General features: G+C 42.2%; 2 protein-coding genes across 6 annotated transcripts in view; one reads left to right on the plus strand and one right to left on the minus strand.

Moving 5' to 3' along the window:
- Positions 1-1,894: 1,894 nt before the first annotated feature.
- SPTSSB (serine palmitoyltransferase small subunit B) lies at positions 1,895-32,396 on the minus strand. 5 transcript variants are annotated; one of them, XR_014147973.1, is made up of 6 exons: positions 30,659-32,396; positions 19,808-19,904; positions 10,735-10,859; positions 9,769-9,811; positions 6,758-6,801; positions 3,079-3,114 (listed from the first exon to the last, which is right to left on the minus strand). XR_014147973.1 is itself a non-coding variant. In XM_081829067.1 (5 exons), the coding sequence occupies exon 5, from the start codon at positions 3,080-3,082 to the stop codon at positions 2,852-2,854; it is 231 nt and encodes a 76-aa protein (XP_081685193.1). In that variant the 5' UTR covers positions 3,083-3,114; positions 6,758-6,801; positions 10,735-10,859; positions 19,808-19,904; positions 30,659-32,386; the 3' UTR covers positions 1,895-2,851. The 5 variants fall into 5 exon arrangements, 3 of the variants coding, with proteins under 3 accessions (XP_081685193.1, XP_030889302.1, XP_081685203.1); XR_014147972.1 differs by lacking the exon at positions 9,769-9,811 and having other exon boundaries at positions 3,086-3,114; positions 30,659-31,530; positions 31,753-32,396; XM_081829067.1 differs by lacking the exon at positions 9,769-9,811 and having other exon boundaries at positions 1,895-3,114; positions 30,659-32,386.
- Positions 32,397-69,678: 37,282 nt separating this feature from the next.
- Positions 69,679-71,783, plus strand: part of OTOL1 (otolin 1) — a 50,923-nt gene continuing 48,818 nt past the window's right edge. Inside the window, exon 1 of the mRNA XM_081812307.1 lies at positions 69,679-69,921. Coding sequence (XP_081668433.1) covers positions 69,679-69,921 — 243 coding nt within the window. The remainder of the gene's footprint in view (positions 69,922-71,783) is intronic.

Consider the following 71,783-nt stretch of genomic DNA (forward strand, 5'->3'; position numbering starts at 1 on the left):
TGCTTCTCCCTCTGACCCTCCCCCCTCTCATGCTCTCTCTATCTCATTCTCTCTCTCAAATAAATAAATAAAATCTTTAAAAAAAAAAAAACTGCCTGCTTTCTCAGCATCTTGTATTTTTGGTTGCACAAGTAGGGAAAAGCCGTTGTTGACTCGGCCAATATCCGTGAAGGAACATTTTATGATTCCAAGTTCAGTGAGTGACAAACGCAAGCCCATTTTAACCATGAAACTTTTGACTGTTCTTTTTTTTTTAAAGTTCTGTGACCACTATTGCAATATACAAATAATAGAAGAAAAGAAAAAGCATATAAAAAGTGTTTGTAATCTAGGCTAACTCTGGTCATGGTAAAGAGCATCTCTGCCCAGTGGAGCGAATTGACAGAGCAGGCACTGCAGGTGGGGTTCTCTTCCCTTCTGCATGCAGATAGGTTTTTTCCCCCCATACTATGTTTGATTATATTTGGTGAACCCTGTGTTTATCATTTTGATTGCTCAGAGGAAATGCTTACCTTCCAAGTGACATCCTGAGGGCGGTGCTTTGCAATATCCTTTATTAGGCTTTACTGTGTCTCTTCACATTTATTTTAACTCTTATTTTTAGAAGGAGGATTTTAAGAAGGTCAGTGCGGTATCTTTGTAATTGAATTCCAAGAGTACTTAGCAGGGGTCCTTGTATATAAGCATGTTGAATCATTGTGAACTGGGAATGCATCCAAGTTCATGCTTAACTGAGAATCCTCTTTTAAATATTTAAAAGTGAAAGCAATCTTTCAAAATAGGCCTATGGGCTTGGACAGTGTAGGAATGGGTGAACACAGCACCCGGGTAAGCAGCAAAGGTGGAAACTGGGACCTGGGCTTCTTGCTCCTCTGACCTCAGCTCCTCTGACCTCATGCCCTTGTGTCTTTTAATCCATGTGGTTCTGTTTCCTAAACTGTCGGTGACCCCATCCCATCATTTTTCGTTTGCTCCCATTGTCCTCCCACGGGCTTCAATGTGCCACGTGTTTCTGGGCCCGGAGGGTCCCCGCCCTGGATTTGCTTCCTTGCTTTGCCACTAGCAGCTGAAGGACCTTGAACAAGAAATGCGTCTTTTCCAAGTTCCACGTCCCTTACCTGGAACTGGGAGACCTTAATATCTACTCCAACATGTAAAATGGGTTCACTATGGAGAAGACCCTTAATAAATGTTCATTTTACCCCGCTGTTTTAAGATCAGTTGCCCCAATGGATTATAAGAAAAGATAAGTTTAGGGGCATCTGGGTGGCTCAGTTGTTAGGCGTCTGCCTTCGGCTCAGGTCATGATCCCAGGGTTCTGGGATCGAGCCCCACATCAGGCTCCCTGCTCTGCGGGAAGCCTGCTTCTCCCTCTCCCACTCCCCCTGCTTGTGTTCCCTTTCTCACTGTGTCTCTGTCAAATAAATAAATAAAATCTTAAAAAAAAAAAAAAAAGACAAGTCTGGGGTCAAGTGTGGATGGAAGCACCTAGATAGTTGGTGCAATATGAGGAAAAAGCAAATCTGGGGGTGACTGTCTTATTTACAAAATTAAGCCTAAGTTTATTTTGCAAAAATCAACAAGTCCAGGTTCAGATCTGGTTTATCTTCAAAACACGTGTTTTTGGTTTTGTTTTGTTTTTTTTAACAAACATGCATGTTAATTTGGCATGCCAAACATCTTTCTCTCTAGCCTTCCTTGGAAATGTTTTTCCATAACACAAACATGGGTGCAAATACTGTCCAAAAACTATTTACATTTTGACCCTCAGAATTACGAACCTTACTCTTTATTGAAAGGAAAGACAAACTGTAAGGTTTGGTCTTTGGCATTCACATTTGATTCAGCAGTACAATTAAAAACTTATATTTGTTTTAAGATAAACACTTTGAAGGAAATTTAATAAATCTTGTTTTTGCTCTGCAAAAGAGCCACTGTATCAAAGCATTTAACTGGAGCTGTCGAGTTCCTGCTGGTAGAATATTACTTCCAGCCTATTTATTAGCTTTTCTTCCTGTAGCCCAATACGTGCTTCCCCCCACCCTCCTCCACTGAGTGAAATCACAGAAAGAAAGCAATTTCTTTTCTCTTTTTCCCCCTGGCATCATGCAAGGCAAGGCAGCATCACAAGTCATGATATCTGAATTTACTTTGATTATATTTTGTTCTTTACACTTAATATTTTTTGTATTATAATACTTACTGGGTTATCTAAAATCAACGTTGTTGATTTTAAACTCTTATAACGCCAGACTTTTAGAGGCGTTTGAAATAATTTATGAACCATTCTGAAAAGAGATAATTGCCTCCCGCCTATTCTTTTGCACTTGAAGTAAAAGAATTTTAGGTATCAGCAGTTTGCTAGAAAATAAGACTTTAGGGGGCCCATATAATTTATTCACACCTTTTTATATGTGTAAACAAGGATAGGATACTCTTGACAGGAGCTTATGAACAAATTTTTTTTTAAAAAATATACCCTTTAGTACAGAATAAATATCAAGGGACCATTTTAAACATGATTCTGGTAGGTCTCTTATGAGCCTACTTTTCAGAAAAATTTTATATGAAATTTCCTGATTAAAAAAAAAATCTAAAGTTGTAGATTTAAGTTGAAAGAATATGGTTGGTATGTGAGGCAAGGTGTATGCATTATACGGACTGATGCACCATGTAGCATGTACAAAAAAACCTAAAAGACATCTATCCCACACTGCAGGCAAGATATAAGAGTGCATAGACAAGAGAGTTTTTCAGATCAGACAATGAAAGAAGACACATATTCACGTAAACCGGTAAGTTGTAAGCAACATATACATAGGCAAAGCTGATTCACAGAATGCAAACAGAATCAATTAGAAATTGTACTGTGATAGCCACATATTTTGGAGAAAAATTCCCAAGCCAGACGAATGTGGATTGGGATAAAAACATAGGCGGTGTACACCACCATAGCAAAAATGGTCAGTAAGATGGTATTGAACATGGATTGCTCCCAGGGCTCCAAGACAGCACAGCAGCTAATGATTTGGTATTGATAGTAGAGCCAGGAGAAATAGTCCTTCACACGCTTGAAATCCATTGTTGGCTCCTTCAAGCTGCAGAAAGTCTGTCCTGTTAACAGATTAGAAGAAAAATAAAATGAGGAACCAAACACAGAATCTCCTTAGATTTTCATGATCTTAGCATGTTAAAACCTTCAAAAGAATGTCAATGATCATTGGATGGATTATTTATATGAATATTATATTAGAAATAATTCCCAGTATATTAATCATAGGAGCTCATAATATTGCCACTATGGATAATAATTACTACCAGGATTAATGGCAGCAATATTATTAATAATAGTAATAGTTATCTAAAAATGATAATTGTTAGTGGATAATCTAGTGAAAATACCTAAAAATCAAGGCTAACCACATTTTCTTTAGCTATGTAGGCAAAGAGTGAGAAGTGTGAATATTCTATTTCCTACAACATGTATTCTGGAAGAAAATTTAAAGAATGGTGTGCAGAAAAGAGTTAATACAGCAAGCCTGAGGCTGCTATATTTACAAGGGTCTGCTTGCAAGTTTTTGGCCCTTGGCCGGCATCTGGGAACTTGCTTTCGGAATGTTCTCTCTGTTCCCTAATGGATAAGAATGATTCGCTATGCCTAAACTGTGCAAACACTATAATTTTCGGTGAACATCTGCTTTATTCTGGAAGTCTGAATTTTGATAATTGTTAGGCAAAGGATGTCCACAGAACCAGCCCCAATTAAAACCCTGGTGCCGAGTCTCTAATGAGCTTCTCTGGGCAGAAGTATTGCATATGTATCACTGCACTTTTTGCTAGTGGAGAAAGAAGCACACTTGGTCTGTCCACTCATGGGAGGCAGAGAGCATCGGAAGCCTGTAAGGAGATGTTTTCCAATTCCATCTGTATCTTTCTTCCTTGCTGATCCTGTTGTACATCCTTTCACTGTAATCGTCCCTAGCTGTAAGTATAAACATATATTGAGTTTTGTGAGTCTTTCTAGTGAGTCACTGACTATGTGGGCGGTCTTGGGGACCTCCAAAGCACATGGAAGCCCAAAGTTGGGTGATCATTTGGTTTTTGGGTAAAGAAATTATGAAAACCATGTAAAAATGTTTTGTTGGTCCCCAGATAGGATCACACTTACAACCACATGCATGTAAAAATTCCTAGAAAGAAGGGCATCTATTATTTCTTAAAAAGATTCTTGGGAAGATTCTGTAAACTCCCATAGACACTATGGGAATATAGGCTGACCCTTGTGCCTCTTCTGCCTATTCCTAAGAATATAATGGTGCCACATCATCTAAGTCCACTTTGCTTACATTTACTATTCAAATCACAGTTAAAGTTTTTGAAGATAATTTCTACCTTCTGACCTAAACACGTCTCTCTTTTCTTTGATTCTCTTTGAGTAAAATAAGATGTTTTTGCTCCATAAGACTAAGGACTCCTCAGGCTATGGGGAGACTTTCATGATCCTAAAGCCTGCCACAAAGATGGTCATAAGTAAATATGTGCTGAATGAATGAGTGAATGGATGAAGAGTAACCAACTTAAAAAAAAATAATTATAGATCACTCATAGTCCCAACCTAAGTGGGATATGGTTAGCTACTGTTGACTTTCAACAGTTTGGCTTTGATAAGTAACTATTTCTGACGAGGGTAATTTCCACAAAAACTCAAAATACAAAGTCTTTGTTGTGATTATCTGTAATAATGGCCAGGATAATCCAAACAAGTAGATGGTACAAACTGAAGTCATTGTGCTTTCTTATGAAAAGAAAAGTCAGCCTCCCATCTGTCCTAGAAGCCAGAGCGGGAACTAAGTAATTGGATTGAAATGCCTTGTCCTGGTCGGTGGACCTTGGTTAAGAAGTCACTTCCAACATTCTTTTTCATTCCTAGCTCTGGCTGCAGAGAAAGAGCAGGCCAATAGAGTTTGGTCTCAGAGGAAATGAATGACAAAAGTGGTCATTTCAGTGAGCAATATTATCCAAGCAACCAACATTTTCCACTGATAGGCCAAAATGGAGATAATTAGGAGGTATCACTATTTGAGCTTTTAGGCTGTCCTACTAGACAACTGTATATTTCAAACTAAACTTACTTGTTTAAAGATCTCATTTACGGCTACCCATATTTGCTTCCTCTTCATTACCTAGATATGGTTCAGGGTGACTCTGGGTAACTGTTCGGGAGTGTGAGAAAACATTCATCAGGTATCACGTCCAGGCTGTACTAGGCAAAGGTGGGAGACTGATGGCTCAGACAGGCACAGACCCTCCCCTTAGGAAGCTTCATCCAGTTGAGGAGAAAGGTAGCAATCAAGTGGTATACACAAATATGTATATCAACTACATTATGCCCTTAACGAAAAGAGCAGCATATGAGAGGCTATGGGAAACCTGATCCAGTCTTAGCAAGTCTTGGAGGAAGAGATGCTTGGGATAAGATCCAAAGGGTGACTATAAGTCATACAGATAACATGGGTAGTCAGGTGGGGAGAATGGCCAAGAGAGGGATCAACTTATGTTTGTGCAAAAGTCAGAGGTGGGAAGAGGTTTGACAGATGTTTGCAGGGGTCAGGGAACGGAGCTGTAGACACCTGGGGATGGAGAGTGGGAGTAGGAGAAAACTGAAGAGAAGGGGGTGGCCAGAGTTAGGCCAAGCACAACAGGGCCTACTTGGATAAGCTAAGTATTTTGTCTTTATCCTGTGAGTGAGGGGGGCTGTGGTGGGTTTGAGACAATAAGGCGTTAAGCTCATATGGACACGTGGCCTTCTCTGCATTCTAAAGCCAAGATGAAAGGATTTTCAAGACCAGTCATTTCAGAAAATCTATACCTCTGCTGTCCCAAGGGTGTTACTCATTCAGAATCAACCTCCTACCGAAAATCTACTTAAAATATTCTTAATACTCTTTTCACTTTTATAAATGAGATAAATGACTCATTTAGAAATATCATTGACTTTTTCTCTATACATTTTAGCTTTTAAAAATACACACAACAAATTGCCTGGCCATAGCTTTCTCTTCTATTTTTAACTTTTTTCTTTTTTAGTAGTCTCTACCCCAATGTGGGGTATAGATTTCTCTTCTAAAATTAAATTTCTTGCTTGAGCAGCCCCGATGGCCACCTCGACTGCAGTCTTGTGAGAGACCGTGAGCCAGAGGCACGCAGCTAAGTTGTGCCTGGCACGCAGCTAAGTTGTGCCCAGATTCCTGAGCCACAGAAACCGTGAGACAGTCAATGTTCATTGTTTTCAACTGTAAAAACCAATCAATCGAACAGACAAACAGTAGATCTGAAGCACACCAAAGTGCATTCACCAGAGGTGGATACCTGGTAAGACTTTGACGTATACTGCTAACAATTTAAAGAATCAAGGTTTTAAAAGTTTTTCTTGCCAGTTTTCCCGGCCGCTGTGTCACATCCCAGGCCCCTGTGTCACTTCCCAGTTCTCTCAGGAGCCAGCTAGGACATGTGAAAAGGCTTGTACCGCCCCATCTCACTTCTGTCTCCTGAAGCCTAAAAGTCAACAAAAGGCATTGATTTCTCCCCTCACTTTGATTCTTTTTTCCCCTTATTGATGAAAAGCAATTTTAAAGATGGTTTATTTGTTCCTTAGCTGGAAAGGTAACAATACAAATTAGTCACGGGGCGGAAAAGTACAGCATAAGGAATATCGTCAATAATAACTGTAGTAACTTTGTATGGTGACTACACTTACCGTGCTGAGCACTGGTGAGTGCGTTGAATCACTGTGTTGTACACCTGAAAGTAATATAAGATTGTATGTCAACTACACTTTAGTTAAAAAAAAATTACTAATGCAGCCGGGAAAAAAAGGAAATAGAATTATAGTACATTCTAGAATCTACGTGCATTTTTACGGAATAAAAGAGGATAGTGTTTTATAAAACATTAAAAAAAAAGAAAAGGTGAGAAGAGAGAGTTGGTTATTATTGGTAAACCATCTGTTACAATCTATTGTTAGAAAAACACTATATTTAGTTTCTAGATTTGCGTAGGTAATATATTTCTACTTCCTTTTGAGCCCATTTTAAAATGTCCTACAGGGATATATCCAAGATTAAAAAAAAAAGTATTTAAGATGAGTAATGTGGGTAGAAGAATTCACTCATTCATTAACAAATGCAATTTGAGTACTACTGTGTGATTTCTTCTGAACAGTGATGGCTTCAGAAGGAATCTGTCCCCAAAATGGCAGTGTAGACAGGAGATGCTCTTATAGGCAGCACGCTGGACCATGTAACAAACGCGCAGTGGATGAGGGGTCAGGAATGAACACCACATGGGGATAGGACATGGAAAGATGTTAAGAAGGAAACTAGGAGATTAGGCTGAATTTGGGGAAACAAGATGGTAGAAATGCCATGAAAGGAATTACCTACCCAAAGGTAACTTAGAACTGGATGAGAGCAAACATCTTAACGTCTTAATTTCTCACAATGAAATGTGGAATTCGTTTGCCCACTTCCTTAAAGACCTAATGCCCTATCCTGGCAAAGCTAAACAAAGGACTTAAAATGGTAACTTTACTCAAGCACACAACAAATCTCCTTGTTTTCAGTTGTGTGCTTTTGAAAGGTGATTTCCATACATGGAAATGAGGGAGGCAGTAGTTTGTTGCCTTTAAAAAAAAAACTTCCCTCTAAACTTGATGATTTTTAAAACCTTCCTAGATCTTTAAGAAAGTTGTGCTTTTGTTTAGGGGTGGCATTGCTTAAGCAGATAGTGATATGTCTTCGGGGGCCTAGATGGGTATGACTGACAGCTGAAGCTGAGTGATGGGTACACCCTTGGGTGAACTGGGAGGGCTGGGCACCCCTGTGGAACACAAAGCAATTGAAGCTCCAGGTAAGAAGTAGGGGGTGAAGCAAAGGGCAGCAGCTTTACCTGGAGAAATGGACTGTGAAGCCTAAGGAAAGGCTTTCTCTGGGCCATTGTTTTAAAAACATGAGGACCAGTGTAGGACCACATTCTAAGGTGCCTAATGGATTTGATGTATCAGAGTTTCTCTAGTAATAATAAAAACAAAAGAATTTATATTTTCAAAGGATCTTCTATAGTTTGAAAAGTGCTTTTTTTTGCATTTGCATAATGCAGAGTATGGGTTTGGGAATAAAGATAGATGTTGGTTCAAGTCCTGACTCCTCCACATACTGGCTGTGTGACCTTGGCCCAGTTACTTAATTGTTCTGGGTCTCAATTTTCTCACCTGTAAAATGGAGACAATAATCCCTACTGTTTAGGCTTGCTGGAAGGATTAGCAGAAATGCAAGCAAAACATCAATTCAAAGATTTGCATATGGTGGAAGGACATAGATAGGAAGATAGAATCTGACTGGAGAAAGCCTTCCCTTCTTCCCTCCCACCCTTCCTTTTATTTACTGAAAATAATTATTGACATGCTGGTAATTGCACTAGAAACTGGAGATTCCATGGTGACAGTCATCATTGCCCTTGAGGATTATAATTCAACTGAGTATATTCCACCAATCTACATTAGAGATAGTATTTACCATATATAACAGGTAGCTAAAGTGAAATTCAGAATGTTAATGACTGGATGGACTGTAGAGATCCCCTAGACCAAATTACTCATTTTAAAGAAAAGGACCAAGTCTATGGGGCTGACATCAAATTGATATTAAATTGGTTGACATTGAAATTGGTTTGTCAAACCAAATTGAAGTGACTGGACCAGGTAGAGAACACCCGGTATCTTGGCAGTTGACACTGGATGAATGAAGTGAAAATTCCAGTGAAGGTTTTCTGTGGTCTTAAAAGACTTAAAGTTGAGCAAGGACAATGGACTCAGGTGTGTAGGATATCTGGAAGACCTCAGCCCCTACCCTCTATTTCCCCAGACTCTTTCCTGAATTCCCACCCTTCAGATGCTCCTCTGACCAAATGAGGATCTGGATGCCTATTTATTGCAAATGTTACTGGGAACTAGCAAAAATTAAGGTTCTTGTTAGTGATGCACATCTTAGCATGGCTTTCTTTACCCATGCTACGATATGCAAAATAATAAATTGTTTTGTTATTATTATTGGAGAAACTCTGATAATTGGCTTTACCCATGGCTTGACCCAACTTGGTAAAGCAGAGTTCTACCAAGCAGAGGGGAGGAAGTGGGAGAAGGATTATTAGAGTCCTGGGAGACACAGGAAGAGACTGAATACTGAAGGGAATCCAGCGAATGAACAAGGACACTGGGGCCCTGGAAAATAGTAAGGGCTTGGGAGTCCCCTAAGAAGTTATCTTATAATTGATTGGAGAGTAAGTGACTATTTTTTATTTCTGAATGTCACTGCCCTTTTATCAACAGGTGATGATTTTTTTCCCCCTCACTCGATTTGTGTACAGTGAGGAAGGAGATAAATTTGCACCTCTTCTCCCAGAATGAACGGAGAGGACCTGGGACTTATGACCCACATTACTCAGGGGCAGGACTTTGTTCTGGTCTGTATGGACAAGAAAGAATACATAGAGCAACAAGAAAACCCCATGTGTTCCCATGAACCCATGTGTATGAGTCATGAAACGAGAGCATTGTGAAGGGAACGTTCAGGGAAGGAATGAAAAAGAGAGGCTGGGCTTGCTCAGGAAGTTCTGTGTTGTTGTTTTCTGTCCATGAGAACAGGAGTGGCAGGAGGTTAGGCAACTGCAATGAGGGGGAAGCAACAGGTGGTTTGGCAGGCTGGAACTGACCTTGTGGAAATTGCAGAGGCTTGATCTTGCAGCCCTCCTCCACCTAAAGAAGGTACTCCAAATTACCGGATTTTCTCAGTTTGGGATCTCCCTTTCTAAACATTAGCTAAAAATGAATCTTCCCTCTTGGGGGGAAAAAAAGCCCTAACACATTTTGGGTTTTGGGTTAAATTTACTTCTAAAATGTCAGGATCTGGGGCTGAGGAGAAAAGTCAGAAAGATCTGCAATTGATTTTGAGTTAATTCCTTTCCAACTTATTTAGAACTTTGCGTCAGTCACTTAGCTTTTGTGTGTGTGTGTGTGTGTGTGTGCTTCATATTTGGAACCTGAAAATCTGAGATGTGAAAAAAGTGTCCTGCCTGCTGCAGAGAGAGATGCTATATCTAAAAAGAGACCGTGTCTGTACTCAGAAGTAGCTTTCTTTGGAAAGAAGTCAGTACTTTTTATTCAGGTTCAAGCCTCCCTTTGATTAAGTAATTCATTTTTATTTTTCTTAAAGATGTTATTTATTTATTTGTCAGAGCGAGAGAGCACAAACAGGGGAAGCAGCAGGCAGAGGGAGAAGCAGGCTCCCTGCTGAGCAAGGAGCCTGATGTGGGACTAGATCCCAGGACCCTGGGATCATGACCTGAGCCAAAGGCAGACACTTAACTGAGTCACCCAGGGGTCCCTAAGTAATTCATTTTTAAAAGGAGCAGAGTGATTTCCTCCCAAAGAGTACTGTTTGACAAGGGGGATAAAAAAGTAAATTTAAAGTGGAGAAGACTGATTAGCACTACCTCAGCCAGTGGATCAAAGCCAAGATCAATAGTGATAAATGATGTTGATGGTATGTATCCATGATATCATGGCATGAAAATGGCATTTTACCTCTGTGGTCTTCCCCCAAATAACCCACAACCTCAGTGTAATCATGAGAAAAAACATCAGACAAAATTCCAACAGTGTAGCATCCTGCAAAATACCTGATCAGTACTCTTTAAAACTCTCAAGGTCATCAGAAGCGAGCAAAATGTGAAAACCTGTCACAGCTCAAAGGAGCCTATGGAAACATGACAACTAGATATAATGTGTTATCCTGGATGGAATCCTGGAATAGAAAAAAAGGATATTAGGTAAAAGCAAAGGAAATATGAGTAAAGTATTGGCTTTACTTAATAGCATATCAACATTGGCTCATTAATTGTAATACTAATGTAAGGTCTTAATAGGAGAAACTGAGTGCAGTGTATGTGGAAACTCTCTGTACTATCTTCTCAATTTTTCTGTAAGTCTAAAGCTGTTCTAAACAATAAAGTCTATTAATTTTTTGAAAGCAAAATAATAATTAGGAAAGTCTTGAAAGGTCCAGAGTCATCCCTATTCTAAACTCCAATGAACTAAACTCTGCTCTTCTGGGAACATCTTGCTAATAACTCTGAACATAGTTAAATAATACCCTTTCATAAAGGAATGGCTTTCAAACATTTTTAAACAGAATAGAGAGGAAAAGTACATTTGCATTGTGATCCAGAGTACACACACACACACACAGCTCTATAACTGAAACAAACATCTCTCACAGTATTACTCTACAGTGCATGCTACTTTCTTTTCTATTCTGTTCTATTTGATTTAATTCTCCTGCATTCTATGTTATTCTCTTTGGTCATTAAAAAATATCCCAGTTGTGAGCTACACCAATTATAACCTACAGCTGGAAACACCCTGCTTTAAGGCTTAACTCAAGTGCTAGCTTCTCTAAGATGCCTCTGCACTGGCCAATATGGCAGCCACTAGTCACATGGGGCAATTTAAATATTTAGTGCTCAGTAGCCACATGCAGCTCATGGCTACCATATTGGACAGCATGGATACAGAACATTTCTGTTATGGCAGCAAATTTTATTGGGCAGTGCTGTGGATTCTCTCCATATCTTGCTTGGACTAATGAAATAGCCTACAAACTTATCTCCTTTCACCTTACAATCTTCCATCCTGATGCTGGAATTAACTTCCTAAAATCACAGATTAATTTCTTTGCTTGAAACCCTTCAATGGCTCTCCATTTCCTATGATATGAAATATTCCTTTAAGGCCCCTCACGATTTCATTTTTCTACCTCTCCAGCAACATCTCTGAACTCTCCCGCTAAATTCCATTCACTCTTAAGCTTCCATGCTTTTGTTCATCTTTTTTTTTTTTCTAGAAATGTTCTTGTGCCCTTTCTCTTCTAGATAAAATCCTGTTCACTTTCAAGACCTAGCTCCTATATTCTCTCTTCTACGAAACATTTTCAGGAAACTACCCTTCCTGAGGAAAATATATTGCTTTCGTTTATGTCTTTTAATTGGAACAACGTTTCAGCACTTATACCGTATTATAATTAGCCATGTAAAGTTTCTTCACTAGACTAGGAGGTCTTTGAGAACTGGGAATATGCCCCAGTCATCTCTTTATCCCCAGTGCCTGGAATGTGGGATACTTGCATGCTGGCTGGTGCGCTGGTTGGCTAGCTGACTGGCTGGCTGGCTGACTGAACTGTAAGTGGGGTGAGGGCAGGGAACACACTTGTGCTTATTTAATATTTCCATAGCACAGTGTGGGCTACATAAAAGGTACTTATGAATTCTCATTGTCTGCTTTCAGGCAATGAGTTTTAGGCAGATTGTTTTTTGCAAATTCAGTACAATCTGTCTTTTTGTAGGAAGGAAAGAAGCTGGTACTAAATTTTTTTCAATGTAACATATGCTTTTTTTTTCTCATACTGTTTAAAGTTCATGGACTCTGTGGGGAATAAAAAAACAAACACTTGTGAAGTGGTTTTAAAGCCCATTAAAATGGCTTTTACAAGTGCTTACTCTAGGTGAGTAATAATTTAAGATTGGTAGGTAGAAAAATTGTTCTAATAGAGAAAAATCCCAGGATGGGAACATCTGGAGACCTTAATTGTGTTGTAGCTTACTCTTTTCTATTCATTCATCCATTCATTCAGTTTGCTTCATATTCCTGAATAAGTTCCAAAATCTTCTGGGTCCCAGCCTCTTTATGTAAAATGAAGATAATCATAACTGCCTCCAAGTGTCTCAGTGATGCGGTAGGGAATGTAGGGGTAGGTTGTGAGCTCTTTAGAAGTCATCGTCATGGTCCTAGTAGTGTTTGTTGTTGTTCCTTGTGGATTGGTACAACTTTAAACTGTTTGCAACATTTTTCCTAAGTTAAGAGAGTCAAAATGTCTTTGTCAAATAACGGTTACCTATAATGGAGTGCTGTGTATATTTTATAGGAAAAAAACCCTCAACCCTTATTTGTGTTCGCTAGTTGAATTGTCTAGTAATGTTTTTGAAAAAATAAAACAACACATGTATATAGCGATTACCACAAAACACTACTTGAAAAGCATTACAATCTCTAAGCACATTTTCAAATGTGTCTTGGGCAGGGCAACCACATACCTTTGTGTGAGCTGTGCCCTGCGCAACCTTACGTAATAGTTCTTGTCTTGGGGACCTAATTGCAAGTTGCTGCTTTACGTGAACACAGTTTGATTCACAAAGATACAAAGTTCTTACAATTAATGGCAAAACTTCATATTGTGTCTATGTCAGAATCAGGCATAATAGCAGTTTATTGGTTTCCCACTTTCCAGATATCTTGCTCTAAGTTTTCTGTGGATGACTCCAGTGTTTTTTTGTGCCTCACAGAAGTTCCATCCTTGCTTCACATTTTCCTGTGAATTTCCGTACATCTTAGAATACTCTCCAGCCATCCTTTGGCAACCAATGCCTCATGCTGATACCCGGGTTAATATCAGTCAGACGAGAAGTGATGGATTTGAATAATTCTAGGCTCCTCGGAGAGGAAGAAACAAACAATTGTAAGTCAAAGCATGTTACTGCTTTGGGCAACTAAGTTACTCTAAATTGTCTAATCCTGTACTTAGAAGTGAGTTACTGAAATAATGTACTAAAAGGAAAAAGTCTCACCAACAATTTAGCCAAGTTGTTGTTGGTACAGTGTTGGTTTGAATTATATGCAAGAGCAGAGTGTCTTTGTGGCTATCTGAACTGACCTGATTGCCTCCAATTGTCACTGACACTAACAAAAGCAGAACAAGAGAAAACATGTATTTCCAGCCCAACTATTTATTGAGACTGCTGGGCAACATGGCATGTGTTGAATAACTGTAATTTCAAAGTAATCCTTATTGTTTGGCATATTCTGACAGATTCCAGAGGGATTTATGAATTAAAGACTTCTGCCCAGGAAAGAAAATTTGGAATTTGACTTTAACAGAAAATTTCATAATAGTTTAAGAAATACTAAGTTCACATTAGATCAGTCTCTATGTTGTGTAGCTATCAAAAAGAAGATAAATATTTTGAAACTAAAAAAAAGCAGTAAGTACATTCGTGTTGAGTAGATGTTATGAATAGGAAGAGAAATTTGTAACAAGTGGGATGATATATTTTGTGTTGTTCCTGGTGTCCTTTCATTTACTCATATAGAAAAGAGCCAAGTACCCCTGTTTATTTCTGCCCAAACTGGAGTGGAGAGTAGAATTTCTGAGCCAAGCTTTTAGCTAGAATGTCATTTCTTAGGATGAACCTCTTTATTACTATTTTTTTAAAAATTTTTATTAACATATAATGTATTATTTGTTTCAGGGGTACAGGTCTGTGATTCAACAGTCTTACACAATTCACAGTGCTCACCATAGCACATACCCTCCCCAATGTCCATCACCCAGCCACCCCATCCCTCCTACCCCCCACCACTCCAGCAACCCTCAATTTGTTTCCTGAGATTAAGAGTCTTTATTACTATTTTATTAAAGAAGAAGAAACCGGGGCGCCTGGGTGGCTCTGTCGTTAAGCATCTGCCTTCGGCTCAGGTCATAATCTCACGGTCCTGAGATCGAGCTCCACATTGGGCTCCCTGCTCAGCGCAGAGTCTATTTCTCCCTCTCCTTTTCCCCTCCCCCTACTCGTGCTTGCGAGTAAATAAATAAATGAAATCTTAAATAAAACAGTCTGAACAATATATATTTTTTGTCATTAAAAGTTATTGAGGGGCGCCTGGGTGGCTCAGTTGGTTAAGCGACTGCCTTCGGCTCAGGTCATGATCCTGGAGTCCCAGGATCGAGTCCCGCATCGGGCTCCCTGCTCGGCAGGGAGTCTGCTTCTCCCTCTGACCCTCTCACCTCTCATGTTCACTCTCTCTCTCAAATAAATAAATAAAATCTTTAAAAAAAAAAATAAATAAAATAAATAAAAAATAAAAGTTACTGAGATTCTCAATTTGTAGTGGGGCATGACTAGCTGAGCAAAATTACATAGATGTACCATCCAAAGCTGAGTAAATAAATAACCCCAAATGTCTTCAAATAATAATTCTGAGGTCCCAGTGAGGTTCCCTTTCTCTTGACTTTTAGGATACAAGAGGAAAAACAGGAACTGCCAAACTACAAATAACCTTCTGAGAGGAGGGATGACATGTTTACGTGTATTCCTGGCATCAGTGAAAGTCAGTATACAGAATACATACAGTACTTGGGGGAATTGTAAATTCTATGATATGCTTATTTGGTTTTGACAGTGATGTGAAAAATGGGGCTTATAAGACCCCGGTACCCAGAGCACTTAAAAAGAAGTAAGAGTGGAAAAGTGGTTAAATTGTCTGGCCGAAACTTTTCTACTGTCATTACAGAGCCCTTTCTAGGCAACTGTATTCCAGGCACATCATAACAGTTCTGCTTTGTGTTTTCTTCCCCAGCTCTTGGCCATCAAACCCACAATTTTTTTTTTTTAAAGATTTTATTTATTTGACAGAGACACAGCGAGAGAGGGAACACAAGCAATGGGAGTGGGAGAGGGAGAAGCAGGCTTCCCGCGGAGTAGGGAGCCCGATGTGGGGCTCGATGTGGGGCTCGATCCCAGGACTCCAGGATCATGACCTGAGCCGAAGGCAGACACTTAACGACTGAGCCACCCAGGCGCCCCAAACCCACAATTCGGTAAAGGAACTCTGTGCTTACTGTTTGTTTCTAAGGACTCTGTTTTCTTAGGAGCTAGAAGTCTGACCATGAAAAATTAAACCTTTGTCTCATCCTATCTATCGTCATTATATTTGATATGTGTTCAGAAAGAGAAAACTTATTTCTAAGAAACAATCTGAGGCCGAAGAAGGTGAGTTACTGCAACACTGATCTGTCACAATCATACCTGCTGAGCACTTGCTCCCAGAGTTCTGTCAATGGAAATCTGCTTGATAGGCAGGCAGCTGGTCAATCAAGACACTTCCAATAGTATGTCCTAACAGTAGTTTTCTTTGCAAATTTATTTTTTTGATAACATTGTTGAATATTTGCTCATAAAACTTTTTTGTTTTTGTTTATTATCTGTCCTTCCTCCTCTTTCTCATTCTTCTGGTTTGTTTTTTACTTCTTATTACACTGTTTGGAATGTTTCCGGTGATGAGTTCAGTGTTTTTCTTATTTTGGTGACCAACAACACTGAACTCTCATAGGCGTGATTTTTGTGACAGTAGTAATACAGTCTGTTGCTTTTTCACTGCCCTCAACTGAGCTGCTTCTGTGTCTCAGTTATTATTGCTTTTAGGCAAATGAGTAGAAATCTAGGCTGACTCCAAGGGTCATGGAGATAGACATAGCATTGTTGAGATGTTTTCTCTGTCAACCCTCAGATCTGGGGGCATTTCCCTACGGGGTTGGTTGGCATTCTAGGTCAGCTAGTTTCTGGCATAGGGAATTTAGGGGTAAGAGGAGGAGGGGGGAAAGGAAAGACAGGTGTTTATAGAGTTATGTCAAAACATGTTGTTGCTTTTAGGCAATTAAATTACTCTAAATCTTATGATTTTGTACTTAAAATTGAGTTACTTAAATGCTATACTAAAAGAAAAAAGTCTCATTGACCATTTAGCCAAGTGGATTTCTCATTCTCCTGGTAAGAACTGTGTAGACATATTATTACTGGCTTCATTCTCTTTCACCTGCTCCCAAGTGCATGGCTACCTTGCATGATTCTAGTGAAAAGTGGACAAGTGCTAAGCTCCAGGCCTGTTCTTTTAAATGGGTAACAATTGTTTGTTTACCAAGAATTTTATTGATTTTCAAGTAAATGTGAGAAGGCTAATGGCAACTGGGTATATTAAGAAAAATATTTTCAGCCGGCAGATTTTATAACCAATTTAACTATAGGTGTAAATTGGGTGAGATAAAATGTTCTTTTCCCTCTTGGAATAAATGTGGGCTTGTTGGTCAAGAATACCAGAGGGCATCTCCCAAGACATAAGCATATTTAAATTAAGATTTCATAGTAGGTGGAATGGTGGATCCCAAAGAGATATGTCCACATCTTGGACCTTGTGAATGTGGCCTTATTTGGGAAAAGGGTCTTTGTAGCTATAATTAAGTTATGAAACCCAGCAGAGGAGGAGCAGAGGAAAAATTCCCCGTAAAGCCTTTGGAGGGAATGTGGTCCAGCTAACACATTGATTTCAGACTTCTAGCCTCCAGAGCTATCAGAGAATACATTTGTTTTGTTTTAAGCCACCCGTGTTGTCATAGTTTGTTACACCAGCCCTAGAAAACAAATTCAGATCTCTTTAAAAACACTAGAATTTTGGGATGCCTGGGTGGCTCAGTCGGTGGAGCCTCTACGTTCGGCTCAGGTCATGATCCCAGAGTCCTGGGATCTAGTCCGCATCGGGCTCCTTGCTCAGCGGGGAGCCTGCTTCTCCCTCTGCCTGCAGCTCCCCCTGCTTGTGCTTGCTCTCTCTCTCACAAATAGATGAATAAAATCTTTTAAAAAACCCCAAAAAACATGAGGGGTGCCTGGGTGGCTCAGTCGTTAAGTGTCTGCCTTTGGCTCAGGTCATGATCCCAGGGTCCTTGGATCGAGCCCCGCATCAGGCTCTCTGCTCATCGAGGAGCCTGCTTCCCCCTCTCCCTCTGCCTGCCCCTCCCCCTGCTTGTGCTCTCTCTGTCAAATAAATGAATAAAATCTTTAAAAAAATAAAAAATACAGAAAAAACATCAGACTTTTATAATGTGAAATTCTCTTCAGAGAACAGAAAAAACGTTTATTAAGTACCACTGTGGCAGGCACTGGCTAGATGCTTAACTTAAGTGACTCCTATTTTAAGGATGAAAAAACTGGGGGCAAAAGTTTCACAGTGACCGAATGTGGAGCTGGGTGAGAATCTCACCGAGAGACTGGGTGTGGTGAGTAGTGATGAGTTCTGGCCCGGGATCACATCTGGGTTTAACCCTGGCCAAGTGACTCAACCGCTCTGACTCAGTTTCCTCAAGTGGGAATTAGGAATCATAACAGAACTTCATTCATAAGATTTCTGGGAAGATTAAAAAGTGTAAGGTCTTTACAATAATACATATGAAGAGCTAAATGAATATTAACTTTTATGATTACTACATAGTGTTTTATATACTACATTACTTACACTGCACACTCTATTAATATTACTAATCATTGCCTTAGCTATGAATACCAGGTATAGATTAAAGGAGCATGAGCTCATCTTAAAGACAAGGCATCTGAACTTTATCTGTTATTCAATTAGAGGCCACTTTTAGAGATATTCTTCTTTAGTATGTTTATTCAATTCTGGTGTGGCTGTCATCAAGGAGATAAAAAATACATCATTTTAAAGACAAGAAAACTAGGGGCACCTGGGTGGCTCAGTGGGGCGCCTGGGTGGCTCAGTCGTTAAGCGTCTGCCTGTGGCTCAGGTCATGATCCCGGGGTCCTGGGATCGAGCCCCGCATCGGGCTCCCTGCTCCACAGGAAGCCTGCTTCTCCCTCTCCCCTCCCCGCCCCGGCTTGTGTTCCTGCTCTCACTATCTCTCTCTCTCTCTGTCAGATAAATAAATAAAATCTTTAAAAAAAAAAATAAAGACAAGAAAACTGAAGTGCATTAACTTTTTGCACTTTGCTTATTGCCAAAAGCCAAAGCGGAAACAACAGCGGGATTCGGTCCTAGGATTCTCTCACTCTGAGCGTTGTTTCTATCGCCACACTGGCCGTCCTATGAGACTGCTGTACAAATGCTAAGTGTCCCCTGAGTGGTTTTGAATTAGTAAAATCAGGCCTCGTTATCAATAACTTTAAAGTAATATAGGAGCTTCCCAAACCATTTTAAAATGAAGACATTTTTGCCAACCATTTCAGAACCATAAATCTCTTAAAACATTGTGGCAAAGGAAAGGATTAAGAAACAATCAATTTAGAAGATAAGTCTATTTCTTTTTGTCTCCACCCCTACTCTTTTCCCCATTTCCCATAGATTTCATCAAAGCGGTCAGGCAATTAGTGGTAATCTAGGTTTTTTTTTTTTTTTCATTTTACTTCCTTCTCTTACTTTCTTAAAAATAAAAGAAACAGAATGAAAATGAAGGTCCTATTATAAGCACGGATCATCCTCACTTTCACTGCTAACATTTTTGAAAGAAAAATGTTTTCATTTTATCATATTTCTCAATTTGTCCCAACCAGTTAATTAAATACTTATTAAAACATTTAGTACTCTCTTGAATCAAAGGTCTTCCAGGATAAGATGCCACTCCATTTAAATAAAAGATGAAGGATGCTGAAACAGAAGACGCCTTTAACCAGCAGACCCATAAATAAGAAAGGAGCTGGCATTATGCAGTCCTGGCCCTGGCACTCGTACTGGGCTTGGCCAGAGGTTCTTAACCTGCGGGCCAAGCACTCGGTGGTGGTGCACATCTAGAAACCCCTTGAGATGTTAGCAAATTTTGCATAAACCTTTTTCTGCACACACTTCAAAGGAGCCTGTGATATCTGTAAGCTAAGCTGTTTCAAGGCCTCATTGCTAAAGCTAATTGCCACATTTTATTCCTTTGTATCATCTTAAATGTCATTATAATATCAAGGATATAATGTTTGTTGGTTGATTAAGTGAGAACCAGAAGACCCATGTTGTTGAAGATGTCATCTTGTCATCAAAAGGGTCAGATTTCTAAAAGTGAGACTCCATGATATAATCAGAAGAATTTACCTGCCGAGGAGGGTCCAGAGCCGGGTTCTTGTCCTTGTCCCTCTGTGGAATGATCCTGTGTGGGTTACTCCTCTTCTCTGGGTTGCTGTTTCTTCATCTGTGAAATAAAGATTTGAATTAACCCAAAGTTGCCTTCAAACTTCAAAACAATTCTGTTCCATGTAAAAGATTATGCAATCTCTTAAATGGATATCTCCCACAAAATTCTAGAATGTATTACAAAAACAAGGTATGACAAGCTAGCCATATTTTTAAAATTGTTTTCAGAGAAAGTTACAGTTTGAAAACATGCCATTGGCTAGTCACTTCCGAATGTCCCTGGGGGACTATGAGGTGCCACGTTACCGTCTATAGCAGGGTTGAGGGGACGCCCCAAGTGGGACAGAGACAAGGCTAAGGGTCTTGCACCTCATTTCTATCAGAACAGCCAGCTTTTAATCTGCTTTATATGGTGGGTTTTACGTGAGATGTTGTTTGTAGAAAATGTTGTGTTTTTTTTGAAAATTTTTTTGATTTTAATTAGTCTCTTTTGATATCCATGGTGGGGAGAAAAAGGAAAAAGAGATTAGGTTAATCTTTTTTTAATCTGTTTAAAAATCTGTTTTTGAAAAGGCACTGGAAACAGTCAGAAGCCCTAAGGCTTTTTCCTATTTTGACATTTATTAGCTGTGTCACATTAGGCAAGTCAGATAGTCTTTCTGAATTTTTGTCCTCACATATAATGATAATAGTATCTGATTAACAGGGTGGTTGTAAGAATCAAATGAAATGTTTGTGCAAGTGCTTCGTAATTGGTAAAGCATCATCAAGTCAGGGAGTGGGTCTTTAGTGGTGAGGCCCACAGGTCTGCATTTTGTCCTGACCATGGTAGCATTTTTGCCCATCTGAATTAAATCATAGAAATTATGCATGATCAAATTTACAGATAAGCCCAAGTTATGGGGTGGAGTTATAAAAGACTTAGCAGGTTACAGGGTTCCAAGTATGGTAAAACTTAGGAGGAAATATAAAATCTTGTTCTTCAATTCAAAAAGTTAACTGTCCAAGGGTCAGATGGGAGAAAATGTGGCCAATGATCAGTTCAAGTAAAAAAGACTAAAGAATTTAATTTGACTTCAAGTTCATTATGAGCCGTTAGTGTTGTGAAATGTTGGGCAAATAAATAAGGGATGTAATTGTCTCAGTCCATTTGGGCTGCTATAACAGAATACCACAAACTGGGTAGCTTATAAGCAATAGTAATTTATTTCTTGCAGTTCTGGAGACTAAGAAGTCCAAGATCAAGGTGACAGCATCACTATCATTCTGATGAAGGCCCTCTTCCTGGCTCATAGCCGGCACCCTCTACTGTGTCTTCGCAGGGTGGAAGGGGCAAGAGATCGCTTTGGAGCCTCTTTATAAGAACACTAATCCCATTCATAGGGGGATCCATCTTCATCACCTAAGCACCTCCTGAAGACCCCCACCTCTTTCTAATCCCTTTGGGGGCTCAGATTCAACATGGATTTTGGGAGGATGCATTCAGACCACAGTGCCAGTATTCTTCTGTATTTATAGGAGTACCATGCCACAGGTGACAAAAGGGGACTACAGCCCTTGGCTTTGATTAGCATCCTTCTTCCAGCTGTTAAAAACAGTTACTCCAGCAGGTTGAGAGCACATCCAAAGGAAGCTAAATAGAGAAAAGTCTGGAAGGTTTTCTTTTTTTTTTTTTTAATTAACATATAATGTATTATTTGTCTCAGAAGTACAGGTCTGTGATTCATCCGTCTTACACAATTCACAGCGCTCACCATAGCACACACCCTCCCCAGTATCCATCACCCAGCCACCCCATCCCTCCCACCCCCCTCCACTCCAGCAACCCTCAGTTTGTTTCCTGAGATGAAGAGTCTCTTATGGTTTGTCTCCCAAGTCTGGAAGGTTTTCAAGGGCAATGTTGAGAGAAGATTTGAGGAGAGAAACGTGTCGTGGAGGTCTTAAAAGATCTGAAAGCTTTTAAATGATGTTACAGGCAGTCATGGAGGTGAAGGTTTGGAATTTATTGTTTTCAGAGGTGAATCTCAGGGAAAACTTTAAATAATAAGAGCTACCTAAAGGGAAAGCGATTGCCTAGTTTTAGTAGTGAGATTTCCATTAGGGAAACTGTTCAAGCAGAGACTGGACCACACCTCCCGAGGGTTGCTATCAATCAGGAGGAAGGCTTTAAGAAGAAATTACTAAGATTTCATCAAATCTGAGATCCTATTTCTACAACAGAATTCAATATCTCACTGGAGAATGATTCGCTTCATTAAATTTCGGGGGGCTGTAATAAAAGTGTGGATTTTGAAATTGGCAAACTGGAGTGATATTCAGGATGCTGTTTAACCTCTGGGGACATCAGTTATGTGGTCAGTGACAGAGATGATTATTTCTGTGTCGCTGTAAAGATGATACAGCACAACATTGGTGAAGGATGCTTAATGGTGCCTGGTCCTAGTAAAGGGCTCAGAGAGTAAAGTTTATCACAATTATATTTTGTTCCTCTTATTTTCTTTTTCTTTTTTTTTTTTTTTGCGAGAGAGAGAATGAGAGACAGAGAGCATGAGAGGGAGGAGGGTCAGAGGGCGAAGCAGACTCTCTGCTGAGCAGGGAGCCCGATGTGGGACTCGATCCCGGGACTCCAGGATCATGACCTGAGCCGAAGGCAGTCGCCCAACCAACTGAGCCACCCAGGCGCCCCCCTCTTATTTTCTACATGCATTTTATTTCTTCTCCTAAGAGATTCCTTTCAGGTGACTACTGAACCCTTTAGAGACATATGGTGTAAGTGGGTAAAATGGTGACTTCCGTGAGCCTAGGAGAAAGCATTCACTCCAAAGGTCATAGGGGTACCATATCACCTCTTTTGTGTTTGCATCAAATGTTTGTTTTCTCCTAAATGGAGGAAACCTGTGGAACAACTTCTTTGTCCTAAATTATAACCTGATTTTCCTGCCCATCAAAACCAGAACTAGGCCAACCTGATTGATTTTTTTTCTTTGCTGAAAATTTTAGGCAATAAAACATCTTATTAAAAATTTAAGGACCAAGATCTCCCTTGTGGAGTAGAGGAAGTATCTAGAGCCTTGAGGAATAAAAAGAGTTGGTAACTGAAGAATTGGGGTCAGTTAGGTCTTCTTTCTAGGCCTAGTTTTTTTCCATCAATAGAGTGATCCTAAGCTAATTTTACTTAAAAATGACTTCCCAGTTGATGAGTTAGTAAAGGAGAAGCAGTTTACTATTCTTAGGGGAAGACGAAAGCCATGAGACTCCCCTGTGGTTGGGAGAGAGACCATGTGAATTCTGTTTGCCAGAAGCAGAGGGAAGAAGTGAGGATGCTGGGTTTCCATATGTTGGTCACAGGTTGGCGTTTGGTCTCATTCAGAAGGTGATAAGGAGTTGTCTGTGAGGAGGCGCTATGATAATTCTGACCAAAGGTCTCACACAAAATGAGGATTATTCAATTTTCAAAAGAAATGAAAAGGATACTATAACACTTTTAGGTTTAGATAAGACTCCACTTCAAATAATTTTTTTTCCACTTCTCTTTCTTCTGCATCAGTGAACACTTATTGATGCCTAAGGGGCGTGACATTTTATGAGGCACGAGTGTGTTCCAGAATGGGGATGAGCTGGTACTTGGGCTATCTACAGGGGAGGGTGAGAGCACTAGAGGCTATTATTGCTCCAGAAAAGTTGCTTTGGACATGCCATCTTGAGCTTGTTTCCTTCTTTCTTTTTCTAGTCTGTTTAATTTTCTTGTTCAATATCCCACTTATATTAATTCCCAAATTCTCTTTTTAATCTTTTTGGAGAGCTTGAACTCAAAATAACACCTTTAGCTTGGAATTCCTAACTGACATCCTTTGATCTTACAATGCAGCTGAAAGAGCAGAGATGCAATATTTGAATAGCAAACTGTCCCCCAGGAAATTGCCATTCTATATTGGTAATAAGAGCAGATAGTATTTATTGAACAACTTTTGTCCCAGAACTTTGCTAACCACTTTGTATGTTTACCTTATGTAGTTCACTTAATAACACTATAGTGGAGGCACTATTTCTATAACCATTTCACAAATAAGGAAACTGACACATTGGGGAATTTATTTTATTTTATTTATTTTTTAAAGATTATTTGAGAGAGAGAATGCAAGCCAGGGGGTGGGGGGAACAGAGAGAGAGGGAGAAGCAGACTCCCCGCTGAATGTGGAGCCCAAGGCAGGGCTTGATCCCAGGACCCTGAGATCATGACCTGAGGCAAAATCACTGGACACTCAACTGACTGAGCTACCCAGGCGCCCCTGACATTGGGAATTTAAAAGCTGACCCAGAGTGTCACAACTAATGTAGAGTACACAACTCTTAACCACTCTGCCAGACTGCCTATCTATGCAAAGAGCTTTGATCTTAACCTGGCAAATCATTAATCTACCCACCCATCCATCCACTCAAATATTCATCAAACATGTGCTAGAGAGGGGCGCCTGGGAGTCTACTTGAGATTCTCTCCCTCCCTTTCCCTCTGACCCCACCCCATGCTCCTCTCTCTCTCTCTCTCTCTTTCTCTCTCAAATAAATAAAGAAATCCTTAATTTAAAAAAATGTACTAGAGATGTAAACTATGACTAAGACTGATGTGGGCACTCTCCTCTAGCCACTTTCTAGACGGGAGAAAGGACAGTTACATTAGCATCCCCACACAGTGTGACAGCACTATGACAGGGAAGGGGGCAGGGAAGGAGGCTCGAACCCAGTCTGGAAGGCGGTGTCAGGACAGGCAGGTGGAAAAGTTCTTATCCTCATCACTGTGTGCTTCAACTTTTGTAGCAAAAGGCATATAATGTAACCTCTACAAAGAAAGGTCTTTGAAACAAGGTCTTCCTCTATGTTGTTCCCCCAGCACCTGGCACATAGTGACTGCTCAATTAACATCTGTAGAATAAATGAATTAGAATTCTAATACTCCATAATAACCCCCTTATAACAGGGAATCTTTTGACTTATTTCTAACTGGACTCTGAACATGCTTAAATGTTTCTCCTCTAAGCCTGAAATAAATGCTCTTTTTTTTTTTTTAACTTAAAAACATCAAGTCCCTGATCCCTTTTAAGCCATTTTCTAAAAGCTCTATTCCAGGAGAACTGCCACATCCATTGTCTTTTCCTAGAACAATGTGTCCTCTGGTGTCTTTTAAAACAGGGGCCTTGGGGTGCCTGGGTGGCTCATTCGTTAAGCGTCTGCCTTCAGCTCAGGTCATGGTCCCAGGGTCCTGGGGTCGAGCCCCACATCAAGCCCCACATCGGGCTCCCTGCTCAGCGGGAAGCCTGCTTCTCCCTCTCCCACTCCCCCTGTTTGTGTTCCCTCTCTCACTGTGTCTCTCTGTCAAATAAATAAATAAAAATCTTTAAAACAGGGGCCTTGAGTAGAGATTCTGGGACAGTCCAGGAAAGTGGAGACTCTGGTTGCTTCCCCCCTCTTTTTTCGGGTGATCTGTGGGATTCCATGCTCTGTTCTCTAGTTCTGAAAGCTCCGTTCTCCCTTCACCTTTCCAAGATGACCTGGAAAGTTTTCTTCCCCTCCTCTCCCCAACCCTCTCACTCTTCAAAAAAGATGTAAACTTTGAGAAAGCAGTTCTTAATTATTTACCACACGGTCCTCCAGCAGACCACAAGAATCCAGGGCAAAGCAAGAGAGAAAGGCAAAAGAAAACCGAAACCCCAGGCTAATGATTTCGAAACCTCAACAAGAATTTTTGTTATCATAAGGTGTTTTATTGAGGTTATGGTTCTTTGGAGCAGGTGTTAAACTATGTCTTCCTTGGGGCTGCGTTAAGACTCGTATTTTCCTTAATGAGACAGCGCAAATCCAAGGGAGCAAAATAATGCTGATGGGAAGGGGTACCGAGACTCCTGAGGGGAGAAGTTCACTTGGAGCTAGTCATCCTCACGGTCCATCTCAGAGACACGGGGCCAGGTTTGTACACGATCTTCACATTATCTAATTACATAATTTTACTTCCTAGCATGATGCCACAGTTTAAAACTATACCTCATTCCCTTCCCTGCTTAATTTTTTCTCCAGAGCCCTTATCTCCTATCATACACTGTAATTCACTTAATAATAACAATAATAATAATAATAATTTTTTAAATCATTCTTTAAATGGCTGATGTCCCCTCTAGAATTGAAGCTCCTCAAAGGAGCTTATTTTATTACTCATTCAGGGCCTAGATAGGTGCACAATAAATATCTATTGGATAAATGAATTATTAATCCCGATCAAAGCAATATTAATAAATAATAACTGTGATCAAGGTTTTTTTTACGTGTATTTAATCTACAGACAACCGATTGGACCTTTAAAATTATTTTGTATAAATCTTCTAATTGGATAAAATATGACAATAGGACCTTTACAAAAGCTTTGATGGTCAAAAGCCAAACAGAACCCATTTTCATCAGCATGGTATGCTCTTCTAAACATATACATGGAAGGATAAGCCTGTGCTGATGAGAATAGAAACTCTTGTGTTTTCCTGATCCAGGCAGACTTACTTGAATCCCTAAAGCTAAGGGTATGGTTAGGCTCATTGTACTCATAACTGTTGCTAGCAGCAAGTTTAGCTGCTGCTTACCAGCCCCATGGAACTCAGAGACTCACTAATTTTATATTCTTATTTCTGGACAAAGCACTATCATCCAATTCCATGTTTCTTGCTACAGGATCAGGCAGTTTATGGGAACTCAAACCATTAAGGTGACTAGAGGAGTATATGCATTATTTGAGAGCTCCTCTTGTATTGGAGACTGTCATAATCACAGGAGATGCTTTCTAGCAGCGCCATATCGGTGTAGTCTGAAGACCATAGTGGCGGCTCCAGCTCTTCCTTCCCCCCCCCGCAAGACTCCTACTCCGGGGGCCAATCTAGTGGGAGTGAAACTGGGCTAATCTGAGTGGCAAAGTTCACTTTTGGTTGAGATTTAAGTAACCTCCTTCTCACGCAGTGTGACCTCTTTCAACAACTGGTCTGAAGAACTGATAAAGGACTAGAGCTATCTAGAAGTGGGAGGAACAACTGGCCTCGCTGGGCTTAAATTAATATGGCAAGTTGGCGAGTCCAAAAAGATAGGGCATTTACAAGCCGATACTCTATAAGACTACATTAATGGGGCGCCTGGGTGGCTCAGTTGGTTAAGCGACTGCCTTCGGCTCAGGTCATGATCCTGGAGTCCCGGGATCGAGTCCCGCATCGGGCTCCCTGCTCGGCAGGGAGTCTGCTTCTCCCTCTGACCCTCCCCCCTCTCATGTGCTCTCTCTCTCATTCTCTCTGTCTCAAATGAATAAATAAATAAATAAATAAGACTACATTAATGACACTTGACTACTTTCCTTATTTATTTATTTATTTATTTGAGAGAGAGAGAGAGAGAGAGTTCATGCCGGGGCAGGGGGGCATTGGGGGCAGAGAAAGAGAGGATCTTAAGCAGGCTCCACGCCCAGCACAAGCCCAACCCGGGGCTTGATTTCACGACCCTGAGATCATGATGCTGAGATCATGACCTGAGCCGAAATCAAGAGTGGGATGCTTAACCGACTGAGCCACCCAGGCGCCCCTACATTTGACTGATTTCTAAACAGAGGAAAGTTTGGGTGGGTGTGTAAACATGTGCAAATCACATAGCTATGTAACACCTGTGCCACTCTTGATTATTTCATATATTTCAATGTGGCCTTGGGGGAAAAGCCTCATGTAGGGACACCTGGGTGGCTCAGTCAGTTAGGCATCTGCTGGTGGCTCAGGATCCTGGGATCAAGTCCTGTGTCGGGCTCCTTGCTTGGTGGGGAGCCCGCTTCTCCCTCTGTCTGCCACTCCCCCTGCTTGTGCTCTCTCTCTCTCTCTGACAAATGAATAAATAAAACCTTAAAAAAAATTTTTTTTTTTAAAAAGCCTCATGTAAACTATTGGTCTAGTGGTATATGGGGATTCATGAACTCCAAGTTCTAAATCCACCTGTTTTTTTTTTTTTTTGGCCAATTTATTTTTAAAAACCAGCTTTATTGAGATATAATTCAGACATTTCAAGTACACAATTCAGTGGTCTTTAGTATACTCACAGTGATATAAACATCACCAGTCAACTTTAGACCATTTTCATCACCCCAACAAGACACTTGTATCTTTTAGTAGTCACTCCCCATTCCTCCCCAACTCCACCCTTTCTGTCTCTATAGGTTTGCCTATTGTGGATCTGTTATATACATGGAATCATATAATATATGGTCTCCTTCCATTTAGCATGATCTTTTCAAGGTTCATCCATGTGGTAGCAAGTATCAGTACTTCATTCCTTTTTGTTGCTGAATAATATTCCATTTTTCTATTCTGTATCACATTTTATCTCTCCTTTTATCAGTTTTGACCACTTAGATTGCTTTCACTTTTTGGCTATTATGAGTAATGCTGCTGTGAACATTTGTGTACAAGTCATACATTTGTGTACATGGACATACATTCTCATTCTCTTGGATATATAACTAGAAGTGGGATGGCTGGGTTATATGGTAACTCTGTTCAACTTTTTTTTTTTAATTTATTTAGTTGAGAGAGAGAGAGAGAAAGAGAGAGTGCATGTGAGCAGGGCGGAGGGGAGAGGTAGAGGGGGAGAGTCTCAAGCAGACTCCCTGCTGAGCTTGGAGACCGATTCGGGCTCCATCCCAGGACCCTGAGTTCATGACCTGAGCTGAAATCGAGTCAGATGCTTAACTGACTGAGCCACCCAGGTGCCCCCGCCACAGCAACTCACCATCTTATATTCCCACCACCAATGTATGATGATCCCAATTTCTCTACCTCCTTTCCAACAGTGTTATTATCTGTCTTTTTTATTATGGTCATCTTGTTTGGTGTGAAATGGTATCTTATGCTTTTGATCTTCATTTCCTTAATGACTACTGATAGTAAGTATTTTTTCATGTGTTGATTGGCCCTGTGTACATCTTCTTTGGAGAAATGGCTCTTCGATTCCCTTGCCCATTTCTGAATGGCTTATTTGTCTTTTAGATGTTGAACTTTTCTTCATATGCCTTAAGAATGGGGGTAGTTGGAGGAAGAGCCTGAGACCTCTTGCCTGCTCCTGCCTAGATGAAAGCTTCTACAACACAAAATGGGTGGTAAGATGCCAGTGGCCTGCTTTTCCCAGGGTTATACCATAGCCCTAGACTGGGATCTAAGTTGAGAGGGAGCCCTGTGTTCTTGGCTGCAGGCCCCGGGAATGGAGCACCATCCCCTAGCTGGAAGGGGGCAGGGAAGTGGGTTGTGGCTGAAATGCCTCACACTCCTGCTGTTCTTACTGAATTGCAGTAGTTTATCTTGAGTAAAGTTTTCTTCATTTGTTGTCTTTCCTCAGAACAATTTCCAGAGATGAACTAGTTCATCTGTAATTTTCACCAGTGGTTGTTTTGCTACAGAGTGGGTTCATGGAGTTCCTTACACAACCATTCTGGAAGTTGAGTTCCTTTTGAATAACTTTTAATGCAAATGTTGCATCTCTTATACTTGGTGGTAAAAGAGTTTATGCTGACATAGTAGATAGATAATTATGAAGGACAGTTTTTACAAAAGTAAATTTTGTAAATTTATTAACAGTGGATGAAGAGAACTGATTGAAGTTGAGGCCTGGTTGACTTTTAACTTTATATCCAGTCAAATTCTAGAATGCTCATGCATTTGATTTGACAAACTATTCTTAATTTATTGTTATTAAATGGCTGAATAGAAATATTTGAATAATGAGGGTGACAGGGCATTTCATATGAGAGATTATTGCTCTAGTAATCTATGTACAAAGCCATCAAAGCCCTGACAGTTATCAAAATGATCCCTGTTTTTGAAAGCACAGGAATAATTAAAATGTGAAAATCAAGTTACTAAAACCTCATTAGTTTTATGCATTAATCTAAAAAGTTCACAGGCAAAAATGACCATATATTTTTAATTAATTCAAAAGAACGACACACCACTACGTCTTTTAGAAAAACAACTTTCCCAATTTCCCTGATGAACCTGTTTGTAGTTTTAGAGCTAAGGTTTACATTTAACAATTCCTCAAATTCTTTATTGAATCAGGAGCTGAACTCATCTATGTTAATTGCCAACCAGTCGAATGTCACTTTAGTTGAAACAGACATAGAACCTCTGCTCATATCTAAAACCCTCTCTTTCCATTCCTTTCCATTCCGTGGCAAAGTTAACTATTCCTTTCTCCTGGGGTTTAGAAGTCTGGTTACTTATGAATGATCACATAAGCATCTTTGAGAAAATACATACTGCTTCATAATCATGAGAAAATGTTAAAATGTATTCCTTGTTGGAAATTCTTCCCTTTTTGGGCAGTTGACTTGTGTGTACTATCGCCTAAAGTAGCTTTAGGGGCTAAAAGTATTATATAAGAACATAACACTAGAATATTTAAGAATGAAACCAAGCACCTCCCAAAGATATTTCCCTGAATAGTTACTGAACTACACAAAGATAAATACTAAAGTAATTCACAAAGTAATTTTCTCTTCTTGGGCTGGGAAAGTTTCAATAATAAAGTTTGGCTTCTGTTGAGTGAAACCTTAGTTTCTAACTATGTTAGAAAGGCAACTGTGTTACCAAGGCAAATGGAAAAACCCATTCAATTCTTAAAATTTTAATGCAGTTAAATAATAAACTGATAAATTGCATTAAAGCTAGGATTAATTTTTCCCCTATAGAGACAGGAATTCCAACCTACTAAAGCTACTTTAGCGTTCAAGCATATATTTTGGAAGATGCTTACCTCCCGGTTGGGTGTATCTCCCTGCGGCTTAGGTGAGCACCCAGGCTTTGGCTCCTCCCCAGCTGCTGCGAGCTTCCCACTGCGCCGGGCGCCTCAGAGCCTCCTGGAGTTAGGTGTTCGGCCCCGCCCTCTGCACTATTGCTAAAACTCCAGTTCTGCCAGACCGATTCCGGTGATTAATTATTGACAAAAGGAAAACACTCCCGCGCAAACTTGTGTCCAACCGCACTGCTCCCAGCGATTGCTTCCAGAGGAGAATGCCGGCTGCACCACTCCCCTCCCCCCTTTGCTCTACGGTCCCAACTTCCCACACACTGCCACTCTGTCCTGGGCGATCAGGCTCGTCCTCGGAGGAATGCAGCCCAGCGACTTCTACATTTTTTAAATTTGGTTTTCTGCAGCTCGTTAGCACTTCTCCGGGGACCAGCCTCTCAGGAGGGGGCGCTTTCCGGATGCAGGGGAAGCCGGGGCTCTGAGAGCAACCGAGGAGGCGAAGGCGTCGCTGTCACCTCCGGCTGCTGCAGTAAAACCCCGAGCCGCGGCGGGGATGGGGAGGAGGGGATAGGGAGGTGTCCTCCCCCTCGCTTGGGCTGGGAGCCCCGACACGACCAGAGGGGCACGTCCTTCGGTAGTGGTGGTGGGGGCGGGCAGATAAACGGGAGGCGCGAGGTGGGAGTTTGGGGCTTTAGCGGGAGCCAGCGTTAACCCGCCCAGGGGAAGCCTGCGCCCCGCATCCATCCATCTGCAGACTTGGGCAAGGGGGCGAAGCTCGGCGGATGCTGAGCAGGACTGCGGTGTGAAACTCGGCAGCAGGCTGCGAAGTGAGCCCAGGGCTCCGGGCCGGGGCGGCAGTCGGCCGAGCAGGCATCCCCCTGCATTTGTTTGTCAAAAATCGAAGAAAGTAAACCCGTTTAGCGTCGGCAGCTGATTTTGGTGCCTTCTAACGCGCAAAAACGCCTCTCCCCGCCCCACTCCCTCCATCCTGCCCCCTTCCCTCCGCCCCTTGGCTGGGAGGTTAATCGTTGAAAAACTGGGCTCCCCCGGGGAAACAGACGGAAGGATCGTGCCCGGGGAACTTGTGTGTGCTCACTCACAAGTGGAGAGAATTAATCCGGGCCCGGACTGCGGCAGGAAAGCAAACTGGGGAGAGCGGGCTGGGAGGCGGCTCGGCTGTGCAGACCCGCGCGGCGCGGGCTCCCGCGGTTCCGGGGCCGGCGTGCCCAGCGCCCGCGCTCCGCTCTCAACGATCTTCCCGAGGAGGCGCGGGACCGCGAAGAGCATCTTCCCTGGAAACCCGCATCCAGAACACCATCGATCCCTTCTCCACCGAGCGCAGGATGTTGGCTGCGAGCGCAGAGGCCCTTGAGGATCCCGGCCCCGATATCTCCGCCACCGAGACTCTCTGCGCAAGACCCGGGGGCGCCCGGGGCCCAGAGCTTCTTGTGATTAATGAGCATTTGGGCAACTGCCAGTCAGCCCCCAGTGCTGAAGGAGGAGGCACTGCACATGCTCGGCCAGGGCTGATGGTGCTGAAGCGCGAATTTGAGCTGCGGGCAGGTTTCTGCTCGTTTTCACCGCACTCTTCCAGCAGGTTCCAAGCTGCGGGTGCCACGAAGAGGGAGACTTACGTTATTGAGAGGGATTTTCTCCTCGCAGGAGGGGGTGCGTCCCCAAAGGAAGCTGAAGGTGGTTGGGGCCAGGGAAGGGAGCCACTAGGAACGGAGGAGCAATTTGAAGCCTGTACTGGCCAGTTTTTACATCGTTATCTTTTCCTTCTCTGGAACTGTATCTAAATATGAGCAACCACGCCTAGCATTTTTCATTTCATTATCACTTTGTGTTGTTTACATTCCTTATCTCGCTGCCTCTCCTGACACACCTTGTAATTTCGGCAGAGCAAGTAAGACCACACCATTGAGGCGTGGAAATAGATGAGGAGATAGAAAACCTGAAAAGTGACTTGTCCAGGGTCACCAAGCCCGTTGGGTGGTAGGACCAGTACTATTACACTAGGTTTTAGGTCTCGTTCTTCATTATCTCGTTCTCTTACTGGACCTTGCCAATCACCATGTGATTGTACATTGGTGGAACTACAGAAACAGGCCCCTTTTCTCTGTGCCAGAGATTTGTGAAATGGATAGAAGACCTTGCAATTACTTCAACTGGCGGTTGGGAGAAAGGGGTACATTTGGCAGAAGCATCCAGACTATTAAAAAGGATCTTAAATGACATATGTGTAATATAACCACACACAGATAAAAGGGATGTGTATCTTTTCACCTCCAAATGGAAAATAGATTTTTTTCTATCTAATCATAGAACATTCTCAAAACTTAACTAGATCATAAAATAAAGATCACGGGCGCCTGGGTGGCTCAGTTGGTTAAGCGACTGCCTTCGGCTCAGGTCATGATCCTGGAGTCCCTGGATCGAGTCCCGCATCGGGCTCCCTGCTCGGCGGGGAGTCTGCTTCTCCCTCTGACCCTCCCCCCTCTCATGCTCTCTCTATCTCATTATCTCTCTCAAATAAATAAATAAAATCTTTAAAAAATAAAAAAATAAAAAATAAAATAAAATAAAGATCACATTTTTAAAAGACAGAAATCATACACACCACATCAGCTACTGAAGCGCAATGAGGATAAAATTAACCAAAAAAACTTAACAAGAAAAATTCCTTCTCATTGATATACAACTGGAAATTTAAAAATGCTTTAAATCTAGATTAAAGAGAAGAACAAATGAGAAATTACAAAATCTTTAGAAATAGAAGAAAAAAAATCCTGCATAACAAAATCAGGAGAGTATTGAAAAGCAGAAATCATAAACCTTAAATGTATTTATTGCAAAATAATGTACAAACCAAGAAACTTAGAAAAAATTGCAAAAGAATTCTATTAACTAGTAAAGATTAAGCAGAAATTAATGAAAGAGAAAAGTAAAAATCCAGGAGAATTGATCAATAAAAGAAAAAACTTATTCATTGAAAAAAAATCAAGGAACAAAGACACAAGTAACATCAGAAAGGAAAGATGGAAGGAAAGATGGTATATAACCACAGATAAGGAGGATATAAAAAAAAAAAAAGTCTGGGACGCCTGGGTGGTTCAGATGGTTAAGCATCTGCCTTCAGCTCAGGTCATGATCCCAGGGTCCTGGGATCGAGCCCCACATTGGGCTCTGTGCTCAGCAGGGAGCCTGCTTCTCCCTCTGCCTGCCTGTCTGCCTACTTGTGATCTCTCTCTCTCTGTCAAATAAATAAATAAAATCTTAAAAAAAAAAGTCTCAAATGATGTTCTTTCACCAGGAAGAGGATTCTCCCTTTATGCTAACTACAAATTGTGAGATAAGAAATGGTTAAGACACACCACAGCTTATGGAAAGGGGAATAAGATTTAAAGAACCAGGCAGAATTGTTTAGAATATAATAGTATGAGAATCTAAAGTAATGATAAGTATCAACTGAACATTTTGAACAAGGCCTTTTGTTGTCATTATCATAAAGCAGCTGTTGAATTCTTTAGGTATTCCAGCAAGCATGGAGTAGAAATCTTTTAGCAGTAGTAAAAGTTAAAAGTAATAGAAGAGTATATTCCCTTAGGTAACCTGGGAGGTTTGGGGACAAATATGGGAAGGGAATGGGATCACCTTGTAAAAGCTGTACCAATTGACCCAGAAAGGTTGTGTGGAATGTATCTGGAGTTCAGCATACCAGGAAGGAGAAAGGACCTGATGTGAGAATCCACTTAAAATAACCAGCTGTCAGTTACCTGATCTGGTATGCATCTGCTGAGAACCGTCTTACTCCTGGGGGAGCAAAATGAACAGTTTGAAATACGAGTTTTCTCAAGCTTCCAAACGTAACCAGGGTGTCCTGGTAGAAAAAGTTATGGACTTTGGGACAAAATCGCCCTGGGTTCAAATCCCAGCTTTTCTACTAACAAACTGTAGTCTGAGACAAATTGTCTATTATTTCTATACCTTAATTTTCTCATCTGCGAAGTGGGAATAATATTGACTTCATTGGGTTCTTTTGAAGAATTAAATGAACCACCATTTACGAAGTACTCATACAGTTCTCCACCTCCTTCCTCCCCGGCTTTTCCTCTTCCCTTCCTTCCTCCATTCTCCTCTAAATACCATCATTCAGGAACTTCTCTTCTGTATTTTGACATTTCTTCTGTTTTGTTGGTGGAACTCTATGTTCCTTCCCTTTCTTTCAGTGACTCAGCCACCTTCTCCATGGCTCTTTGGCATTGAGAAATCCAAGCATCATGACTGAGCACCTTTGGAATACTTTAGAAAGACCCCCTGAATTGAAAATTAACTCAGCCCCTCTCTTATAAAGTGCATGGCAAAAACAGGATTGCCCACCTGTCCGTCAGTCTTTCCTCCCTCCCTCCTTTCCTCCCTCCCTTCCTTCCTTCCTTCCTCCCTCCCTCCCTCTCTCTCTCCCTCCCTCCCTTTCTTTACTTCCTTCCTAATACATTTTTTAAGTTCCTATGGAGCTATGTTCTAGCAGCGTGAGTGAGTGAGTGAGTGACGTTGCTCCAACTCACTGATTCCAGTTTCACAGATATGCATATGCTTAGGCTGAAGTCTTTCATTGTAGGAAGACCCTAACCTTAAACAGTCTCAGTTTTAATAATAAAATAAAGATCATACTAATAATGAGAGCCAGTAGTTCTAAAAATTGGAAAAGCAGTATTTCATTAAGGAAGTAATGTGACCATCCCATTAATTGTCAACAAACATGAGATGTACCATAACAGGCACAATTCTTGCCCTTAAAAGGATACTTCTTAGCAATAAAGAGACCCCCAAAGAACAATACAGAAACCCCCAGAGCCGCTGTAAGACCAGTTTAACAGAAGATTCTCGGCAGCATCTATTCTAAAGCAGCCTCAAATATGTCTTTACATACACTATCCAATATGTATCTACAGCTATTTGGACAAGACAAAGAAGACAATGGAAAGCCAGTGAAATCAAGAGAAAAGAATACAACCCCAACTAACTATATCAGCAACATCTATCTCTCTTTATCAACTCTTATTCTCTTATGTTCATTTTATGATCAGGAGGAGAAAAAGTAAGAAACCCAGTAACAGGAGTATTTAAAAGCAAACACAGGGGTGCCTGGATGGCTCAGTTGGTTAAGCGGCTGCCTTCGGCTCAGGTCATGGTTCCGGGGTCCTGGGATCAAGCCCCGCATCGGGCTCCCCGCTTGGCGGGAGGCCTGTTTCTCCTTCTCCCACTCCCCCTGCTTGTGTTCTCTCTCTTTCTGTCAATTGAATAAATAAATAAAGTCTTAAAAAAAAAAAGCAAAAACAGAAATTTGAGACCAATTTTATTGACTTCTTTCTGGTTTGCTTTCACAATGTGCAGATTAACCCTTATTTTTATTTTTTAAATTTTTAAAAATTTTTTCAAAGATTTATTTACTTATTTGAGACAGAGAGAACAAGCCAGCTTGAGGTGGGGTGTGTGAGGGTGGGGTGGGGGGAAGGAGCAGATGGAGAGGGATAAGGGGGTGAGGGGCAGAGGGAGAGGGGGAGGGATAAGCAGACTCCCTGCTGAGTGTGGGGGCCGAGGCGGGGCTTGAGCTTGAGGCGGGGCTCCAGGTGGGGCTTGATCCCAGGACCCTGAGATCATGACCTGAGCCAAAGTCAGATGCTTAACTGACTGAACCACTCAGGCGCCCCCTTAACCCTTATTTTTTAAAAACATTATTAGGTTAGCACTACTTATTTTTATGATGACATAAAATACTCTTGGTCTCCCAGAGTAGAACTCTTTATAACGCTGAGAATTCTAAAGGTTTGTGAAGTTGACATGTACTAGGTTTTACTGAGTCATCAACTAGCTTTGCAGTAACTCTGCACCTTTGGCTAAGCCAGCTAATGTCTCCAGAACCACATCATGGTTAAATCCAGGTACTTGCATAAATTACTGGAATATATTAATTAACTCAAAGAACCCATCTCAATTTCCTTCTGGTTAGTATAAGGATCTTCATTAGTAATTTTTTATTTGTCCTTTTTTCTCTGAATAAGTGTGTAATTCTGTTTTTCTGTTAAATGGAAAACATTTTTTCCCCCTGCTGGTTATGCTGTTATAAAGATGCAACTGATATCCTCCATTACTATCAACTGTTGTGTTTCAGTTTCCCTCTAACAACATAGAACTTTATTTTCTTCCTTAATTAGAACTGTAAGGTTGAAAACAAACAAACCAACCAGGAAAGTTGTATGGCTTGTGTCTTTGAGCTCTATGTCAAACTTCAAAAGAATAATAATAATAACAGTGATAAAGATAATAATAATGTTGATATAACTATAATTTATTGAACTATTACTACCAAGGTTTCCATACATCATCTCTTTGTCTTGCCACAAGTTCGCAGGGTAGGAGTTTTTATCTTGTTTTTATAGACAGTAAGCCAAGAATCAGAGAGGTTGTAACTCATCTAAAGTGACACAACTTGAAGAGTTGGATGTCAAACCCTGTCATTTGCCGTATCCTCTGTTGGCTCACTATAAACAATCTTTCCATGACTTCTCATGTATCACTTTTCTCAAAGAAGGTGGCTGTGTTGTGCTGGTTAAGAGAACAGATATTGGAGCCAGACCTCCCATATTTAAATCCATGACCACTTAACTTGTGAAGGAGGACAACTTACTTAAACTTCTCCAAAGCCTCAATTTCTTCATCTGCCACAAACGATAATAAATGTATTAAGTTACTTAAGTTAATATACAAAAAGCAGTCAGAAGTGCCGGGCACTGAGTAAATGTCTCATAAGTGTTCCCTACTATTGTTTTGAGAGTTCAATGAGATTATAATGCGTATAAAGCAGTTAGCTAAGTATCTGACCCTTAGAAAATGCTTAATACATCTCTTTTGCTTATTAAAATCTTTTCTGACATATACAGCTTTAAACTAGTCTTTTAGGAATATAATTGGTCACTCCTTCCTCTTCCTTCCCTCCAGCCCTCCTTTTCTCTCTCCCTATCTTCTTCCCTTCCTCCCCTTTTGTGCCAACTATGACTTACTCAACTGTGTTTTCTATGAACTACCTTTTCAGGGAAACCCATTGTTTACCCTAATATTTCAGACCAACATAAAACATTCTTTAACTCAGTATCATATATTCAGATATAGAACTCTTCACTTCCTTATCCGTTTAAAAGACTTTTACTAAAACAATAGTTGACAAAAAATAAGATAAAATAACTCAGGTTTTAAAAGTAGAAATTAGTTTAAACATAACTGCTTCCTATTTTATGAGAAATTGATTGCTTCATCAGTTAAGGATAATAATGACAGAACTCTCGGGGTACCTGGGTGGCTCAGTTTGTTAAACATCTGCCTTCGGTTCAGGTCATGATCCCAGGTCCTAGGATCAAGCCCCGCATTGGGCTCCCTGCTCAGGGAGGAGCCTGCTTCTCCCTCTCCCTCTGCTACTCCCCCCACACACCCTGCTTGTGTTCTCTCACTCTCACTCTCTCTCAAATAAATAAATAAATAAATGAAATCTTAAAAAAAAAAAATGACAGAGCTCTCAATGTTTGAAATACAGATTCGTCTAAAGTGGCTGTATTAGGGTTTTCCAGAGAAATAGATCCAATTATGGAGAGAGAGTGAGAGCAAAAGAGAAAGAGGGGGTGAGGCAGGAGGGAGGGAGACAGTTTATAAGGAATTGGCTCACTTTAGTATGGAGGTTGACAAGTCTCAAGATCTGCAGTTGGCAAGCTGGAGACCCAGGAGAGCCAATGGTGTAAATTCCAGTCAAAAAGATGGCAGACTCCAGACTCAAAAAGAGTTGATTTTGGGGGCGCCTGGCGGGCTCAGTCGGTAGAGTGTGGGATTCTTGACCTCAGGGTCATGAGTTCAAGCCCCATGTTGGGCGTGGAGCCTACTTAAAATATAATAAATAAATAAATAAATAAATAGTTGATATTTCAATTCAAGTCTAGGGTTAGGGCAGAGGTGGGGGTGAGAAAATAGAAAGTAACTGCTAATGAATATGGGATTTCTTTTTGGGGTCCTGAAAATATTCTGGAATTAGATAGTGATGATGGTTGCACAACTCTGTGAACATACTAAAAACCACTGAACTGTATTTTATAAATGAGCGAGTTGTATGGTATGTGAATTATATCTCAATAATGCTGCTTTTAAAAAATGATAGGTAAAAGCATATGACAGCCATTTAAAAAATAAAATGATGAAGATCAATATAAATTTTGGTTGCTATTTGTGGTAAGATTCTGTTTTAATTTACACGGGCAATGGCATGTTGCGACCTGCCTGATTTTAAAAAGTCTAGTCTTGCTGGGAAGAATTTCTGTGATTATTATGTGGTTTGTGAGATGCTTCACCAAATTCCCCTGATGCCTCCCATAAAGCTATCATATAAATTTAAAGTACAGGTCACTAGGCCACTAGATCAGATATTGAAGACTGGGACAGACTGCCCCAAAAAGGACCCTGGCTACTTTCCAGTTGCCATTGTGTTTCCATGAGCTTCTTTTCCTGTTGTTGTTTACTCTTGGCATCTGATTTTTCTTGTTGCCTTATTTTCTTATTTCTTATTTTCACTCTGGATTTGTTTGTTCTTTTTATCCTTAAGAGCAACCTGACCCAAAAGTTACATTTGATGGTAATTAAAATAATACCTTTACAATGAACGCCAAATTCTCCACAGAAAAATGTCACAATGCTAGAGCAGCTATGAATTTTCATAGTACATAAAAGTCAGAGGAAGATGTTTTGTTGTTGAAGATGGTTGACAATTCGCTCAGTGGGGAATGGGCAATGTTGGGGCTGGAGTTCTCTCTTTCTCATTACACAGCTATTAATTATAGCTGAGGAGTCTTACTCCAACTAATTAAGGATAAAAAAAGAAGTCAGAGAAAATTGTTGCTAAATCAAAAGGCTTAAGAAAAAAAAAAGCAATGAATCCCTTAGCAAAATACAGGCAAAGTAAGTTTGTTCTGGGCAGAGATTTGGTTACATGTCAAAATCCAAAGTAAAATGGTTGGATCATCCAAAAATTTTGGCCACTGTGATGATAAATTTTATGTGTCAACTTGACTGGGCCAGGGGTCCCCAGAAATGTGTTCAAACATTATTGTGAATGTGTCCATGAGAGCGTTTCTACATGAGATTAATATTAGAGTCTGTAGACTAAGTAAAGCAGATTGCCTTCCTCAATGTGGGTGGGCCTAATTCAGTCAGTTGAAGACCCAAATAGAACAAAAAGGCTAAGAGGGAACTCCTCCTGTCTGACTTACTATAAGATAGTTAACTGATGGATAATATATGAAGGCCAAGAAGGTTAATTGGCATGGCTAAAGATGCTCAGTCCATGTCAAATATAAAATGAGAGCACAGTTTAACATTTCCCACTAGTATTATATTAATTCTGAAAGCTTTTAAACCAAGAAGCACTTGGAGAAGATCAGGGGGGAAAGGGAGGATGGCACTAATGATTTTTATTGAATTACATTAAAAATGCATATTGTCATATCATCCAGTTCCTTTAGGGCTAAAAGAAGGGTTTCACTCAGATGATGTATTTCTTTTTTGAGCTTCTAAATGAGAAAAGTGAGAAAAGGCTTATAGTTATCCCCATGTCACATTTCAGTGACTCATTGATGTGAAGATACAAGACTCTTGACTTAATAAAAGTTAAAGTCTGACTACCAGAGATGGAGTTAAACATATAGCAAACCTTCTAGACTCTCTTTTCTACTTGTGTTTCAGAGGTAGGGATCTCTTTTACAAGTTGACACCTCCTAGAATGTTGTGTCTCCTTAGGCTTTAGACTTGTGCATCCAGTTAAGCGTTTGGTTGAGCATCCAATAGAGAAGTGCATGATGGGATAAAACAGGTATTAAATTATTGCAACTAAATGGGTGATGAATATTAAGGGGGGCATTTGTTGTGATAAGCACTGAGTGTTATATGTAAGTGATGAATCACTAAATTCTACTCCTGAAACTAACATTACACTCTATGTTAACTAACTGGGATTCAAATAAAAACTTGAAACAAAAAATAAAATAAATAAATAAAATAAATAAATGACTGCAACTGAAAGGAGAGGAGGCTATCTAGCATTCACAGAGAACACTTATAAACCAGGAAGACATTGTCAAGGTGAGGCAACCAAATGAACCAAGAGAAGAGTGCTAGACCTGGCTAGATATTACTGATCACACAACTCTCATCAGAAAGGGGTGGGGTGCCTGGGTGTCTCAGTAGTTTAAGCATCTGCCTTCAGCTGGGGTCATGATCCCAGGATCGTGGGATGGAACCCCACGTGGGGCTCCTTGCTCAGTGGAGAGTCTGCTTCTCCCTCTCCCTTTGCCACTTCCCCCACTCGTGCTCTGTCTCTCTCAAATAAATTTTTAAAAAAGAAAGAAAGGGGAAAGGAGGCCTACTGAGAGTTTTGATGATGGAAATGGGAGGTGCATTAAAAGAAATGCCCGTCAGCGGCTCCTGGGTGGCTCAGTTGGTTAGATGTCCCACTCTTGATCTCGGCTCAAGTCTTGATCTCATGGTCATGAGTTCGAGCCCAGCGTTGGGCTCCATGCTGGGTGTGGAGCCTACTTAAAATAAATAAGTAAATAAGTAAATAAGTAAATAAATAAGAGCAATGCCTGCCAACAAGGGTGTGAGACATTGTGGCCTAGGAGGAATCACCATGACTGACTGATACCTTTCAGGTCTGACCTTGATGAATGATGATGGCTGCCTGGGCCCAAGATGAAGGAATTTTCAATGGTAAATGGTTAAAAAAGAAATGACCTAGTACTCCAGGAAGTATTCCCCAAGGAAGCCAGGTTAAAATCTGTGATTTCTTCTCTGTAGGACAATGTAAGCAGAGGGACAGGGGGCTTCTGAGATGGGAGTGAAACACAAAAGAACTTGTAGATGAAGATGGGAGTTGAACTGCTCTTGGCCACATAGTTATTATCTTATCAATTGTTTGAGAATCTAACCAATGAAATAAAGGAAAGGGAGACATTTTAATGAAGGCCACGAAATAGACCCTGGGCATATGTGGGTGTAACATTTTTAATGCCACTATATTCAAATTATTTTAGAGGTCCATAAAATCTGTGCTTTTGCTGAGCCACAGGCTTGAATTCTGACTTTGAGGTTGGAATGAGAGAGCAAGTGCCTTAGTTAGGAAGTGACCTAGCTCGTAAGCGGTAATCTTTAAAAAGTTGTTTTGTTTTATTTTGCGTTCGCTTTGAATGTGCCATCAGCTCTGGTAAAAACCAGTAGGAGGTAACATGAATATTTACAGTAAAATATTTGCCTGCCTTGAATTTTATTTCACTTTATAATAAAAGATAGGGATATTTTTTATTACCTCGATAATGAGTTTATTTGGAGGAAATCAAGCAGTTCCACATTTCTATTTAGAAATTTCTTAGATATGGCAAATAGTAGGAAAGCGAAGCTTTTGTCATGAAGCTGCATTTCCACAGTAAGTATCCAAGTTTAATTGAGGAGAATATTAAAGAAAAACTGGAAGAGTTTATTTTTTCATCTTAGTTTCAAGGAGGCTTATGGTTTCTTAAGAAGAAGAGTCATATTACTGTCGTTTTTAAGGAAAGCTGAGATACAGTTTTGAGTAATAGGTTACCTAGGCATTCTCCTCCAACTGTTGTGTGACTAATATATGATCATTCCAAGTTATCAGGGTCAAGTTATTTATACTGCAGTAGCTGTTTGGATGCGGCACAATTTTGTGGAGGGCTTACTCAGAAGTCTCTTTGACAGGTCTCTGGAAACTACCAACTCAAACTTAAGTCCTTCTAAGAACTAAGGATATTTCAAGTCCCAGGAGAAGAGAGCCAGACTCAGGCTCATTGGACTTAGTAACCAAAGACCTGATTTTGAGGAACAAATAACAGAACTGTGAATTTGGACCCAGGGTAGGACCCGACAGTAGCTCAGAAGCTACTCGGAGCACAGATTTTTGTTGTTTGATGTTTATAAGCTGGACAAGTTATTTCAGTCAGCAATATCTCAATATTTGTGTCCTCCCTTTTGAGGCATTTGGCTCAGAGCCTGTCTCTTAAGTTTAGAAGCTGCAGGGGCAAGAAGATCCTATGCTTTCTGCCAGCAGCCTTTTCTCTCCCAGGGCATTTGAGGGATAAATAAATGAATAAATGCTCAAACCCTCCTTCTGATTTTGAAATCAATAATAGCAAAGGAAGGAGCAATTAAGAGGTAGATCAATACTTGAAACAAAATGAGCACTAGGAATTTCCCTGTACTTTTGAAAAATGTCTTATATTAAGACAAACTGTTTTTCTCTTTAAAAAAAAAATTTTTTTTTTTTGTTTCAGGTTTTCATTCTTTACACTGAAACAATGTAATAGTTTGAGTCACTACATCTCAGAGATGGTACATCTTACTTGCCCCAAATCTTCTATACTGGATTTTATCATGACTTTTATTTTTGTTTTAAATTCAATGATTGGCTTTACAAGAGGTCAGGCATTCCTAGATACATATCCTCCTGTGGTATGTACTCCTCCGGATCGGCAGAAATTATGCTTTTCCTGATTTCATCTTAAAATTATCTTTCATGGAGGCGTAGAACATGGTGTTCTGGATTTAGCAGATTTCAAGACAACTTTAGTAATTATAAACCTTGAAGTTTTAAATAAGACTGGAGCTCATTTAAAAAAGAGCTGAAGCATTCTCAAGGGAGAATTACAAAAATTTTTAATCAAGGACTGTAAAATTGAAGGCTTCAATTCTATACTATGGCCACTAGAGGGAGAGAGGGAGGGAGGGAGGACAGTGATGATGGGGTGTTGCATAGGTGGGGGGAGAAGCACCCAGTTCTCCCCTACAATGAAGAGAGAATGAAAGGTGGCTCAGCTAGGGAGATTGATGGATAGAGAATGAGAGACTGGAGGAAGAGTTTAGTGGTAAATGCGCTCCGGAGACACTGCTTTTTTACCATCCTAATAAATAATCCGCTTTTATTTGAGCCCTCCTTTACTTAGGGGAGGTTTTTGACCTCCTGTACCTCTTGCAAAGGACAGGATCCCTACCCTCCCTGTATTCTTTTAAAAATATCACTTGCAGCCCTTTTGGTTGACTTTTTGTTGTTGATGAGGAAATAATCAATGTCTTTTGAAATGCCTGTTCTCTCCAGTGATACCAAATAGTATTCCTGACTTGCCTGGGAAATATCTTTCCTACTCTTATTTACTAAAGCTAATGGTTTCTTTTCGCCAAGGCTAGTCATTTAACACATGGAAGGTGTTAAAAATTTACTTTTCAACTTAGCTGTTGGATCATTTAATTTAAATTTGACACAGAAGTTGCCTGACTGGCTGTTTGTTTCAGTGTGTATCTGGATATCTAGATTACCTGGCTAGCTGAAAGTTAGCACCTGTTGATGTGATGAGTAAGATGATGTTTGTAAAAGAAATTTCCCATTGCCTTGCACATAGCAGGCACTCAGTGGTTATTAGTTGTCTTACTTCCTTAACAGTGAAGTTTATGAAAGGTTTTTTTTCAAGATTTTATTTATTTATTTGAGAGCAAGAAAGAGCACGCGTGCGCGCGCATGAGTAGGGGGGAGGGGCAGAGGGCGAGGGAGAAGCAGACTCCCCGCCAAGTAGGGAGCCCAATGCGGGACTCGATCTCAGGACTCTGGGATCATGACCTGAGCCAAAGGCAGACGCTTAATGGACTGAGCCACTTAGGTGCCCCTGAAGGATTTGTTTTATAAACAGCAATCATATCATGTGAATAGGTCAGGGATCCATGTAAAGTTACTCTGCAAATTACTCTGGTAGGTCTGCCTTCATCTTTTTGAAGACTGTCATTTTTACATCTCCAAGAATATTGTAGGAAAGTTTCTTGCAATATAGACTGATGGGAAGTGAAGCCAAAAGATTTCTCCCATCCAAGTACTAACCAGGCCCCTTTCATATCTAGGATTTGGTGAATTGTAACAAACCAAAGTGGGGGGGGATCTCTCCAAAATGACCACAGAAAACCACAGAAACCCCCTTAAAAAGTGCTGCTTGACTCTGTGTAACCAGAGTGATATCTAATGAGCTGGCAGGTGTGGGTTATGTCTATCGCACTATTGACCCTTGCTCATCTTTTATTATTTTGTGCAAAGAAAGTCCAGAGACTAACGGAAAAGCATTATGGAGCTTTATGGATCTCTGCTGCTGACTGTGAACTGGAGCTAGAGACTTGTTAAGCTAAATGAGCTCAGCTGAGACTCGGGCTGCCCATGTTTATGCAGAACCTGCACGTCAGCTGCTGGGTCTGCAGGGCTTCTCCACCCCCCACCAGGTGTAAACACTTCCATAGACAGTTTTTGAGCTGGGTTTTTTTGGTGTTTCTGAACAAAATTAAAGTGTGCCCTCTTACTGCTGGTAAGTAAAATTGTAACTTCCTGCTTTGCTGAGTGGGCAGTGTTAATTTCACCTCGGTGCCCCCTGTGGTTGGAGATATTTAAACAGAAGCTCCTTAGCAATAAATATTAGAGGGCGGTGGTTCTCCAGGTGTGGTCTTAAGGCCAGCAGCATTCGCCTCACCTGGGGGCTTGTTAGAACTTGCCCTTGCTCCAGGTGGTTGTGATGCATGCTAATCTGGGAGCCCTGTGACAGGAATAGGAGCTGGAGCTCAGGAATTCTCTAGCAGGCGGAAGAGGGAGGAGCATGTCAGAAACTTGGGTTTCTTGTTGAGCTCACAGTCTCGCTTCCCTTTCTGACACTCTTCCTTCTCCTCCCTTACTGCACAATGAGCCATTACTCTGAGAGTCTGAACACATCTTTTGGAGGTGTCAGGGTGAACCTTTAGATGGATAAATGAAATTTTCCAAGAAATGGTCAGTTTTGATGAGCTTTTTAGGGTACTTGTTAATAAAGATGTGTAAAATTCTGTTGTCATTGCATCTACTACAGAAATACTGATAGGCCCACCTAGTCTCATGAGTTGGGCAGAAATAGGAGATGTGCAATTGTTTTGCAATCTAGGACTAGCAACTGGTTGCAGATTGTTCCTAGGAAACTTGAAATGTTTTCTACTCTTTTCCAAATGAGTTTTAACTTCACTGTGTTATGCCTTGTACTTCGGGTTTCTCGGAGGTGAGCCATCCTTCATGTGGCATTGAGAAGAGATAATGCGGGGACTGAATGCTCGTGTGGCCTCTGCCAGCCTGCCTGGGCACAAAACCTGGCTCTGCTCCTCGCTACATCTGTGACCTTGGGAAAGTTCCTTTATTTCTCATGGCCAGTTTTTTCATTTGTAAAATCAAGCTACTAGTAATATCTACCTGTTATTAAATTTTAAGCATTTAGTGAGTTAATACATGTTAAACTCCTGACACATAATAAATGTTCAATAAATATTAGCTGTCACTATTATGACTGTTCTGTAATGATATAAAATTATGTACAACTGTGACGATAACTAATTAGAAGAGTAGGTGAGACTGGCCTCTATCTATAATCTGTCAGGATAGAGTGAAGAAGCTATGGAGTTCAACACGCCTAAGTTTGACTTCTTGTTATGTATCATGCGGCAAGTAACTTAGCCACTCCTGAGCCTCCGTTTTCTTAGCTGTGAAATGGAGATAATGCTGATTGCGTTGCAGGGCTGTTGTGAGCAGAAACAACACTTTGAAAGAGGCTGGCTATTATTCTTTTTATTGCTGCTTGCTATCTTGGCTAAATTTTAAATAGCAACTTCCCTTTTCTATGGAAATCTAGGAGTCTGATTTAGAGGAAATGTGTATATGCTGTGGAATGGCCCATATGCCACTTTGCTATTAGAATATGAATCATTATTTCTAAACTTAGTGTTCCTCTGTTTGTCTGCTATTTGCTTTTCTCAGAAATCCCTACATTCAGATCCAATCATAAACTTTGGATATTAAAAGAAGGCAACCTCAGTTAAGTGCATTTTTCGTGGGAGCTACCACAAGTCACTCGTATGAGGTTGTCTGACCAAGAAGTGATGGAAGGAGGACTGTGACATTTTACATTTGTACACAGCTCTTCTATTTACAAAGGTTTTAAATGTTATTATCCTTTTTATTGAAGCACAATTTACATATGGTGAAATGCATAGGTCTTAAGTGTGCGTTCTCTATCTGTCTTAACAAATGTATACACTTCTATCAAGGCGTAGAACACTTCCATCACCCCAGGAAGTCTCCTCATTACCCTTCTCAATCAATTCCTCCCACCCCAGCTCCGTGCAACCACTATCTTGATTTCTATCATCACTGCTTAGCTTTTCTTGCTAGGAAACTTCATATAAATTAGATCATTGCAGTCTTTGTGTCTCTTTTCCCTTAGTGTAATGCTTTTGAGAGTCATCTGTGTTGTTGCATGTATCAGTAATTTGTTCCCTTTTGTTAATGAGTAATATTCTATTGTGTGGATACACCACAGTTTGTTTTTCCGATTTCTTGTTGAGCGACACCTGGCTTATTTCCTTTACTTGTTTTGATTCCCGGCGTAATGCTGTTGGATAGGCAGAAGGTTCTACTGTCTCCATTTTCCGGATTAGGAAACTGGGGCTCAGAGAAGGGGGGCCATGTCTTTTCACTGCTAGCAAATGATGATTTCAGGCAGAAATCCTGGTCTCCTGGTCCCAGGGCCTCTACTTCCCTCCCATTTTATAAGGCCAGTTTGCTTTGATCTGACCCTGACTCATATTTGATGGAGAAAGACTCAAACATCAAGATTCCGGAATTCAGCTCAGTCTGGGGTAGCCCTTGGCAAAGCCTTAGTTTCTTGGGTGCAGTGAATGGGTTTCTGAGGCTGGCCCCAGGGAGGAACCAGAGCAGGGGGTCTGGATGGATGAGGTTATAGATCTTCAGATGTCCTGAAGGTGCTTGAGGAGAGAAGCTTTGTCTTCCACGGTGCAAAGGAGAAGTAGGATGGACGCAGAATAGAACAGGCCTCTGTTCTCTTCCAGCTCTGCCACATGCCAGCCAAAGGAGCTCACACAACTCCGCCTCCCTGAGTCTGTTTCCATCTATAAGATAGTTCAGTGCTTTTCTCCCAGGTCCTGATGTAGAAATTCCTGACACAGGACCTGCCCTTTCTGTGCTCTATCAAGGGTGGGCTGAAGGGAGCATTACAATGTGCTGTTGACCTTGCTGTGGGATTTCCACTGTGCGGAAGAACTAATCCTCCCCTTTATATCGGGAGACAGTCATTCATTATTTATAGACTCTGAACAGAGACAAGAAAGTTTACTTGTCAGTAAAGTCCTCACAAAAATAAATCAGAGGAGGGGCACAGAGGGACTCATTTGCTTTAAGAGGGCTGGGAAAAGGAATAAAGCTAAATGTGTCCTTTGAAGACACTCTTGTCATCCCTTCTCAAGAAAAACTCGAACAATTCAGGAGGATGTTCCTTGTTCAGGATGCTGATGAGACCTCATGCTTCAAGAAGGCCTGCAGGAAAAACAAAAGGAGAAAACATTTTATATCAGGCTTCCATCATCCCATTCCTGCCTTGTTATGGATGTAGTAATGTCTCTGGGTTTCAGCTTCTCTACCTGTAAAAGAAAAATAGCACTCTTTGTCACACACTTCAGGATTTGATGTGAAATTTGAGGAGTTCAGTTTTCTAATAATTTACATGCATGCAAAGATTTCGGTAAAAAAAAGTACTTATGTGGGTACTATGTAATATAAGGTTAAGTGTGCTTCCAAGAAAACCTTATAATCTATAAGATTGCTATGTGGATGATTTTAATAGTGGGATACATTAAACTAGCAAAAATGGGGATGAGTCTTAGAAGAAATTATGGTTGGACGATTAGCTTGGTTAGTAAGAGCTTCTAAGGGAATTTTCAAACAGCTCATGACATGACTGAGTTTTGCTGAACCAGGGTTGAAAACAGCTGACCTCGACAAGTACCTAGAGCCCTGCAGAACCAGCCCTGCTTCACAGCATTTCCCTTTCCTGGGGTCCTCAGCCTTCCCAAGGGAAGGACGTACTTCTAAAGACTCAGTCAGCGCTCGTGGTTGCGGAGACACAACAATCCTAAAATCTGGAAATCAGAGGGCCTGCCAAGTCTTTATGCAGGAAACGAAATGATAGGCTTCCATAATTGGCATTTAAACACCATTGCTCTGCTGGCTCAGCTTTTGAAGGTAGCAGATCCCTTGAGTGTAGGAGGAAGAAAGAATGAATATGCCTCTAAACGTGGAGTGCCTTCTTTTAATGAAGGATACTTGAGAGGGAAGAGATGACCAGAAGACAAAGATGAATAAGATAAAAGCAATAAGCATAGACTAGAGAAAAGGATGTTTTCTGCAGCAGATGTTTATGTAGCAACTGTTTGGTTTGGGCTTTGTGTTGGAGAACATTTTCTTTCAGAACTTACACTAATTTATGTTTTACTCTCAAGTGCATTGCATAATTTCCATATTTATTTATATGCCTGTCTCCCTTTGAGGCATAAAGAAAGTGACATTTTGAGTTTCAGGAGACAACAGGGCATATGATTTTAGCCACTTATTTAAAAGTTAACATTTATTGGGACATCTGGGTGGCTCAGTTGGTTAAGTGTCTGCCTTTGGCTCAGGTCATGATCCCAGGGTCCTAGGACTGAGCCCCACATCGGGCTCCCTGCTCAGTGGGAAGTCTGCTTCTTGCTCTCCCTCTGCATACTGCTCCCCCTGCTTGTGCTCCCTCTCTCTCCCTGACAAATAAATAAATAAAATCTTAAAAAAAAAACAACAGTTATTGAGTGGGTTTTTTGTGCCAGGCACTGGAATAATCACTTTTATATATAGTACTTTATTTGATTCACATAATCATATGAGAAAAGTATAATAATTATTTTTATTATTATGTTACAGATGAGGAAACCCAAGGCAAGAAGTTGCTAAGTTTAGACAACTGTAAAGAGCAATGGTTATATGCTGTATTGAGTTTCTTGACGGTGGAGGTCCTGTCTCATCTCTCTTGGATCTTCTGCACTCAGCTCAGCATCTGTAACATAATATTTGTTGAACGATTTACAGAACCCAAATATTTTTATTTTTTTATTTTTTATTTTTTAAAGATTTTATTTATTTGACAGAGAGAGACACAGCGCGAGAGAGAAACAAGCTGGGGGAATGGGAGAGGGAGAAGCAGGCTTTCCGCCGAGCAGGGAGCCCGATGCGGGGCTCTATCCCAGGACCCTGGGATCATGATCTGAGCTGAAGGCAGACGCTTAACGACTGAGCCACCCAGGCGCCCCCAGAACCCAAATATTTTTAAAGTGACTTTTGCAAAACCACTGGTGTCCTTAGATCCTTTTTCCCTCCATGCACATAATCAAGAGGTGGGGCTTATTAAGGAAAAATGTGGAAACTCTTGGAAATGTTAGCTTTGAAATGCCAATTGGACACCCAAATGTGGTTGTTAATTAAATAATTGTATTTATGGAAATGAACAAAGGAAAAAAGAGACAAATAAAAAACACAGACTCTAAATACAGAGAACTGGTGGTTGCCTGAGGGGAGGTGGGTGGGTGGGGGCCGTGTGTGAAACAGGTGAAGGGGATTAAGAGTACTGATTGCGATGAGCACTGAGAAATGTATAGACTTGTTACATCATTATATTGTACACCTGAAACTAATATAACACTATGTCAATTATACTTGATTTAAACAAAAATGTATTTATGGGACCAGAGCTTAGAGAAGAAGTCAGGGCTGGAGATAAAAATAAGGTTGTCATCAGTGAATGGATAGCATTTAAAATCATGGGCCTAGAAGACATCTATGGTGGGCATGGGGGCAGGTGGGAGCAGAAGGGCTGGAAGAAAAGAGGGCCAAAGACCCAGCCCTGGGCTTCCATGGTTGGCAGCTGGGTACAGAAGAAGGAAAAGGGGGTTGGAATAGGAAAACATGGAGTGAAGAGCCTCAGATGCTAAGAGGAAAAAGTGAATTGGGAAGATGAGTGTGGGCAGCCGGGTCAAAATGCAGTGAGAGGTCAGGTTGGATGGAGACAGAACTGGCCACTGGGGGTTTGGTGTGGCTGAAGGTCCTTGACAAGACTTGTTTCTCGAATGTGGTGGGGATGAAAGATGATTAGAGGGGTGGGCGAGAGAGTGGGAAGTGAGGACTTTAAAGTTTTGCTGTAAAGAGAGCTGAGGAATGAGGCAGGGGCTGAATGGGGTCATAGGGTCAAGGAAGAGTTGGGTTTTTTAAAATAGATAATAGTATTTGTATTTTATACTCAAGGGAATGATCCAGTAGTAAGGGAGAAATTGAAGGTGCCAAAGATGCCTGGGAGAATGGCTGAGTGATGTCCTTGAGGAAGCAAAGAGGAGAGGGAAGCCAAGGACCAATGGAGGGGTAGGGCTTCCATGGAGGAGGGATGCTTCTCCCACATTCCGGCAGGGGAGGCAGGATGTGGGGTGTTGATGATAAATATTCCTCCATTACATTCATTCTTTTTTTTTTTTATTATGTTGTTAATCACCATACATTACATCATTAGTTTTTGATGTAGTGTTCCATGATTCATTGTTTGTGCATAACACCCAGTGCTCCATGCAGAACATGCCCTCCTCAATACCCATCACCAGGCTAACCCATCCCCCTGCCCCCTTCCCCTCTAGAAACCTCAGTTTGTCATTCATTCTTTAAACTCCCAAGAGCTGACTAATTTTTCCTATGGCAACCGATATAAGTTTATTGTTATGGATAAATATATACAAAGAAAATATTCAGTCACAGGTTGGCATAAGAATAAAGTAAAATTTAATAGTCAAAGGCGATTTCATTATCAGACCAACATTTAACGTTAAACTTTGAACTGCTTGCTATTTTCTATAGCTGCTGTCTCAGACTAAAAGGAGTTAGCCGTTAAAATAAACGCAACTAAACCTTTAGTAAAATGGTGAAATGTGAAAGTTTGAAAATGAAGAATTAGGTCTTCTGTGGCAAAGAATTTAAATCTTTGCGGAAATAATCGGAATAACAGTGTCTATAATCAATTGTTGTAAATTGTGTGCTAAGAACCTACAGCATTCAAACATTCTCGCTGATCTTCACAACAAAGCACACAAAGTGGTTTTACTGCAGGCTGACGAGTGAGAAAACTGCCAGGGAGGAGCTGCAAGGCTTAATGATTTGCTCAAGGTCGCCCAGCTGGTAAGGTGAGATTTAAATTAAAGCTCATTCTGGATTCAGAGTTGCTTTCTCTCAGACACTGTCTTGATATAGTAAATGTTTTGAAATAGGTAATACCTCTATTTAACATGGGGAAAGCATTTGACTCAAAAGATTAAGTTCCTCAAATATCTGAAAACATTGCATTTATTTGCACAAACTTACTCCTATTTTTCTTTTAGTCTAGTGTATAGGTATGGCTGGAGGGAAGGAAGGAAGGAAGGAAGAAAGGAAATCTATGTAAGACTGGAGAGAATAGTATCAGGAACCCTCATATCTCACGTTCCAGCTTCACCAGGGGTCAGTTCCTGGCCATTTTTAGGTCATCTCTATCCCCCCACTAGAGGATTTGAAGCAAATCCCAGATATCATATCATGTCATCCATTCATATTTCAGTATATATTTCTAAAAGATAATTTTTAAAAGATAATTTTTAAAATGTAACCTTAATATCACTACCACATATTTTAAAAAATTGACAATAATTCCTTAGATCTGCCAAATATCCAATCAGTATTAAAATCACCCGAATGGCTCATGAATGACTGTTCTAGTCAGTTCGCTCCATTCCAAGCAAGGGCTGCACCGTATAGTTGGTTGAATAGGTTCTCGAGTCTCTTTTAATCTGTTGTTTCTACAGCCTAGCCTCCCCTGCCCCTGCAGTTTGTTTGTTATTTGTCCTGTAGAGTTTCCATATTCTGAATTTTTGCTGCTTGTATCACTGGGCTCTGGTGAACATGTTTCGCTGACTTGGTGTTTCTTGGAAATTGATTACTGACCCTTGATCAGGTTCAGCAGTATGAAAGCAGGCCATATATCATATATCTCAATATTTTAAAGTTATAAACTATGCTATGTCCACAGTCAGCCTGCCATTCCCACCCATGGTCCCTCTTTTTCTGGAGCAGAAAGAGCTTTGCCCTCCTGGAGACCAGCCTTGGCCGAATGGCTGCCAGGATCTGTCAGGGCAAGGCAGGCTGGAGTCAGGGAAGGGGCCTGGGCCTTCTGGCTGAGATCAGATCTACCTGTGCCTCCTGCGTGGGGACTATCTAGATCAAGCTCCCCAGGGAGCCAAGGGCTTGGCTTGACCTGCCGCTCTCCTTGCTTCTCTAACTTGTGATTTCTAGGCAGTTAAAACACCTCCTAAAATCGGCCTCCTAGTAGAGGGGTGGGAGGGGGCACAGTCATTGGGGAAAACCAGTCTGCTGAGACCCTTATTTTGCCAATGCTCTGCTCTCTTCTTGACTCTGCAAATGTTTCTAAATGGGGGACTTCAGCTTGCTCTGCTCTGGACCTCACTCGGAGGGCCTTTCTAAGCTGTGTGATGTTTTAGCTGTTGCCTGCTGAAGACCCCCTGCTGCTGCACCCAAGCAAGGCCAGCAGCAAAAAGTCCCAGCCACTAGTCGCAGGAGCTACTCAACTCTGGGAAAATCGTATGTCCACTTCATTTAAGTGCCACAGAGGACAGATTTAAAATAACTTTATCTTTTGAATCCATCATCTTTAGCATCAAAAGTCAGACAGTTTGAGCCAGATTTTCTCATTTCTGTGTAAGCGATACAAAGCCACTCTTATGTCTAGATTTATCTATGGTTACCATGGAGATGGCTGTCTTTGTGTCAAGATTTACACAGACAACCTAGACAGCCAAAGAATTTGGGCTCCTAAGTTCTTTAAAGGCCTTGTGAGGTGGGGGGGACCATAGCAGACCCTGTGTACAAACCTTAAATTTGACATTTTGGTTGAGCCATGCCATTGAACGGTCACTGGTTTGTGAGGGAGCTGGCTATGTTCTGCAGATAATGAAGTCCACCTTCACAAATCACTTTAACCTCAGACATGCCAGTGTCAGCTCTGATGGTCCTTCTGTTCACAGCTTGCTCTTTCATTTTCAGTTACTGAGTTTCTAACTTATAGCCAGGAGGCTCAGAATTATAAAGCACAGAAAACTTCCACTGAAAGTAAATACAGGGAAAAAGGAAGGACATTTTAGTAATGTACTGAGTTTTGGGTCTCACTGAGTGGTCCTTGATTGTTTTTTTCATCCTAAGGCATATGAGCCAGGATTCCCAAACTTCACCCTGGAGCGCATCCAAAAGTCAATTTATTTACCTTCTTCTCCCTTCCCCTAGGTCTCCTTCACATGCTCCCAAAGGCCCAGTGTAAACTTATTTTAAGTCTCCTATTTAAAATGAAAAATCTGGGGGTGCCTGGATGGCTCAGTCGTTAAGCGTCTGCCTTCGGCTCAGGTCATGATCCCAGAGTCCTGGGATCGAGCCCCGCATCGGGCTCCCTGCTCAGTGGGGAGTTTGCTTCTCTCTCCCCCTGCTGTTTTCTCTCACTCTCTCTCTCACAAATGAATAAATAAAATATTAAAAAAAATTTTTTTAATGAAAAATATGTGCAAAACTTCATTGAACTGCATAATGTTTTGGTGTGTTTTAATATAAGCTACTTCAAATCAATAAAATTACCCCAAATCTTCAAGCCAAATAGATGCTCCAGAGTAATATGCCCGGCTTCCCGTGGCTCCGAGTACAGCTTAGAGTACTGCCCATATTCCTGATGGAGCACAAAATTCCATCTGAGAAACAGCAGAGAAGGAGACTTTTTGCTACAAACTGCGAAGGACCATGCCTCTGGTCCTCTGTGATGTTTGCAATGCCCTTTGAATTGCTGTTCTTTAAACTCTGTGTTCTCCTTGATAAGCTTCTCTCTCTCCCTCTGCCGTGTTCTCTCTCTGTCAAATAAATAAATAAAATCTAAAAAAACCCCAAAAAACCCCACACAGCTTTAAAAAAAAGGGGGAGGCATAATGAATGATCCACACCTTAGCAGTGGCTCGTCGTGACACCTCCAAGAGAGTACGCATTTAAATAATGATCACTGCATCATCATAACTGGTTATGGGAGAAATCATGAAGGAAAACGGAGTGGCAGTTCTCCGTGTGAGAGATGAGGAAACCAAAATCATTACCTGTAAGTCATGGAACTGGTCGGTGAATTCCTTGGGGGCCTGGACCTCATTTTAATGATTTCTGACTTTTTAATGCCTCGCACAGAAGAAGTACTAAATCAAGGCTTGTTGAATGAACAACTAGAGAAAGTAGGTTCACGTCTCAGGTCACAGTGATTTCAGAAACCAGAGGGTCTCTGCGCCTTAGGAACAGATTTATATGAACTCAAAAAGGATCTCTGCTCCTGGCACCACTCCTCTCCCTGGAACCAGGGGTAGATGGTCTTTACTGCATTTGACTGTTTTGTGTTCCGTTCCTGGGGCTGCTTCCTTTGCGAGGTCTTTCATATTTCTTAATTCCCTCTGCCCTTCTCTGGCTCAGGCCCTGGTGTTTTCCCTGCTGGAGAATTATACTAGGTTTCCAGCTGGTTTTTCTGCTTTTAGACACTCACCCTCCAGATATTCTGTGAGGCTGTCTGCCGGGGAGTATTACAACTCACGCATCATCTGTGTTTACTCCCTGCCCCCAAACCTTTATCCGTGGCCTGTGACCCATCAAATCCAGTGGAACTTCTTTCTTTGGTTTTGGAAACCTTCCTGCTGTCCCCTAAACTAAATTTTGCGACTTATCTTTGAAGCTACTGACATAAAACCTACATTCTTGACAACCTAGTTGTTTACAACATTTCCTCAGGCCTGAGAACATTGGGTTGAATTGTGAGGTTACCTCTGACCCTCGAAGCTAATCAGTTTGAAGATGGGGTTATGTGTCTCGTACATCTTTGAATTCACCTTCCAACACAGTGGATACCCCTGTGGCACTGCCCCCCAGAAACCCTAGTTTCAGCTTCTCCATGGGGTCCTCTGGCAGGAGTGGTACAGCGTGCAGGCCTGGGAGGTGGAGGGGCTGTCCCTGATGTGGGGGCACAGGTGAGGGACATTAAAGAGTGAGTGAAGAACTGAAAGTGGTGGGTAAGATGCGGGAGCTGGTGCTGGAGGCGCGGTTTATCTTTTTAAACTTCCTGGAAGCGTTGGATCCTTGTGGGCAATCCTGGCGTTCGCTGGTGTGGTGAAGCAGCAGACTTGGAGACTGGCGTGTGATGAGAAACAAACATACAGAAGAGGGCTCAGACTAATGTCTGGGAGAGGGAGCCGGTGGGTAGAAACCCCTATGGAAGCTACCACACGGGTTGCTAGGTTGGGAGCTGGGAGACATGAACCAGGCTGATGACCAGCTCTCCCGGGTTGGGGACGAGTATGTCTCTTTAGGGCAAAGACTGGCTTAGCGGGGATTGCAGGTAGCTAAGCCCTATCTACATGTAAAAACTGGTCTGAAAATTTTGGCGTGCATTAAGTTCAGATGCTCTAGGGTTTGAGGAAAGTTGTCCATTTTTTTCGGGGGTGTGTGTGGGGGAGGGCAAAGCAAAGAAGGCTGTGGATGACACTAGGACTTCTGGGAGTCCTAGACCAAAGAGCCTTGTGAAAGGGTCTTTAACTCCTGGGTTAACAGAACCTGGGTCTAGGACAGCTCTGATTTCATACGTTTTGTTAACTCTTCCCGAAATAGCAGCATATTTATCATACTCTATGCCTTTATTTCTGGTGCCCCAACACAGCTCTTTTCTATCTCAACGCCACAGTCATGGAATTCTCTTTGAATACAAATAAAACATTTTCCCTTTGCCTTCCCTTACTTTCCCTCTTCCACTTTGCCTTCTTCCATTGCTTCTTAAGGACTTTCTTTTGCACTTTGCAAGAGGCTCAGCCCTCAGAATCCGGTCTACGGTGAAGCTTTGTGGAGGAGTGTGGGACCCAGAGACATGAGAATTCATTTGTCTCTAGTTATGGGTTTTTCAGCACAACAGAAGAATGCTTCAAGTTGTAAGAATTGGAATTTCTCTTGAGACATCTTCATGTAGGGTAGAACAGAAGTCAGGAGATGTCAGAGGGTTGTCACTAAGAGTAGATTATTTTCTGGCTCCAAAAATTCTTTTCAAAACAAATATGTATATTTGATACCTGCAAGTTTTGAATGTACAAATGTCGACTCCATAGATGGAGGAACCATGGTTAACATGCTCTGTTTTTTTTTCTCAAGGGTTGGGCCTATTATGACTCTGACTAAGGATTATGTTTTTCCTCCCCAACTGATGAATTTTCTAGAACAGGATCGTTTCCCACCCAGACTATATAACATCTATGGAAAATGCTAAACAGATTTTTTATCACCCAGGGTCTCCCACTGAAAATTCATTTTATGGTTTAGGCTAAATACCTGGTCTCACCCCATCACTTCTTTAGTGACCCCTGCTGGTGACCGACCTCAGGTCACTAGGGAATTTGATGGGACTTGCTGAGTTATTTTATTCATTTGATTTTTAATATTCTCATTTTGAGACTGGTGAAAAATCTGCCCTCTTATAAACAAAGAACCTTGAATGATGGAATTTCAAAATGTTCAGGATTAGTTCTGGAGATAAACGTGTACATGAAATCCTAAACTGTAAAGTAGTTAAACTCTAAGGCAGTATGCATAGTTGTTCCTAAATATGAACAAAGCAAAGCAAGGTGCACATAGTTGAATCATTAACATCAACCAGTATCAGGGAGTGCAATGATTTCAAAATACCTAGTTTCTTTATAGTGAAGATCAGACAATTAAGTCATTAGGCAACCTATTGGCACAACATAATTTTCATAAAAGCCTGTATAATCATTTTTGCAAAAGTTAATTATAGCAGAGGCATTTAAAAAGGCTGATAATTGACTGATTTATCTACAGTTATGGGCCCTCGGTATGCAGACAGACCACCAGTTTCTTGAGACCCACTGGAAACTCCTCCATCCCTGATGGAGCTCGCCCACCCAGACCCCACTGGTTTTGAGTGATGTCTCCATGTGGCGCCTAATCGCTGCTAGTGGAAGGCTGCAGTTGAGGAAGGGTTTTTACCCGAGGCCTTGATGTCCTTTTACATCAGGGTTTTAGGGATTCAGGTGTCAAGAGATTATCTCTCCCACTTATGCTTCCGGGCATATATTGCCTTCAGGATCCTGGCTCCAGACAGGTAACGCAGCAATCTATTTGAATTCACCGTGTTTTTACTCAAATCTGACCTGTGCAGGCATAGCGTTTCCCTGGAAATTAGCATCTGCCCTCTGTAGTAAGCAATGCAGGTGATTTTAGCCTGTTTAACAAACATGAACTTGGAGACCCAAAGTAGGCGAGGAACTCGCCCAAGGTCTAACCTCAGTTCTTTTTTGTTTTTTTTAATTTTTTTATTGTTATGATAATCCCCATATATTACATCATTAGTTTTAGATGTAGTTAACCTCAGTTCTTATACTCCTAAATTCTGATATTTAGCTCTCATTGCCATTGGGAGGGTGTCACAGAGCTTCGAATTCCTGGCAGTAATTCTTAAAATCAATTCCTAGAATATTATTATTATTATTATTATTTTAAGATTTTATTTATTATTTGACAGAGAGAATGAGAGAGAGAGAGCACATGAGAGGGGGGAGGGTCAGAGGGAGAAGCAGACTCCCTGCCGAGCAGGGAGCCCGATGCGGGACTTGATCCTGGGACTCCAGGATCATGACCTGAGCCGAAGGCAGTGGCTCAAGCGACTGAGCCACCCAGGCGCCCTAGAATATTATTTTTGTAGTAAGCTTGGGCTCTGGAAAAGTTTGAGGTTAAAGAGAGGATTCAGGGTTTTTGTTTTTTTTTTTTAAATAATGTCTCACCTATATGACGGCCCGATGTTGCCCCCTAATGGAACTTCTAATATTTGCAAAATTCTTTACTGACTAGTCTCATTAAACTGAGACAAATAAAACATTTATAAGCATTAACTTTTCTCAGGATAACATGGTATCTTACCATTTTCATATTTAAATCAATTGCTACTGAAATTTTGCCAAATTTAAGGAAAACGTGATTGGGGTAAGTAAGGAAGACTTTGTACAAATTTGTAACTATTTCACAGCCCCCTTCACCTATACCCTCAGGGCTGATCGTTTTGTACACATCTTTTTAAAAAATGCATCTAACAAAATGCGGTGGTGGTCTTACTATTTTATAAATCTGGAGGATAAGAGAGTGGCTAATTTTAAGTTTTATATTTGTGAAACATTTGGAAAAAAAAATTTTTTTTTTGAAGCAGGTTTGGGGCGCCTGGGTGGCTCAGTTGGTTAAGCGACTGCCTTCGGCTCAGGTCATGATCCTGGAGTCCCCAGACTGAGTCCTGCATCGGGCTCCCTGCTCAGCGGGGAGCCTGCTTCTCCCTCTGACCCTACTCCCTCTCGTGTGCGTGCTCTCTCTTTCTCATTCTCTCTCTCTCAAATAAATAAATAAAATCTTAAAAAAAGAGTGGGTTTGAATTCTAGCCCTGCCCCTTTTGTTGGCTACAGAAACTCAGTTAAGACTCCATTTTCTCGGGCGCCTGGGTGGCTCAGTTGGTTAAGCGACTGCCTTCGGCTCAGGTCGTGATCCTGGAGTCTTGGGATCGAGCCCCGCATCGAGCCCCGCATCGGGCTCCCTGCTGAGCAGGGAGTCTGCTTCTCCCTCTGCCCTCCTCCCTCTCGTGCTCTCTGTCTCTCATTCTCTCTCTCTCAAATAAATAAATAAAATCTTAAAAAAAAAAAGACTCCATTTTCTCAAGCCTCAGTGTCTTCCTCTTCCAAGGGTGGGGGAGAAGAGTGCGATTTGTGAAGCATTCAACACAGTTCCTGCTGCAGAGTATGCATGCAAAAGTCAAGTAATAGTGGTGGTTGGGTCCTCTATTACTACATGAGAAGATTGTGGTAAAGGAGCTCTGTAGAATTTTAACATCTCTGATCCTACCTATAGATGCAGGAGGAAAGGGAAAGGAGACAGTGGGGGAGGAGCAGTTTTTATTTCTGCCCACCTGGGAAAGCCCATCCCCCCCACCACACGTGGGAAGAGTAGAAATTTCAGTTAATTTGCCAGGAGGGGCCCCTGCTGTGGACCACAGTTTCGGAGTACTTTGTGGAGTTAGATGCAGTGGGGGCCACTTCAGATCCTAGACCCCCTCCAGAGGTATACAGTCAGTCTGCCCCAGGACCACACTCCCCAGATGCTGTCACCGGTTGGGGAAAGACGCGACGCGGGGTAAATGGGAGCTGGTGGTGGGCGGCAAGTATGGTAAAGGGAGGTGGGAACGTGGGGCACAATCAATGTCTATGAAGTGGGCTGGAAGAAGGCCCTAGAAGAGGTTGACGACAGGGGAATTCTGCTCACCGTCCTAGTCTCAACGTCACCAGTTCAAAGCTAAACAAAGGGGGGCATGAGCTGAAGCGGTGAAAACAGATGGTATTCAGTCACTACTGACAGCGGGGGAGAGAGGTGAGCTACACCCTGATTTGGGTGGGAGTGATGGGCGTTTTAAAGGGAGGAAGAATGGAGGAAGAGAGTGGGGCTCCAGGAGAAGGACAAAGAGCTGGTCAGTATAGGTACGTCGAGGCCAGCTGTGCGTGCCAGCTGGCGGGGACGGAAGTGTGGATTCTATCCTCTGACACGGGCTGGTAGGCAGAGGCTCTGTACCGCCGGATGGTTACACTTCCAAGGCTCTCAGGTCCTTAAGAAGGACACTCCAGAGTTGTAGGAGATACATACACCTCTCAAAGGGACAGAGGAAGGATTCACAGCTGTAAGTTCTTTTTAGTAGATGCTCTAAGAAAGGGAGGTTGGGCCTGTCCTCAGGTGTTGGTTAAAGCAGCCAACTTTTCTGGCCGGTGAGCTTTCTCTGGGCAGGTGTTTTTATGGGGGGTGGGGTGGGACTGAGGTCATCCTAGGGACACAGCCTCTTTTTTTTTTTTTTTAAGATTTTATTTATTTGAGAGAGAGAGAGCGCATGAGAGGGGGTAGGGTCAGAGGGGGACGCAGACTCCCCACTGAGCAGGGAGCCCAATCAGCAGGGACTCGATCCTGGGACTCCGAGATCATGACCTGAGCTGAAGGCAGTCGCTTAACCGACTGAGTCACCCAGGCGTCCCAGGACACAGCCTTATATTGCTAAAAGCCATCTTAGAGTTTGGTCGTCTCTTAGTAAAGAGGTGTGGGTAGACTTCTTCAGTTCTCACCCTGAAGCCTTCTTCAACCAATATAATTCTTCATCTGTCAACTTTGATGGCATTTGGAAACTGGAGCATTAGTGGTTCATCCACTCACTCCACAAAGATTAGTTGGGAGTCTCCTATGTGCTGGGCATAGTTCAGGAGGCAGGGAGTCTTAGAATTGTATTGGTCACTAGTCTATTTATTTGTGTTAGTCTTACCTTAATAGGTAATTCTGAGATTAGAAACACTGTCTTATTTTAGTTAATTTAGTCTTTAGTTAATTTAGTCTTACTTAATAGGTAATTCTGAGATTAGAAACACTGTCTTAATTTAGTAGGGCCCAATAAATACTCAAATAATTATAATTGAACAACACAGAATAAATAAAGAAGGTAAAGGAAAAGACTTTGAACCGAAATTTTAAGCAATTTGGGAGTTAAGTGGAGAAGGAAATGACCACATTGCAATGATGAGAGAGATTATTTTACTGGCATTTCTGACAGGAGGGAAAACTAAAATTCACACAAAAGGGCATGCCAACTTCTGCTATGTTTCTGAAACAGTCTAGAAAATATTGGCTATTTGCTTCCTTAAATGCAAGGAAGGAAGGAAGGAATCTCTGAGATGCATTGTATAGATGATATTAAAACTACATTTTAGTGTGTCTGAAATAGTGAACATTTCTACTAGTTGAACATTTATCTAAGCCCTAAAAATAGGTCCGAAGGATTTTATTTCTTCTAGATGCTAGGAATATTCTCAGATCTTGCCAGCTCTGCAGCGAATGGAGGGGGTGGTTCTTGGATGGCAGATTTCCCTGGAGGGAGGCCAGGCTGCAGTTGGCCGAGTTGTAATGTTTTCATCCGAGGTGTTGGCATGAAGGCTTCCAGCGCTGTTTCCTCCCCTGTCATTTCTAAAGGAAGGCCAAGGTTGGCTAAGGGTCAGGGCTGGCAAAGAACCAAAACACAGGGCTGTTTTTACAAAAATGCATGCGTTTTACCTATTGGCCTTTTCCCTCTGACCGCCACATGTCCTTGATTTCCGAGGACCTCAGCTAGGGTGATTTGCCTCCCGAGGGACATTGAGCTGTATTCGGCAGCATTTTTGTTTGTCGTAACTGGGGGATTTGCTCCGGGCATCTAGTGAGTAGAGGACAGGGATGCTGATAAACATCCTACAGTGCGGGACATTGGACAGTCTGCAGGATGGCACCTCACAACAAGGAATCCTCCAGCCCCAAATGGCAGAAATGTCGAAGTTGAGACACTTTGTTCTATATTTTAATACAAGAAAATCAATTTCTTGCTTAGGGTACCAGCTGACACCTTAGTAGTCAAAGGCTGGTCCCCAGGTGACAGTTGTGAGAGATACAGACTCTCAGGACCCTCGGCAGACACACTAAATTAGAATCTGCATCAGTTTGGAAAAGCAGGACTAACATTCTCTGAAAACTACAGAGGGCATGGCAGTGTGACTTAAGGACTTGGGGTAACCAAGTCAAGAAGACACATCATCCTGGGCCTGCCTAGGTGGTGTCTTTAAATTCACAACAACTCACTACTCTATTCTTGTTTTTCATTTTCACTGAAGTATCTTTCACTTCTTTGCTCCCTTTCCCTCTCTCCCTCCTTCCCTACCTCTCTCCCTCCTTTCCTTCCTTCTCTTCTAGTTACTCTGCTTCATCAAAGCTGTATTTGTCTTTATCCCACGTGTGTGCATTGCTTGTCCTAGAACCCTAATCTTGAGCCACTCTTAATACACACACACAAAAAGCAGACACTTATCTCTTTAATTAAAGGAAATTGTCCTAGAGGGAAAAGTGGATAGAATCTGGAAGGACAGCCATACTTTCTGAAACCTGATATAACAATTAAATTCAGTCCTCCTGCACTGAGTCTCCAGTGGTGAGATATTAAAAAGGCAGGCAATTAAGCTCATCCAGCACTAATTTAATCAGAAGCCAGGGCACTCCGTCTCTATGATATACCTTTTGTCAACACAGCTTTTGGTTTTGAATCGACAATCTAAAACCCTGGAAATTTGCCATATTGATTTACCAGCAAAATTTCTGCTGAACCCAAGTATAAAAGAACTGATGAAAAAATATAAGTTAGTCTGCACACCATGCCAGCGTACCATAAAATGAGGGAGTTTTGAAAATATCTTATTTAGAAATTCTCTTTCTTTTTTTTAAAGCTTTTGACTGTGGCAGGTTTGCCATCTATTAGTTAAACCACTAACGCAAAGTCCTGTTCAATTTGATAAACGTTTACTAAGTCCCTACTGTCTGCAAGAACTAGAATAAGAACTGTGGAAGATTAAAGAAGATTAGGACATAATCCTTGCTCTAGTTTATAATCTGGGGTGTGTGTGTGTGAAGAAGTGGACAAGCATATACAGAAGCTTGTTGATGATCAGTATATTAATATGTGTACCAACAAAGAGCTGCAGGAGTTCATAAATATTCATTTCTTTGTTGTTATAGAAAAGTGGATTTTGCAATTGGGGAAAAAGCAAACAAACAAAAAAGAACTGAAGAGGCTCCAGTTCCTAAAAAGCTGTGGTTTCCTCAGTGACATTTTATATTCTGGTTAACGATTATATTACATTTCAGGGAAGTTTAGGGAGCTTAAGTAGACTTGACATTCTCAGTTTATCACCCTATTCATGCTGTTTCTCCAAGAGTTTCTTCATAGCTACATTTTTCAACACCTCTCATCACTTTTCCATGACTCTTTGTTTTTCCCCTTTAAAATGACAGTGGCACCAAAGCAGAGACTTAGTCTTTTTTTTTTTTAATTAATTTTTTTTGGAGACTCTTTTTGATTGTGGATCTAAGTCACACATGAAAGACAATGAAACTGTTATGTAAATATTGAAGAGAACCTGCTTAAAAAATAGGTAATGGGTATTTTATCCATTTAATGGATAAAATTTATCTTGCTTAGGAATGACTTTTTAAAATAATGCCTGTATTAGTAACTATGTAAATTTCTTTACTTGGCATCTATTTGAGACTTTAATAATAAGGCTCTAGAAATGATCTTCAACTTTCCCCTGAGATCCATTCAATATTCAAATATACACTATGTGGAAATTACAAGTAATGAGAAATTTAGTCTTTTTGATCGGAACCCCCCTGACCTTGCAAATGACTGTTTGTGCCAACCATTACCTCAGTATTTGGACTGAATTCCTAAATTCAAATAAGATTGAGTCATACTAAAGCTTTATTCAATTGGGCAATCGCATTAGAAGATTAATTTATAAAAGCTAGATAAAGCTGGTTTTATATGATGAGTTTCGTAGGGCAGTGCTCACCTTTTCAATCTGGCAGGTTATGTCCTCCCAATGTGATGTTGAAGATCATTAAAGTAATTATGGGTGTATGTTCACCACCATATGAAACAAGTCTGCTTCATTAATAATGCTGGCCTTGATTTTCCAAACATACTTTCATGTGCCCCGAATTCTGTGAGTCATTTTCTTTCTCAAGTTAATACCGTATTATGTTTTCACATTTTGCTTTTCTGCGGCCTCCATCAAAGCTCAGAGGACTGGTTGGGTGCGTTTGTTTTGTTTGTTTAAATGAGATAATAGGTCGTCTTTGGAATGCTGAAGGTACACTGGCAACTTAGGGCACTAAAGGCTGGTGAAGAAACTCTAGAAAGGAGTTAAAAAATTCTGCTTCTGAGAAGATAGAGGGGAGGGAATCACGTTTTGGAAAATGTTGAAATATTTGGAAGTATTTTCATTTTGTCTTATAATAATTTTTTTTTCCTTCTTTTCCTTCACCTTCAAGCTTGAACCATGAACTCAAAAGCTTCCGGGAAGCATAGGGTAGCGTAGGTTCCATCTGGGCCCTCTTTGGATTGAGTGCATGAGCCATATTCTTCCAGGTAGAGAAAGAGGGGAGCCCATCCTTGTGGGAGGAAGGAGGTAACAGAGGCAGAGGGAACAGATGGTGAGACAAAGCATGTCTGAGTGACTCTGCCTAGGCCAAGGTGTTGAACGTGGAGACCTTTTAGGTAGGGTGAGGGCAGAGGTGAAAGAAGAGTGGTCTTTGCCCTATTTCCTTCTTGTGAGGAAGAAATTTCACAGAGCAATTCTTCCCAAGACAATGTGGGCAACTGCAGGGTCAGGTAGGTGGAGTGTGGATGGTAGGTGAACTTAAGGGGAGGGGCATAAACATGGTCAGGGCAAAGTGACTTGAAGCAAGGGTAGGGTAGCCCAGCTGGGCTGGAGGTTCTAGAAATTGAAGATCAGACCTCATCAGACCCAGCTGAGAAAGATCTGACAGTTCCTCGGGCCCAGATTTGAATACTAGATGGCAGGTGGGGGCTCCAGTGACCAGTATAGGAGCTAGAAGGCAAAAAATGGTGGGTTTGTATCCAGGGCCCACCACCACTCCTGAGCAGCCATCTTGGAGAAGAGCATGGGAAGTGGAAGAAACTTAAAAGTGCTTGACCTTCTCCTCAGGAAGCCCAAGTTACTCAAAGACACTATATGTTTAATGGAGTTTACCAAGTGAATTTGTTACAGAACCTGACTGGATTGCCTGACAGAAGAACCAAGCGGCACTCGGAGATCTTGGAGGATAGGTTTATTTAATGCCGTTGGGCTCAGAGGAGAGTGATCTCCAAAGGTCTGAGCCCCGAGCACAAACAAAGGGGGTAATTTATACACTTGTACTTCTGCATACTGGGCACTCTTGGCGCGTGCGTTGATGCCCCTTTAAACACCTAGTTTAGAGGGCATCATTTTCATCTTCTAAGGGGCGATAATGAGTAAGGAGCAACTGGAGTCTGATTTTAGCAATTTGAGTAGTGATAAACCTAGTAAGGGCATTAAGAATACAAGGACTATGAGAAGAAGCAATAGGAGGAGGCTGATGAGGGGGGCAAACCAAGGGAACCATTGTGAGAGGGTATCCCACCAAGTTGTCTGCTGGAGTGTTTCCCACTGACGATGTACTCGTTCCTGTAATTGGGTCAGAGTTTCTTGGACCACCCCTGACTCATTAGCATAGAAACAACATTCCTCCTGTAAGAAGAGACAGAGCCCCCCTTGCATGGCCATGAGCAAGTCGAGCCTGCGCCTGTTTGGGAGGACCACTGAGGCCAGTGAATTGAGTTGGCACTGCAGGGCTAGGGCCGACTGAGTGAGGGCGGAAAAATCCACCGTGAGTTGTTGAGTTATCCCCTGGTACTGAACCTGAGACATCCTGACACCAGTGGCGCTGAGGGCAACACCTGATGTGGCCAGCAGGCTCACGATAAGAGGGATGGCCATGGAGGAGCATCGAGGGTGGCTAGGAGGTCTCCATATGAGTGGGGCATCGCTCCTTGGGAGGACTGAAAGACCGGCTAAGAGACTGACAAGCCTGCATAATTGATCGTGCAGGGTGATGCAGATGGATATACCTTGATCACAAGCCAGAAAAATGTTGTTAGGTGCACAGACCCGACTGTGGCCTGTGATGGGAGAAGAAGAGTTGCCATACAGTGGTACCGGAGCCAGAAAGGGATAATCTGAGGTCCCCGGTGCTGAGGTGGGAGGTGACACGGTGGATTGGTTGAGGATGACACTTAGGTATTGGACGGGACCGGACTTCATACAGATCCAGCAGTCAGACACTATGGGTGGATTTGAGTGGTTAAGTGTTTGGTGGGATTCATTAATCATACCGAAGAGTTGTGCTATAGATGCTTGCTGCCTGTGGATGGGGGACGCAGGGATGCGCCAGGGCAAGTTATTTTCTGTCTGACTCTGGGGGTTGACTGTAAGGCTTGGAGTGAACATGGACTTAATCATAAATTTGGCCATGGGGTCGGTCCCCATAGGGTGATATTGGCCCAACAGGAGAATGATTCCTGTAGCCCATGATGTGGCATTGGGTTCTAAGACTGAGAGGGTGAGCAGTATACAGTGATTGTTAGGGCAAGAGGATGGGGTGGTATTATGTGACAAGAAATCCTGATGTCACTGCACTGTTTGAGGCACCACCTGGTGGACCATTATTCCATTCCCTGCCAAGTTGCCACCCATAACTCACATTCCCAGGCTTGTGAGCAGAACTGAGGGCAGGTGTTTGGCTGTTGAGGTGTAGGGCCCCCACAGATGTAGATATCTACCAGCTAGTAACCTGAGTGAGGGCCATGGTAGGAACACTGTCTATGGGTTCCCAGGAGGTGTCAAGAAGCTGGCATCCATCAAAATGGAGGTCAACCTTTGGTGTGTGCCCATCCCAGTTGGAAGAAGTCAGTGGGGGCACTGGTGCGGGATTGAGGGGGATAAGCTGGAAAGTCCATTTGCCAGTAATGGTGATACGAGAGTTTGCCCCCCTTGCCTGCCCGGGCAAGCTAGAGGCAGTGAGGAGGAACAGCACACCAGGTAGCAGAAAATCGGGACTGACTGGGGCCAGGAAAACCATGGTGAAATGCTCTCAGGAGTAGACAGCAGAGGGCCAGTAAAAGCGGGGTCTATGACCTTAGGTAGAGGGAGCTATTGTGACTAACCTGACAGCAGATGAGACCTGTGAACAAGTAAGTGCAGTAATACACCCTAGGGTTACCCAATAAGCAATGACAATAGTAAGCCTCTGGGGGAAAGTCCAGTCAGGAGGGGAAACAGTGTAGAGTCCGACTCCCACGATGAGGGAAATCACGCCAATGAGAGCCAGGGACCAGTGAGCAGGTGTCCATCAGTTGGTGGGGTCTCATCAAAGGTGAAGCCCACTCCATGAGGTCTGGCTGGACTCTCCACTGGCGCAGCTCCTCATCCAAATGATGACCTTTCTTCACTCTTCAGTGGTGGACCCACAGGGTGACACCTGAGACGTTGAGGGCAGTAGGGGTGGTTAGAACAACAGTGTGGGGCCCTGTCCACTGCGGTTTGAGGGGATTTTTCTTTCAATCTTTGACCCAAACTGAGTCCCCTGTCTGGAAGGAGTGTACCTGAGACCCTAAGGAGATTGGGGCCCTCTCAATGGTTGCATCTGGCGCCCTGTATCAGGTTCAGACCACTCAAAGGCAAACAGTGGCTGGCTCTGGGGAGCTATGTGGAGGCAGAAGAAGGCATCGTTCAAATCTAGGCAAGTGAACCATCTGGCCGATCCTGGGATTTGGCTGAGGAGGGTGTATGGATTTGGGACCACTGGGTGCAGAGAGATAGTCACTTTGTTGGTGGCCCCCAAGTCCTGAACTGGTTGGTATCCCCCTCCTGGCTTCTTGACTGGCAGGAGTGGGGTATTCCAGGCCGACTGGCACTCGACTAGAATATCTGCTTCTTTGAGCTTGGCCAGATGTTCTTGTATGCTGATCTTAGCTTCTTGTGGAAGGGGGTATTGCCTTTGCCTCTGACGTTGGGCTCCTGGGATCAGTTCAACAATGATAGGGACCCAATTCTGGGCTAGTCCAGGTGGGTTGTTTTCAGCCCATACTGAAGGGAAGGTGAGTCTGAACTCTGTCGGGCTGCTCGGTTGGGCCTGGGCACAGAATAGCCTCCATTCTTCTTCCCGTGGCATGGTAATTGCTAGTACCAGAGACCCCATCTCCTCTTGCCTTGGGTTCAGTCGGAGGCTAGTGTGTCTGGTGGGTGCAAAGGTTATCTGAGCCCTAAGCTTGGAGAGTATGTCTTGGCCCAGGAGAAGGATGGGTCAATCAGGCAGATAAAGGAATTCATGTCAGACCTTGTGGCCCCTGAGTTCTCACTGGCGAGCCTGGCAAAAGGGCTGTTGTATCACCCACGTCCCAGTGACCCCAAGGATGGTTGCAATCCTTTTGCTGAAAGGGGCCACTGGGGAGGTGACAACAGAGTGCTCGGCCCTGGTATCAACCATAAAAGTCACTGGTTGGCCCCCCACCTTCATTCTGACTGTGAGCTCATGGGGGCTGAGGAGGAAAGGGCCTGGTCCCCCTCGGTTTGAGTCCATTCCCACAAGGCCCATGAGGTCCTCCTCTTGGGGTTCTTCCTTGTAGCAGCTGGGTTTCTGAGCCTTTCCCCTTTTGGGACATTCGTTTTTCCAAAGCCCTTTCTCCTTATGTAGGCACATTGATCCCTTGCCAAGGGGGTTCTGGGTCTCCCCCTTTTGGTGGTTGGGGTCTCCCTGCCTTTGTGTTGTCCTTTTCTTTCAGGGTGGTGGTGCGGAGGCTGACTTTCTTTTTCATCTTTTTGTCGGCTTCCCATTCGGCTGTGACCTCCCTGTTCATGTAGACCTTATTGGCAATCTCTATTAGCTGGGTGATGTTCATCCTGGAGAAACCCTCTAGTTTCTGAAGTTTTTTCCTGATGTCTGGGGTGGCCTGAGCCACAAAGGAGGTGTTTACTATCTGTTGGCTTTCCTGTGCCTCGGGGTCAAATGGAGTGTATATCCTGTAGGCTTCACATAGTCTTTCATTGTGGTCCCCAGGGGACTCCCCTGGTTGTTGAGTGGCCGAGGATACCTTAGTCATGTTCATGGGTTTCTTAGCTCCTGTCCGGATTCCCCAGAGGAGGGCCTCCTGGTATCGGCGTATGTGGGCCTGTCCCTCACTTGTGGTGAAGTCCCATGCTGGGTACTCTTCGGGTGCAGCCATATTAGCCCAGGCAGCAGGGTCGATGACTCCCGCTGGTGCGTGCTCTTCCAGGTACTGCCGTGAACCTTTCATTATTCTCCTCCTTTCCTCTGTGTTAAACAGGGTGTAGAGTAACTGTTGGCAGTCTTCCCAGGTTGGCTGATGAGTCTGGAAGAGGGATTTCATGAGGTCTACCATAGCCTGTGGTTTCTCAGAGTAGGATGGGGTGTTATGTTTCCAATTGAGGAGGTTGGTGGTGGAGAAGGGTTGGACCATCCCGTCTTCATCATGCCTCTCGGGTTCCCGTGTCTTTCCTATGGCATTTGGAGGGTGCTTGCGCCTGGTCTGGGGCACAGCCTGGCTGCTGGTCCTGGAGAAAGTGGATCTTTTGGGCCTGGGGACACCGGTGGATCCTCTGGCCTGGGGGTGCTGGTGAAACTGATGGCAGTGGAGTATCTGGAGCTGAAGGGCCAGGTATAGATGGTCTTGGGGGTACGTATAGTGGGGGCAGGGTCAGTTCGTCCTTGGGATCTCCAGCTAGGATTTGTGGAGACTGGGGCTTTTGCTGATTTTCTTAGGTTGGTTGGATGAGGCGATTAAGACCCTGGCCTGTCCCTGCCTATTGCAAGCTAAACGCACCCACGGGGAAAGGGTCTGAGCAATTCCTAGCCAGGAGTCAATGTACGGAAACTGGTCAGGGTGTCCTGGTTCTCCTGTTATGACTCGCCATACTCTACGAATCGTTGGGACATCCAGTGTTCCTTCTGAAGGCCACCTGACATGAAAGGTGAGCCATTCCAATTCACATAGGGTTCTGAACTTGCCAGGGTTCATCCTGACTCCATAGTCCCCCAAAAACCCTTTCTTGAAATTTTTGATTATGGTCTCTAGAACCGTAGGTTTACTCTGCCCTGATGCCACGGTGATGTTCCTGTGTGCGGTGGCGCAGAGACAGACAAAGGGGGAATTGCCTCCTGAGGTGAGGAGACCAATCAGATGCCTATCTGGCCATGTCCCAAAGAAGCTTTGATGAGGCTTAGCCATAGGGGTCTCAGTGTTGTGACTTACGATCGGAAATTATTCCGATGCCACCATAGACCCTATGCCATTCACCACGGAATCACAGACAGGCCCACTCAGACTCCATAGGCTTCTGGGGACCTTAAGGGTGCCTGCCCGTGGAGTCACAGAATCAGTCCACTTGAGCAAGCCAGGTCGGACTGCACATTCACTCACACATTCACTCTAGAAGTTATTACATTCCCTCCCTGGGAATCCCTACTTATGAGACCTCTAAGAGGTCTCTGGTCGGTGATCAGGCTCCCCTTCCACCCCGATGGGCGGGCCTGTCTGGGTCCTGGGACCCCAGGCCTTACTATAATCTGACGTCAGGACCAGGTCCTCACCTGCCAAGTCTCCTCAAGTCCAGTGGGAACAGCGGAGCGGGGCTGGCTGGAGGTGACCAGGGCGGGAGATTGCCGAAAATTAGGCAGGGCACGCCTTCTCCATTATGATCTCTCGTTCAGTCACCGCCCTGCTGTTGCCCCCAAACCGGTGGCAACAATGGGCCAGTGCGGTTGGGTTTCCCCGTCAGGGGACCAAATGTTACGGACCTGGACTGGATCGCCCGATGGAAGAACCAAGCGGCACTCGGAGATCTTGGAGGATAGGTTTATTTAATGCCGTTGGGCTCAGAGGAGAGTGATCTCCAAAGGTCTGAGCCTGGAGCCCAAACAAAGGGGGTAATTTATACACTTGTACTTCTGCATTCTGGGCACTCTTGGCGCGTGCACGAAGCGGGGCAGGGAGAAGGATCCGGAAGAGCCCCGGGGTAGGGGCTGGGACTCCCTCGCTGGCTCGGTCAGCCATCTTAGGACACAGATTTCCCTTATCAAATTGTGTTTGCATTTTCTCTCTTAGTTGGATAGGAGCTCACAGGGAATATCAAGAATTACAGGAAGTAAATAAGCAGAGGGGTTTCTGTGTACAAATGTATGCGGAATGATGCAATTTGCAAGGCTGCCATATAGTCTGTCCCACACACCTTGGGGCCTATGAATGTGATTCATAAACTGACGGGCAGTTTGGGCCCAGTGACCCCAGAACAAGGACCTCTCAGATGAACCTTCCAACGCCCAGATCACCACAGCCACCACTTAGAGTGCACGAAGCCGTTTCCTGTGAAGAGAGGAACATCTCTTTCATAATACCTGCCCCAATAGTCAAAACAACAGGACAGTCAAAATCTGACCAAGCAGTTTTGGTTTGTTCATTTCAATTTGTCCTTCAATGCTGCACAGAGAGCAACATTCCTACTTTGTTGTTGTTGTTTTAGG

The sequence above is a fragment of the Leptonychotes weddellii genome, chromosome 1 (genome assembly GCF_054177405.1).
Source record: "Leptonychotes weddellii isolate Sample4059 chromosome 1, ASM5417740v2, whole genome shotgun sequence".
Taxonomy (NCBI): Eukaryota; Metazoa; Chordata; class Mammalia; order Carnivora; family Phocidae; genus Leptonychotes; species Leptonychotes weddellii.

What these genes read in the sequence shown, in the direction of transcription:
- SPTSSB (XM_081829067.1), bottom strand. Translation starts at nt 3,082, where the DNA reads ATGGATTTCAAGCGTGTGAAGGACTATTTCTCCTGGCTCTACTATCAA.